Source organism: Eleutherodactylus coqui, chromosome 6, assembly GCF_035609145.1.
Source record: "Eleutherodactylus coqui strain aEleCoq1 chromosome 6, aEleCoq1.hap1, whole genome shotgun sequence".
NCBI lineage: Eukaryota > Metazoa > Chordata > Amphibia > Anura > Eleutherodactylidae > Eleutherodactylus > Eleutherodactylus coqui.
In genome coordinates, this window is record NC_089842.1 from 224901068 (window position 1) to 224973009 (window position 71942).

Below are 71942 nucleotides of genomic sequence, written 5' to 3' on the forward strand. Positions count from 1 at the left end.
CGGGGACATACTCGCTAAGGACAATGCTCGATCGAGCAATTGTCCTTAGCGAGTATGCTCGCTCATCTCTAGTAGTTATCAGACATATTAGGTCAGTTATAACTTACTATATACGGTGAGATGATAGCTTTGGCTACAGGGATCTTCATTCTTAAAAATACTTGCTATGAACGTCCCGCTGTGCTCCATGATTACTTTTGCGATTCCTAATGAACCGTTTTTATCTGTGTAGAGCTTTGATTTGTAATTATGACTTTTAATCTCGATAGTGTTATTCGGTTTAGTAGTTGCAATATGAGCGCCACCTATAACCCAGGAGATTTCGTTAAAGTCTTCCTCATCCACCTGTAGGATCACATTCTCTCCCTCAACAGCAGAAACATTCTTCTCCTTTCCACATGGTGGGTAACAGAAGACACCTGAGAACAGAAACATGGTATAAAATGGGGGTTAGTAGACCTCCCTCAGCTGAAGGTCTGGTTATTCATTCGTGTGGCACACAGTGTAAGCTCTCACCTATGACCTGAAGGTTGCAAGTTCAATCCCTGCATGGTTCAGGTAGCCGGCTCAAGGTTAACTCATCCTTCTGAGGTCAGTAAAATGAGAACCCAGCTTGGTGGGGGGTAATTAATAAATAATAATTACCTGAAAGCGCTGCAGAATAAGTTGGCGCTATACCAAGACTTATTTTATTTTTATATTCATAGTGGGCTTTGAATGAATAGAAGTTATTGATGTGAAAAGGATATACTGTCACTTACTATAACTTACCTTTGGGTCCCTTTTGGTGCCCTCTCTGTGAAACAGATCTGCTAATCAGTAGCTGTGCACAGAACTACTAAAGAAACCACTTCATGTGAATGTATCTACCCCAAACCCGGTACTAAGGGTAAAAATCTAATGTAACGCCTGTGCTTTACTACAGGGGATAAAAATGTCTACCAGGGTCTACGTAGACTTTTTACCTCCCAAGCTCCCTCAAAGATCTATTTTTTTCCAGTTCCTTCAGATGCGACATGCATTTTCTTGATGAGCATACTATTCTGAGTAATCACAGAGAGCATTGTATCAGGCGCAGAAGCTTATTACTGCCTATGGGATGCAACCTGCCCCCACCACCACCACCACCACCACCACAGTAGGAGATTTTGTCTCAAAGATAAGAGAGGTTAAATCCTTGGAAAGGAGGATATATAAAAAAAGAGGCTGTTTGATTTATGCTGCGTTTTACTAGTATTGTTCAGGAAATCAATCATTCAAAAAAGCGAGACTGAATGATAATCGTTCAGTGTAAACGCAACAAACTATGAATAAGAATCATGAGGTTCTCGCTCATCGTTCAGCTTCAGCCGACCTCAAAACCAGCACTTATTGTGCCATTGAAGCACAGATTATTCAATGATTCACATAGGAATGTGAAATACTGAACTAGTGCATGACAATTGTGCAGTCTAAACATGCTACCCGAGCGCGGACAAGCTGGTGACACAAGATTCTTGGCCCATGTAAAAGGGGCATAAATTTGAAAAAATTTTAAGAAGATGGCCTGATACATATAATTTTTTAGGGGAGGAGGAATGTGGAAGATTATGATTTGCAAAAATATAGTTATGATTAATTGTATTGATCGGGTGGGGTAATGATATGTTCCATGTATATTATACTTATGCAGGTATAGAAGTGTAGAAAGTAAAGGGTATTTGTATTCAAAAATATAACTTCAATAAAAATGATCTGATTTAAAAGAAAAAGACAATTTATCCCCTCTGCCAGGCATGGAACACATCACTGCAGGACGGCAGGTCAGTGTCAGTAATCCGGGAAACTTAGAAGCTAGGACTTCCTCAGTCCAGCTGTCCACCACCGTATGATAGTACAGTCCATTCTTTACTAATCTGGTTAATAGCGTTCTGGAGAAACACTTTAAGTATTTGCCCCCCAAAAAAGTATGAAATTACTTACATTTTAGAAGAGTAAGAAGCAGGATCGCAGCACAGCAAGAAAACATCATTTACTTCCGTAGAATATGTGGTTTGAGCTCAAAATAGTCTTTTTTTTCTTATTTCCAGCAGAATAGATGACTGCAGTACTTCCTTATAGTGTCACAAACCTATAGGCACTGCAGAAAATATACTTATGCAGATATAAGAATCTTCTCCCAACTCTTTTCTGGTGAAGGGACATACTGTACATAGAATGGGTCCTTAAAGGGGTTGTCCCGCGGCAGCAAGTGGGTCTATACACTTCTGTATGGCCATAATAATGCACTTTGTAATGTACATTGTGCATTAATTATGAGCATACAGAAGTTATAAAAAGTTTTTCACTTACCTGCTCCGTTGCTGGCGTCCTCGTCTCCATGGTGCCGACTAATTTTCGGCCTCCGATGGCCAAATTAGCCGCGCTTGCGCAGTCCGGGTCTTCTTCTGTCTTCAATGGGGCCGCTCGTGCAGAATGCCGGCTCCGTGTAGCTCCGCCCCGTCACGTGCCGATTCCAGCCAATCAGGAGGCTGGAATCGGCAATGGACCGCACAGAAGAGCTGCGGTCCACGGAGGGAGCAGACCCCGGCGGCCATCTTCAGCAGGTGAGTATGAAGACGCCGGACCGCCGGGATTCAGGTAAGCGCTGTGCGGTTTGTTTTTTTAACCCCTGCATCGGGGTTGTCTCGCGCCGAACGGGGGGGGGGGGGGGGTGGGTTAAAAAAAAAAAAAAACGTTTCGGCGCGGGACAACCCCTTTAATAGAGATGAGCGAGCATACTCGCTAAGGGCAATTGCTTGAGCAAGCATTGCCCTTAGCGAGTACCTGCCCGTTCAAGAGAAAAGGTTCGGGTGTGTAAGGAGAATTTATGTGTTTATCAAAGAGAAGATGATCCCAGATCTCGTGCAGAAGTCTGGGCCCAGGAGAAATACAAATCACACCAGCCTGTGCGGTATCAGATGATTTCTAATTTATTCTAAGGTGTTCGAAGCTCATGTACCATAAATGACATCACAGCAAAAATATATACCTCCAAGATTAATAAGAATACATGATACGCTAAAACAAAAAATGATTAACATAAGTTACACCTCTTAAAGGGGTTGTCCCGAGCCAAAACCGCAAAATTTTAAATCTGCACATTCCCCCAGTCACCCCCCGGCATAAAGCAGCCCTTTAAACCGTTTAAAAACCGCTTCCTACTTACTGTTGAGATGAAATAATAACTTATAAAGTTCAGCAGCTAAGATGGCGCCTGTGTTGTCCCGTCCCACGGTGCATCGCGCTTCCAGGAGGCCTTCATGCGCTCCAGCAGCAGCGGCGTTCTGGCTTCGCCCCCCTGTACGCGTCATCGCGTAGCTCCGCCCCCGTTACATGTGCCGATTCCAGCCAATCAGGAGGCTGGAATCGGCACATGTGACGGGGGCGGAGCTACGCGATGACGCGTGCAAGGGGGCGGAGCCAGAATGCCGGCTCGTGCCGGAGCGAAGAGATGGCAAAAGACCCATCTGCGCAAGCGCGTCTAATCAGGAGATTAGACGCTGAAATTAGACGGCACCATGGAGACGGGGACGCTAGCAACGGAACAGGTAAGTGAATAACTTCTGTATGGCTCATATTTAATGCACGATGTATATTACAAAGTGCATTAATATGGCCATACAGAAGTATATAACCCCACTTGCTTTCACGGGACAACTCCTTTAAGGTGTAACTATAACATACAATAAAACCGTTATGAATTACTGAAAAAGGAATGCAAGGGATATCTAGAAGTCTGTCCTATTTCCTGTCTACCCCATCAGTAAATATGCATACATGGGTGGTCTAGGAGACTGTCTTATCTTGTCTGTCTCATCAAAAAACATGCACTGCTATAGAAGGGTTTCGTTTAACCCCTTCAACACTTTATACTAGTATCATGCTATATATTTCTTTTCTACAATGCAGAATAAGAACAATTAACTGATACATTGATCTACAATTTTCTTAACAGAGTGCCGGCGCGGGGGAGCGGTGAGTAGCGGCAGTCAGCAGGTGGGAGCGGGGGGGAGAGAGGGAGAGTGAGATATCTCCCCTCCATTCCTCCCCGCTCTCCCCGCAGCTCCCTGCCCACCGCCGACAGCCGAACCTTTTCTCTTGAGCCGGCAGGTACTCGCTAAGGGCAATGCTTGCTTGAGCAATTGCCCTTAGCGAGTATGCTCGCTCATCACTAGTCCTTTATTAGAGCCCACGGCCTTCTCACAATTGGTGCTTCCCTGTATATAGATTATCCCCGTGACCCCAAGTTGCAGCAAAGGATCATGCGACAAGTTTTCCATGGATCAGTTTCAGTGTAAATCCTCATTAGATGGGACAATCCAGTTATCTGAGCAACTTCCGATGAGGTCTGGTCATCGGTGCTTGACTACTTCTTCCAGTATATTTTTTACTGTCTCCATGATGGTTCCAAATACCATTTTCAGCCCCAATTAGCGGCCTCATATAATGGTGGATTATAATATGGGAAATGTGAATTGCCACCCACGCAACAAGACTCCTACAGGCTCCATGGCCATTTAAAGTGCCCATATTATAAACCGTCACTTACAGCTAGAGAGGAACACTAGAACGGCGGTACTTATTGTGTTACCCAGAAGTGAGCAAGGAACCAGAATGGCTGGAGGGAACAATAGTGATGAGCATAGGCTATTTTTTTTTATTTTACTGCGTAAGCAGGGGCATGTAGGGTGACTATTTATAAGGAAGGAGCATGTGGGACATTGTTACCAAGGGGGCATTATTTTTGCCTTCCAACCAACAATTTTATTAGATGATGGTAGGTGAACATACATGAAATATATGCTAGTGTACTTTGTACAACAATAGTATCAAAACAATGCAAAATGTCATGCACGGAGATCACAAATGTAGTAGAGATTGTACAATAGGAGTCGGTTACCAGTAAACATGTATGTTGCATCTTAGCAATGCTGGATTGCAGCCGCTGTGTAGTAGCCAAGCCGGTCGCAGGAGAGTAGCCAGAATAGCCGGGAGTCATTATCGGAAAGTCACAATATGCAGTACAAATAGGATGAGACAGAAGCGTATTCAATGAAAGCCAAAAGGTCAGCAGCATGTATCCGTATACAGTACAAATGGGATGAGAGGGAAACGTAATCAATGACAGCCAATGGTCAGCAGCAGTTATCAGTATGCAGTACAAATGGGATGAGAGGGAAACAAAGTCAATGACAGCCAACGGTCAGCAGCAGTTATCAGTATACAGTAGAGAAGCAGGAGGAACAGGAGCTTGATCAAAGTGGTAGAACACAATAACCACGCATTGAGGGAGTGGCAAAGGCAGGCTTTTATAGGAGATACAATCAAGGCAAGAGGTGGGATCGGGAACAGGAGGCAGAGGCTAGATAACTGGGATCAGAGAACAAGGCTGAGATGTATTCAGGGAAAGTGTTCACAAGCTGGATAGCTCAATAAGAAGGGTCAGTGCTTGCAGTACAAGAGGTTCCTGGTTCACATCCTGACAGTAGCCCCCCCCCCCCCCTTTCAGGATGTCCCAGGGGCTGGCTTATGGGGGTACCTCTTGTAGAACTCCCTAGGGAGTCTTGGTGCATACACATTCTGGTCTGGCTCCCATGAATTTTACTGTGAACACAGCCATACCCCTTCCATTGCACCAGGTATTGCAGTCTACCTTTGTACATTCAAGAGTCCAAAATTTTGTCTACTATGTATTCCTCTTCTCTTGTATGTTTAGTGGTGGAGGAGGTGGCTGACTTCTTCCAGCAAATGCGTTCACTTTGAATGGTTTCAGTAGCGACACATGGAAGATGGGGTGAATCTTCAGGCTGCCTAGGAGTTTCAAATGAAATGCCACCTGGCTGATTCTCGCTGAGATTGGAAAGGGGCTAATGAATCTTTGCCCAAGTTTGGGAGAGAGTACGTTGGTCTTCAGATTCTTAGTGGATAACCACACCTTCTCTCCAACCTGAAACATAGGGGCCACTTGGTGATGTCTGTCTGCTGTTTTCTTATAAACATCCTGAACCTCCCATAAGACATCTTTCAACCTCTTCTGAGTTTCTGCTAATTCCATTAGTCTGTGATTGATAGTTGGGACAGGAATCATGATCTAAAGGCCATGAATGAAGACCATTATTGGCATAGAACGGGCTCAGAGCTATTAAACTGTGCTTGCTGTTATTGTAGGTAAACTTCGCCACTGGTAGGTAGTCCACCCAGTTGTCCTGGAGATGAGAAATAAGGCAACAAAGATACTGCTCCAGGGCTTGGTTTGTCCTCTCGGTCTAGCCGTTAGACTGGGGATGAAAGGCTGAAGAAAGATTTATGGTGGTTCCCAGGGCCATGCAGAAGTGTCTCCACAACTTTGAGGTGAACTGGACTCCTCTGTCAGAGACCTCATCATCTGGAATTCTGTGTAATCTGAAAACCTCCTGGATGATCAACTCTGCAGTGTTCTCAGCGGTGGGAATGTTTTCTATGGGGATGAAGTGAGCCATCTTTGGAAGTCAGTCCACGACTACAAGAGCTGTGGTCATCCCTTTTGAGGGGGGCAGATCCGTTATAAAGTCTATGGATATAGATTCCCATGGCCTAGATGGGACTGGAAGGGGCCGTAGAAAACCCACCGGGTGAGCTCGTGGCGTTTCATTCCGAGCACATACCTTGCAAGAGATGACATACTTCTTCACATACCTTCTGTAGTCAGGCCACCAGAAGGAACAAAGAAGAAATTCTGAAGTCTTTGTGACCCCCAGGTGACCGGCCAGCTTGGAATTGTGAACTAATTTAAGGACTTTGAGTCAACCAGCCTCAGGAACATATAGTTTGTGTTCGTGCCTCCAAAGCCCTTCTGTAAAGAAAAGCTTTACATCCTTAGAAGGACAACTCAAGAACAGGTCCTTTTCATATCCTCCCTTTAGCTTTGTTAGGAGGTCTTCAGAGTGTAAAATGCCCCCAAAATTTGGAGGGATAGAATTGTGTCATCTGTATTTGCCTTCTCTTCGGACTCTGCACATATCCTGGACAATGCATCTGCCTTGCCATTTTGGGCACCAGGGTGGTAGGACACCATCTCGCCGATAACCTCTTTTCAGTGCGGAGGACCTCTAAATTTTTATGGCCAATAAGAAGCATCACTGGATGAGGGGCTCCTTCCAAGAGGTGTCTCCACTCGGGGAAAGCCACTTTGATGGCCAAAAGCTCCCTATTCCCAACATTGCATATTTTCTCTGTGGGGGATAATGTGTAGAATAGATATGCGCAAGGGTTTAGTTGCATCTTATCTCCCATTCACTATGACAGAATGGCTCCCACCATGGAGACAGAGGCATCCACTTCCACGACAAAAAGCAACTCTGGGTTTGGGTGGATCAGTATTGGTGCTGAAGTAATAGCTTCTCAAATGTGGTTTGTGCCTCTGGGGACCAGGAAATTGTGTGCACTTTCTTTGTGAGGGAGGTGATGGGAGAGATGACTTTTGAGAAGTCCTTGATAAAGTTTTAGTAGAAATTCGCGAAACCAATCAGTCGCTGTAATTTCTTTAAAGTTTTTGGAATGGGCCAATCTAGGACGGCTTTAATCTTGCTGAGATCTATACCTATGCCCTCTGGGGAGATAATGTATTGCAAGAATTGTATTTGGGTCTGTTCGAACTCACATTTCTCTAACTTGATGTAGAGGTTATTCCTTTGACGTCATTCCAAGACCACGCGAATGTGTCCACGATGTTCCTCCAAATTGTCAGAGAATATGAGGATGTTGTCAAGATATGCCACTACAAATTGATCAATAGGTCTCAGAACACATCATTGATAAAGTGATGAAAGTTAGTGGGAGCATTGCAAAGACCGAACAGCATCACTAGGGATTCAAAGTGTCCATATCTTGTCCTGAAGGTAGTCTTCCACTCGTCTCTGGACCGGATCTGCACCATGTTATATGCTCCTCTGAGGTCCAGTTTTGTAAAGACCTTGGCTGCCTGAAGCCTCTTCAGCAGTTCTGAGATTAAAGGGAAAGGGTAGCGTTTCTTAATGGTGATGTTGTTTAGTTCTCAGTAGTCTATGCACGGCCGAAAAGTCGAATCTTTCTTTTTAACAAAGAAAATGAGTGGTCCTGCCCGAGAGGAAGAAGGCCGGATGAAGCCTTTTTCTAGATTTTCATCCAGATGTTTCCGAAGGGCCCCTAACTCTGGTTCTGCGAGGTTGAAGATACGCCAAAATGGAATAGAGGAACCAGGGAGCAGCTCAACAGGACGTATGGCCGGTGAGGTGGCTGCTGGTCAGCCTTCTTTCTGCTGCAAACATCCTTGAACATCTAGTAGTGAACTAGTAATTTCTCTAAGTCCTGTTACTCATCCTCAAGGTCTGGTACTGGTTTAGGGGTGGATGATGCCATCTGGCAGTTTCCCTTACAGTATCCTGTGGGAAAGGCAATGGTCCTGATTTCCCAGTTGATAGAGGGGTTATAGGCAGAAAATCAGGGGATCCCGGGAATCACTTGAAACTAGGGGGATGAGATGAGCTTGAAGCTGATTGTGTTATGGTGGTCAGGGTTCATGTGGAGCTCCAGTTCAATTGTCTCCTGTGTGACAGGGCCTGAAGAAAAGGGTGACCCATACACAGTTTCCATATCTATAGGTATGGACTTGAGTCTGGTTACAATATCTTTGTTACGAGCAAATGTTAAGTCCATGAAGTTCCCCCCAACTCCCGAGTCTAACATCGTTGAGCACTGTGTCTTCTGATCGCCTGTTACAATCTCAATTGGGAGGACAAAATAATGGAGTGGGGGAAGGGTTTTCACGCCGTCCTGAACTACTGGTACAAAGGTGTTTTGGGTGGCATCCCCTTGTTTCATGGTGGCTGGATTGGCCATTGGCTTGGCGTGGGCCAAGGCCAGGGTACTTTGCAGCTTGCTTGGACAGTTTCGGGCATAAGGTCCCCAGCTCCCACAATAGAGGCACAGATTTTCAGCCTGGCGCCTTTGTTTTTCTGTGATAGAGAGGTCTGCAGATGACATCCACCTGCATGGGTTCGGGGGCAGCTTCAGTCCTTGCTTGGGAACTAAATGTGGGTTGACTGAAAGAGTTCGGTGTGCTGGTGCCTTCACCGCTCAAAAAGTCTCTGGTCAATCCAGATGCAAAACTGGATGAAGTCTTCCAGGTTATCGGGAATCTCCACTCTGGCAAGTTCATCCTTTAACCACTCACATAATCCCCAGTGAAACGGGCTTTGTTGTGCAGCAAGGTTCCACGTGGTATTATTGGCCCAGCGATGAAACACTGCCGTTTATTCTGCAATCGAACATAGCCCCTGTCGTAGGCTATGTAACGTCCCTTCAAACGTGGCACAGCGGTTCAGATCATCAAAGATTTGGCCCATAGCGGCCCTGAAGGAATTGATGCTGTCGAGAGGATTACTGTTGATCTCTACGTATGGCAAGGCCCAGCCAAGCGCCTCATCAGTGAGGAGGTTAATGATAAAGTATACCTTTATCCGGTCACTGGTAAACAAAATTGGCTGCATTTGAAAATAAATTTGGCATTGATTGAGGAAGCCTCTATACTGACGGCGATCCCCGCCAAACTTTGTGGGCAGTGCCATGCGGATATCAGAGTCTGAGTGATGCAAGTTCAAAAGTTGCTTCTGTAAACTGTTGATTTCCTTCTGTTGAGCTAGCACCAGTGTCTGTAATCCAGCAAACCTATTTTGGTAAGAGGCGCAAAATTCCTGAAGCTCTGTAACTTGCTTCCGCAGGGCGTTCACTACGGGCTCCATGTTTGGGCGTGATTATCTTGTACATGGGCAGGAGAAACGGATGTCACCACTTTACACTAAATGGGGTACCACTAGGGAAAAGTGATATGGAAAAAGACCTGGGGGTAATAGTGGATTGTAGATTTAACTGGAGCAACCAATGCCAGTCAGCTGCTGCAAAAGCAAATAAAGTCTTGGGGTGCATTAAAAGAGGTATAGGGGCGAGGGACGAGAACATTATTCTTCCACTATATAAGGCACTATTCAGGCCCCACATGGAATACTGTATACTGTTCTGGACACCGATGCTCAGGAAAGATGTTGCAGTGCTTAAGGGGGTTCAAAAAAGGGCAACTAAATTAATAAATGGAATCAGAGGACTGGAATACCCAGAGAGGCTATCAAAATTAGGATTATTCACCCTGGAAAAAAGATGGTTAAGGGGAGATCAAATAACTATGTATAAATAAATTAGAGGACAATACAAGGATCTCTCCCACGATCTGTTTATACCCAGGACTGCAACGGTAACAAGACGGCATCTGCTACGTCTAGAGGAAAGCAGATTTCATCACCAACACAGAAGGGCGTTCTTTACTGTAAGAGCAGTTAGATTGTGGAACTCTGCCTGAGAACCTGGTGATGGCAAAATCCATTGAGGAGTTTAAGAGGGGACTAGACGGCTTTCTAGAGCACTATGATATTACAGGATATAGACATTAGGTGACCAGCAGGGTTGTTCTTCCGGGTCTTACATTTAAGTAGGAACTATCAAAGGTTGATCCAGGGATTATTCTGACTGCCATTATGGAGTCGGGAAGGAATTTTTCCCCCGAATGGGCTAATTGGCTTCTGCCTTTTGGTTTTTTGCCTTCCTCTGGATCAACAAGGGTGTTAAAACAGGCTGAATTAGATGGACACTATCTTCATTCAGCCGAACCTACTATGTTACTATCTATATATACCTATGTCTTACCGATGCTGGATTGGAGCCGCTGTGTAGTAGCTAAGCCAGGCGCACGAGATAGTCAGAATAGCCAGGAGTCATTAACGGGAAGTCACGGTATGCAGTACAAATGGGATGAGACAGAAGCGTAGTCAATGGAAGCCAACAGTCAGCAGCAGTTATCAGTAGAGAAGCAGGAGAAACAGGCGCTTGATCAAAGTGGTAGAACATAATCACACATTGAGGGAGTGGCAAAGCCAGGCTTTTATAGAAGATACAATCAAGGCAAGAGGAGGGATCAGGAACAGGAGGTAGAGGCTAGATAACTGGGATCAGAAAACAAGGCTGAGATGTATGCAGGGAAAGTGTTCACAAGGTGTATAGCTTAATATGAAGGGTCAGTGCTTGCAGTACAAGAGAGAAGAATCTATAGGGCAAACTAACTATTGCCCAAGAATACAGAAGGGTACCCCCAGCCCTGTTATCCACATCATGGTAAAGATGTAAAGCGAAAAGAGAAAAGCAGCAAAAGCTTCCAGATATACTCTACATTATATCACTAAAAACATGAAAAATGTCACATAAATGTTGAGATTTGGCAGGCTTGATGAGAGCATCCTTAAGTGGGGTTGTCCTAATTAAAGGAAACTCCTGTCACTGGGTCCCCATGGTGTAAAATAACAAATGAGCAGTTACTCACCTCTTAGCATTCGTCTTTCACCGCCGATTCTGGTGTCTGCTGTTTCTATTTACAGACAGGTGGTGACACTCCATAAAGCGTGCTCAGCCATGATCGATGAGTGTTGTCATTGTTTGCTGCAGCTTCTTTGTAGTTGGGCTAAATATGCAGATGATGTCACAGGGTGACCGGAGGACGGGACAGATGAGTAACTGTTCATTTGTTAATTTGTACCATGGAGGACACAGTGAAATGGGTTTCTCTTTATTTGGAAAATCCTTTTAAGGACTAGGAGGCCGTGGTCATACACCATGTGCTGCCAAAAGCCCTTAGTAAGGTCTGATTGAAACCATCTATCCCAGATTTTAAAGAACTTATTTGAACATTTGTTATATTGAGCGAGACTTTTTATGCTGTAGCGTGCTATTGACCAAGAGCACCCATTCAGAAAATGTAAGTGCACAATAAGCTAGCCAATGCCGAATAATAACTTTTTTAGTTGATCGTGGGATGTCACTACCTCAGAGTCTGGAAGAAAGAGGCAACTTTAGGCACATAGAGGAACAGAAGACCACATTTCATCATTCAGAAATTGAAATGATGGCCTCCCCTATACAGTCTTATAAGAAATATGCAGAATTTCTATGCTCCCATTAACTTCAGGTCTTCTCTGAAGCCCTTGCAGTCTCATTGTTGCCCCAATCCATGATGGAAGACACTATTACGGTTCTTCTCAAATCTGAAGCACTGTGAAATGGACACCAAGGGACATTATTAGCAAGTAAGGAACTGTATTACTGTGAGAGGGTACAAAGGACATAGCTTAGCATAAAGGGGCATATCCTAACATTTAAAAAGTACTAACCTTCTTTTTATCATTCAAAACTTGGGAGGTCAGCCATCGGGTATGGAAAGGTTAAAAAGATTACTGCCATATAGTTTTAGCAAAATGTTCTCATTATATTACCCAGCTAGGATCATAGTATTGTATACTAAGTTATCTCAACCAAGGAATTTCAGCTACTGAGGAAGGGCATTGCTCGAAACATGTAACACATAAGCTTTTATCGAAACATGTAACATCTAACCTGTACCCATGCCTAAATTATACTCCGTGGCACATTGCAGAAAGTTAAAAGGATGTTTTACACGATAATTTGAAGTGCTGGAAAACTTTCTGTATCCTAATTTAGCTTTCAAGCTGCTTTACGTTGTATGAATGACTTTAAAGGGGTTGTCCCGCGGCAGCAAGTGGGTCTATACACTTCTGTATGGCCATAATAATGCACTTTGTAATATACATTGTGCATTAATTATGAGCCATACAGAAGTTATAAAAAGTTTTTTACTTACCTGCTCCGTTGCTAGCGTCCTCGTTCCCATGGAGCCGACTAATTTTCGCCCTCCGATGGCCAAATTAGCCGCGCTTGCGCAGTCCGGGTCTTCTGCAGTCTTCTATGGAGCCGCTCGTGCCAGAGAGCGGCTCCGTGTAGCTCCGCCCCGTCACGTGCCGATTCCAGCCAATCAGGAGGCTGGAATCGGCAATGGACCGCACAGAAGAGCTGCGGTCCACGGAGACAGAGGATCCCGGCGGCCATCTTCAGCGGTAAGTATTGAAGTCACCGGAGCGCGGGGATTAAGGTAAGCGCTCCGGTAAGCTTTCTTTACTTCCCTGCATCGGGGTTTAAATGATTAGTTTATAATATGCTGCAATGATGAGCGTTCAACAAGGAAGAAACAGGCTGCGGATATTCTGAATCACGAGACAAAGAAAATCACCAACCAAACAAGTGTTATAGAAATATATTCGCCTTTATTTATCATCATTGGTCAAAGTTTCCTAAACTTCAGGCTCCTAATATAGAGATTCTTTAAATTGACCTTCAACAGCAGTTAAGGTGTCAGCTGGGTCCTTGATTGTCCTTCTTTACAAACCTGAAATGGAAAAGAAAAGTCCAAATGACATTATGAAAAGAATCATCAAAATAACACAACATGCCCTCATATCCGAGCTGCCATAATATCCGTGTTTAGCAGTCTGCATGTGGCTACATGCATTTAAAGGGATTTAGTCACTTCTAGCAATTCATGGCCTATACTTAAGAGTCCTTTTACACAGGCTGATAAATCGTTCAGTCCCTAAATTGTTCAGTCATGCGCTAAACTGAACTTCGAAGTAGAATTCTTTTGCTTCTCTTTCATTGTTCAGTTTCTGCATGCATAAAACTAAATAAAAGATCAGCTCATGTAAACAGGCAGTTATTCACTTCTAAACAACTGCCTGTTTATTGTGAACAGGAGTGAATGGCGAGTATGATCCCTGGCCTGCTCGACATCCATTCCCTGAGCATTGCTTGTTCCTGCATAGAAACAGCATAATTCAACAGTATAGTGTAGAAGCTTTTTGTAACTGTCAGAGAAATAAAGAAATCGCCAATGTCAGCTAAAATTTGAATAATAAGTCACTAGTGACAACACCCATTAACAAAGACTCAGACACAGAGATCTGAATAACAGTCAATGGTGGCAGGTTCTGCTGCCCCACTGCACATTGCTGGGCTTTATTAAGACATAAAAAGGGGTGTTAATTAGAGATGAGCGAACGCGTTCGTCCGAGCTTGATATTCGTGCGAATATTAGGGTGTTCGGGATGTTCGTTATTCGTAACGAACACCATGCGGTGTTCTGGTTACTTTCACTTCCTTCCCTGAGACGTTTGCGCGCTTTTCTGGCCAATTGAAAGACAGGGAAGGCATTACAACTTCCCCCTGTGACGTTCAAGCCCTATACCACCCCCCTGCTGTGAGTGGCTGGGAAGATCAGGTGTCACCGGAACATAAAAGTCGGCCCCTCCCGCGGCTCGCCTCAGATGCCTGGTGAGTTAGATGAGGGACAGTGCTGTTTGTACCGGAGCTGCTGTAGGGAAAGAATTGGTAGTTAGTGTAGGCTTCAAGACCCCCCAAAGGTCCTTATTAGGGCCACTGATAGCTGTGTGTTGGCTGCTGTTAGCAGTGCCATTTTTTTTTTTCTCAAAATCGGCTCTGCAGAGCGTTGCACCTGGCATTAGGGACAGAAGTGCTGCATAGGCAGGGAGAGTGTTAGGAGTGAGTGTAGCCTTCAAGAACCTCAACGGTCCTTTCTAGGGCCATATTTATCCGTGTGCAGTACTGTCCAGGCTGCTGTTAGCTGTGCTGCATTTTTTTTTGGCTTCTCAAAATCGCCTCTGCAGAGCATTCCACCCTCCATTGATACTGCAGGGAAAGAATTGTATAGGCAGGGCCACAACACAGTTATTATTCATTGAATATACGCAGTGCTGCCTTTTGCTTGTAAAACAAGTGAAAATAATTCTATTTGTCCTGCCTCTGTCCGTCCTAACGCCGGTGGACACGTGTCGGCTGCGTCTGCAACCTGTAAAAATCATACGCACCCAGCTACGTTTTACTCCTGGCTTCGCCATTTGCTTTCCTTAATTGGGAAAAAAAATACCTGCTCTGCCACAGTTAATAACTCTGCTACCCTCACGTTCTGTGACACATTAGCAGGAAAACAGCACAGTTATTAAACTTCTCATGTTCATAGAATATACGCAGTGCTGCCTTTTGGTGGAAAAAAACTGAAAACAAATCTATTTGTCCAGCCTCTGTCCGTCCTAAGGGCTGTGGACACGTGTGAGCTGCGTGAACAACATTGCTAAATCAGACGCACCCAGCTACGCTTTACTGCTGGCTTTGCCATTTGCTTTCCTTAATTGGGAAAAAAATACCTGCTCTGCCAGAGTTATAATAACTCTGCTACCCTCACGTTCTGTGACACATAAGCAGGGACACAGCACAGTTATTAAACTTCTCATGTTCATTGAATATACGCAGTGCTGCCTTTTGGTGGAAAAAAACTGAAAACAAATCTATTTGTCCAGCCTCTGTCCGTCCTAAGGGCGGTGGACACGTGTGAGCTGCGTGAACAACATTGCTAAATCAGACGCACCCAGCTACGCTTTACTGCTGGCTTTGCCATTTGCTTTCCTTAATTGGGAAAAAAATACCTGCTCTGCCAGAGTTATAATAACTCTGCTACCCTCACGTTCTGTGACACATAAGCAGGGACACAGCACAGTTATTAAACTTCTCATGTTCATAGAATATACGCAGTGCTGCCTTTTGGTGGAAAAAAACTGAAAACAAATCTATTTGTCCAGCCTCTGTCCGTCCTAAGGGCTGTGGACACGTGTGAGCTGCGTGAACAACATTGCTAAATCAGACGCACCCAGCTACGCTTTACTGCTGGCTTCGCCATTTGCTTTCCTTAATTGGGAAAAAAATACCTGCTCTGCCAGAGTTATAATAACTCTGCTACCCTCACGTTCTGTGACACATTAGCAGGGACACAGCACAGTTATTAAACTTAGATTATTCATTCACTAGAGGCAGTGGGGCCTTTCGTTTCCAAAAAGGGCAAAAATTATATTTGGCCTGCAATCTTGCGCCAATTTATTTCCTGCCTGTGAAATCAAATCACTGGTAATACAGCATGCTGAGGGGTAGGGGTAGGCCTAGAGGACGTGGACGCGGCCGAGGACGCGGAGGGCCAAGTCAGGGTGTGGGCACAGGCCGAGCTCCTGATCCCGGTGTGTCGCAGCCGACTGCTGCGCGATTAGGAGAGAGGCACGTTTCTGGCGTCCCCACATTCATCGCCCAATTAATGGGTCCACGCGGGAGACGGTTATTAGAAAATGAGCAGTGTGAGCAGGTCCTGTCCTGGATGGCAGAAAGTGCTTCGAGCAACCTATCGTCAACACGCAGTTCTGCGCCGTCCACTGCTGCAAATCCGAATCCTCTGTCTGCTGCTCCTCCTTCCTCCCAGCCTCCTCACTCCACTACAATGACACCTGCTCAGGAGCGGGAACACTTCCAGGAACTGTTCTCGGGCCCCTGCTCAGATTGGGCAGCAGCGGTTCCTCTCCCACCAGAGGAGTTTATAGTCACTGATGCCCAACCATTCGAAAGTTCCCGGGGTCCGGGGGATGAGGCTGGGGTCTTCCGCCAACTGTCTCAAGAACTTTCTGTGGGTGAGGAGGACGATGACGATCAGACACAGTTGTCTTGCAGTGAGGTAGTAGTAAGGGCAGTAAGTCCGAGGGAGCAGCGCACAGAGGATTCGGAGGAAGAGCAGCAGGACGATGAGGTGACTGACCCCACCTGGTGTGCAACGCTTACTCAGGAGGACAGGTCTTCAGAGGGGGAGTCAAGGGCATCAGCAGGGCAGGTTGCAAGAGGCAGTGCGGTGGCCAGGGCCAGGGGTAGAGGCAGGGCCAGACCGAATAATCCACCAAGTGTTTCCCAAAGCGCCCCCTCGCGCCATGCCACCCTGCAGAGGCCGAGGTGCTCTAAGGTCTGGCAGTTTTTCACAGAGACGCCTGACGACCGACGAACAGTGGTGTGCAACCTTTGTTGCGCAAAGCTCAGCCGGGGAGCCAACACCAACAGCCTCACCACCACCACCATGCGCAGGCATATGATGGCCAAGCACCCCACAAGGTGGGACGAAGGCCGTTCAGCGCCTCCGGTTTGCACCCCTGCCTCTCCCCCTGTGCCCCAACCTGCCACTGAGATGCAACCCCCCTCTCAGGACACAGGCACTACCGCCTCATGGCCTGCACCCACACCCTCATCTCCGCTGTCCTCGGCCCCATCCAGCAGTGTAGTTCAGCGCACCGTCCAGCCGTCGCTTGCGCAAGTGTTCGAGCGCAAGCGCAAGTACGCCGCCACGCACCCGCACACTCAAACGTTAACCGTCCGCATCGCAAAATTCATCAGCCTTGAGATGCTGCCGTATAGGGTTGTGGAAACGGAGTCCTTCAAAAGTATCATGGAGGCGGCGGCCCCGCGCTACTCAGTTCCCAGTCGCCACTACTTTTCCCGATGTGCCGTCCCAGCCCTGCACGACCACGTCTCCCGCAACATTGTACGCGCCCTCACCAACGCGGTTACTGCCACGGTCCACTTAACTACGGACACGTGGACAAGCACAGGCGGGCAGGGCCACTACATCTCCCTGACGGCACATTGGGTGAATTTAGTGGAGGCTGGGACAGAGTCAGAGCCTGGGACCGCTCACGTCCTACCCACCCCCAGAATTGCGGGCCCCAGCTCGGTGCTGGTATCTGCGGAGGTGTATGCTTCCTCCACTAAAGCACCCTCCTCCTCCTCCTCCTCCTCCTCTGTCTCGCAATCAAGATGTGTTAGCAGCAGCATGTCGCCAGCAGTCGGTGTCGCGCGGTGTGGCAGCACAGCGGTGGGCAAGCGTCAGCAGGCCGTGCTGAAACTACTCAGCTTAGGCGATAAGAGGCACACGGCCCACGAACTGCTGCAGGGTCTGACACAGCAGACCGACCGCTGGCTTGCGCCGCTGAGCCTCCAACCGGGCATGGTCGTGTGTGACAACGGCCGTAACCTGGTGGCGGCTCTGCAGCTCGGCAGCCTCACGCACGTGCCATGCCTGGCCCACGTCTTTAATTTGGTGGTTCAGCGCTTTCTGAAAAGCTACCCACGCTTGTCAGACCTGCTCGTAAAGGCGCGCCGGCTCTGCGCACATTTCCGCAAGTCCCACACGGACGCTGCCACCCTGCGCACCCTGCAACATCACTTTAAGCTGACAGTGCACCGACTGCTGTGCGACGTGCCCACACGGTGGAACTCTACGCTCCACATGTTGGCCAGGCTCTATGAACAACGGAGAGCTATAGTCGAATACCAACTCCAACATGGGCGGCGCAGTGGGAGTCAGCCTCCTCAATTCCTTTCAGAAGAGTGGGCCTGGTTGGCAGACATCTGCCATGTCCTTGGTAATTTTGAGGAGTCTACCCAGGTGGTGAGCGGCGATGCTACAATCATTAGCGTCACCATTCCTCTGCTATGCATCTTGAGAAATTCCCTGCAAACCATAAAGGCAGCTGCTTTGCGCTCGGAAACGGGGGCGGGGGAAGACAGTATGCCGCTGGATAGTCAGGGCACCCTCCTGTCTATTTCTCAGCGCGTACAGGAGGAGGAGGAGGAGCATGAGGAGGATGAGGAGGAGGGGGAAGAGACAGCTTGGGCCGCTGCTGACGGTACACCGGCTGATTGCCTGTCATCCTTTCAGCGTGTATGGCCTGAGGAGGAGGAGGAGGAGGAGGATCCTGAAAGTGATCTTCCTAGTGAGGACAGCCATGTGTTGCGTACTGGTACCCTGGCACACATGGCTGACTTCATGTTAGGATGCCTTTCTCGTGACCCTCGCGTTGCACGCATTCTGGCCACGACGGATTACTGGGTGTACACACTGCTCGATCCACGGTATAAGGAGAACCTGCCCACTCTGATTCCCGAAGAGGAAAGGGGTTCGAGAGTGTTGCTATACCACAGGACCCTTGCGGACAAGCTGATGGTAAAATTCCCAGCCGACAGCGCTAGTGGCAGAAGGCGCAGTACCGAGGGCAAGGTAGCAGGGGATGTGCGTAGATCGAGCAGCATGTACATCCCAGGCAGTGCAACAGTCTTTAAGGGCCTGGCCAGCTTTATGGCTCCCCACCAAGACTGTGTCACCGCTCCCCAGTCACGGCTGAGTCGGCGGGAGCACTGTAAAAGGATGGTGAGGGAGTACGTAGCGGATCGCACGACCATCCTTGGTGACGCCTCTGCCCCCTACAACTACTGGGTGTCGAAGCTGGACACGTGGCCTGAACTCGCGCTGTATGCCCTGGAGGTGCTTGCTTGTCCTGCGGCTAGCGTCTTGTCGGAGAGGGTGTTTAGTGCGGCTGGGGGAATCATCACAGATAAGCGTAGCCGCTTGTCAACCGACAGTGCCGACAGGCTAACACTCATCAAGATGAACAAAGGCTGGATTTCCCCAGACTTCTGTTCTCCACCAGCGGACAGCAGCGATACGTAAGCAATACGTAGGCTGCACCCGCGGATGGAAGCTACGTTCTCTCTCACCATCCAAAACGGGGACATTTCTGCTTCATCAATCTGTGTCTAATATTCCTCCTCCTCCTCCTCCTGCTCCTCCTCCTGAAACCTCACGTAATCACGCTGAACGGGCAATTTTTCTTAGGGCCACAAGGCTCAGTCAAATAATTTTTCTGAACAATTTTTATAAGTTTCAATGCGCTTAAAAGCATTGGAACTTTAACTTGAACCAATTTTTCGTTACACTGGGCTGCCTCCAGGCCTAGTTACCACTTAAGCCACATTAACCAAAGCGATTAATGGGTTTCACCTGCCCTCTTGGCTGGCCATGGCCAATTTTTGGGATGTACATTAGTACTGTTGATACAGCAATTTTTGTGGGCCCTCGCCTACAGTGTAATCAAATTAATTTTTAGCCCACCTGCATTACAGCTGACGTTACCTCAGCTGTGTTGGGCAATGCAATGGGATATTTTTATGTACCGCCGGTGGGTTCCAGGGAGCCACCCATGCTGTAGGTGCACACGGAGTTTTTAATACATCTGTACACTTCTAAAGAACCCCAGTCTGACTGGGGCATGCAGTGTGGGCCGAAGCCCACCTGTATTACGCACGACATTACTACCTCAGCTGTGTTGGGCAATGCAATGGGATATTTCTATGTACCGCCGGTGGCTTCCTGGCACCCACCCAGGCAGTGGGTCCACAGGGAGTTTAACCTACATGTGTCCACTTGTAAAGAACCCCAGTCTGACTGGGGCATGCAGTGTGGGCCGAAGCCCACCTGCATTAAGCACGACATTACTACCTCAGCTGTGTTGGGCAATGCAATGGGATATTTTTATGTACCGCCGGTGGCTTCCTGGCACCCACCCATGCTGTGGGTCCACAGGGAATTATAAATGCATCTGTTTCCACTTATAAAGAGACCCAGTCTGACTGGGGCATGCAGTGTGGGCCGAAACCCACCTGCATTAACCCTTTCCAGTCCACTGTGTGACCTGTGAAGACATTAGGGTTTAAGGCTGTACAGCTCCGTTGTTGGTAGACGTCCGTCGGGGTTCTCTTACTGTATATTGCCAGCCTCTCTGCTGTCGGAGCCTATCCTACGTGTCAGCTCATGCAGTACTGGCTTTAGCCAGCATATAGCGCCGTTGTATAACGGCAGAAAAAGAGTAAGCCCCCTAGGAAAACCATATACAAATTGGATTGGAAAGGGTTAAGCACAACATTACTACCTCAGCTGTGTTGGGCAATGCAATGGGATATTTCTATGTACCGCCGGTGGCTTCCTGGCACCCACCCATGCTGTAGGTGCACACGGAGTTTTTACTACATCTGTACACTTATAAAGAACCCCAGTCAGACTGGGGCATGCAGTGTGGGCCGAAGCCCACCTGCATTAAGCACGACATTACTACCTCAGCTGTGTTGGGCAATGCAATGGGATATTTCTGTGTACCGCCGGTGGGTTCCAGGGAGCCACCCATGCTGTGGGTCGACAGGGACTTCACAATAGGGAGTTGTACCTGCCTGTGTCTATGAATTAAAAAGCCCGGTCTGACTGGGGCATGCAGACACCTTGACAGAATGAATAGTGTGTGGCACATAGGTTCCCCATTGCTATGCCCACGTGTGCAGCTCCTGATGGCGGTGGCACAGGATTCTATTTCTCATTGCTTCTGTACAGCATTGTGGGCTATTGCTCCGCCACTTTTAAAGAGGGTCGCTGCCTAGCCGTGCCAACCTCTGCAGTGTGTGCCTGCGGTCCCTCGTCATGGCAGACGCAATTCTAAATAGACATGAGCGTGGTGTGGCATGAGGGCAGCTGAAGGCTGCCCAGGGACACTTTGGTGTGTGCTGTGGGGGGGAGGGGGGGCGGTTGGGCAGCATGTAACCCAGGAGAAGTGGCAGCGGAGTGTCATGCAGGCAGTGATTGTGCTTTGTTGGAGGTAGTGTGGTGCTTAGCAAAGGTATGCCATGCTAATGTGGGCTTTTCAGAAGTAAAAGTTGTTGGGAGGGGGGGGGCCCACTCTTGCCGGTATTGTGGCTTAATAGTGGGACCTGTGAACTTGAGATGCAGCCCAACATGTAGCCCCTCGCCTGCCCTATCCGTTGCTGTGTCGTTCCCATCACTTTGTTGAATTGCCCAGATTTTCACACATGAAAACCTTAGCGAGCATCGGCGAAATACAAAAATGCTCTGGTCGCCCATTGACTTCAATGGGGTTCGTTGTTCGAAACGAACCCTCGAGCATCGCGGGAAGTTCGTTCCGAATAACGAGCACCCGAACATTTTGGTGTTCGCTCATCTCTAGTGTTAATTAATGCACGCAAGGGGGCTGCTCTGAACATGGTTACATAATTCAAGGTAAGGTCACATGTTTGGCTGTAAACGTAGTTTCTCACAGTAGAACATTATTCTGGCAAATACAAAGTAACATCTGGAGCACATTTTGCAATATTACACAATGTTGCACAATGTTACACAATCAGAGGATAAACTCCCCCATATTGGTCATTCTACAGAGCACCCAATATACTTTCTGAAATAACTTTGGCCTCCATGACTGTTTCCATGATTCTAGGAAAAGTACTTTAACTCAAAATACAGAGAATGTCTAAAAGGCAATAGTTTAACCAGAGGCCATATGAACCAAAATAAACCAAATTTCACTAACATAACGTAACAGGTTCACTTTAAAGGGGTTGAATCATGGAGATAACTTCATCATTATGCCCTATTATGGTGTATGAACAACATATAGGGATATTTTCCACTTGAAGCTCATGAGCAAGAAAGGAGAGCTGTTCTGTAATAGTGCCTCCCAATTTGGCAGACTCCAGTCACACATCTAAATGACATCTATGTAGTCATTCTTTCCCCATGTCTGCCTGGCCTTGGCCCCACTGCCTAAATTAAATATTGAAACCTCTAACCATGACAGGAGAGATTCCTTTACATCAACCTTCTACGTCTGGGAGAAAGAATGTTTCATCCTTGTGATAGATGGGGATTCTTCGCCAAAAGAGCAATAAGAGCATGGAAGTAGCTGCCCCAATCGCTATGATGGTTGATTTGTAGGGATGAGCGAGCATACTCGTCCGAGCTTGATGCTCGTTCGAGTATTAGGGTGTTCGAGATGCTCGTTACTCGAGACGAGCACCACGCGATGTTCGTGTTACTTTCACTTTCATCTCTGAGAAATTTGCGCGCTTTTCTGGCCAATAGAAAGACAGGGAAGGCATTACAACTTCCTCCTGTGACATTCCAGCTCTATCCCACCCCCACTGCAGTGAGTGGCTGGGGAGATCAGATGACACCCGAGTATATAAATCTGCCCCGCCCGCGGCTCACCACAGATGCATGCTGACAGAGATCAGGGAAAGTGCTGCTGATGCTGCTGCTGCTATAGGGAGAGCGTTAGGTGTTATTTTAGTCTTCAAGAACCCCAACGGTCCTTCTTAGGGCCACATCTGACCGTGTGCAGTACTGTTAAGGCTGCTGTGAGCAGTGTTGCACTTTTTTTTTTTTTTTTTGTATATCGGGCGTGCAGACCATAGCGTCCTCAGTCTGCAGTCATTTTACTCAGTATAGGGGCAGTACTGGTGAGGCAGGGACAGTGGTACAGGGAAAGAGATATACTGGCTATATAGGCAGTGGGCTTTTTCCCACAAACTTCCAAAAAATACAATATTAGAGCTGCCTGTCACTGCCTTCAGTTTACTGCGTCTCTGCTGGGGGTAGTAGTAGTTGAATTAATACCCAGCCTTGCGCATAATTGTTGCCTGCCTCTGCAGTGCGTTACGTACGCGAAGTCAGCCTCCAACAGGGCAATCGAAATACAGTGCATATCACAGGCAGTGTGGTTGTTCCCACCAAGTTAAAAAATATACAAGATTTGGCCTGCCTGTCAGTGCCTTCCGTTTACAGCGTCTCTGCTGGGGGTAGTAGTTGTTGAATTAATACCCAGCCTTGCGCATAGTTGTTGCTTGCTCTGCAGTGTGTTACGTACGCGAAGTCAGCCTCCAACAAGGCAATCGAAATACAGTGTTTATCACAGGCAGTGTGGTTGTTCCCAAAAACTTCCAAAAAAATACAATATTAGGCCTGCCTGTCACTGCCTTCAGTTTACTGCGTCTCTGCTGGGGGTAGTAGTTGTTGAATTAATACCCAGCCTTGCGCATAATTGTTGCCTGGCTCTGCAGTGCGTTACTCGGTTTCCAGTCGCCACTACTTTTCCCGATGTGCCGTCATAGCCCTGCATGACCACGTCTCCCGCAACATTGTACGCGCCCTCACCAACGCGGTTACTGCCAAGGTCCACTTAACTACGGACACGTGGACAAGCACAGGCAGGCAGGGCCACTATATCTCCCTGACGGCACATTGGGTGAATTTAGTGGAGGCTGGGACAGAGTCAGAGCCTGGGACCGCTCACGTCCAACCCACCCCCAGAATTGCGGGCCCCAGCTCGGTGCTGGTATCTGCGGCGGTGTATGCTTCCTCCACTAAACCACCCTCCTCCTTCTCCTACGCAACCTCTGTCTCGCAATCAAGATGTGTCAGCAGCACGTCGCCAGCAGTCGGTGTCGCGCTGGGTGGCAGCACAGCGGTGGGCAAGCGCCAGCAGGCCGTGCTGAAACTACTCAGCTTAGGAGAGAAGAGGCACACAGCCCACGAACTGCTGCAGGGTCTGACAGAGCAGACCGACCGCTGGCTTTCGCCGCTGAGCCTCCAACCGGGCATGGTCGTGTGTGACAACGGCCGTAACCTGGTGACGGCTCTGCAGCTCGGCAGCCTCATGCACGTGCCATGCCTGGCCCACGTCTTTAATTTGGTGGTTCAGCGCTTTCTGAAAAGCTACCCACGCTTGTCAGACCTGCTCGGAAAGGTGCGCCGGCTCAGCGCACATTTACGCAAGTCCAACACGGACGCTGCCACCCTGTGGACCCTACAACATCGGTTTAATCTGCCAGTGCACCGACTGCTGTGGAACTCTACGCTCCACATGTTGGCCAGGCTCTATGAGCAGCGTAGAGCTATAGTGGAATACCAACTCCAACATGGGCGGCGTAGTGGGAGTCAGCCTCCTCAATTCTTTACAGAAGAGTGGGCCTGGTTGGCAGACATCTGCCAGGTCCTTGGAAACTTTGAGGAGTCTACCCAGATGGTGAGCGGCGATGCTGCAATCATTAGCGTCACCATTCCTCTGCTATGCCTCTTGAGAAGTTCCCTGCAAAGCATAAAGGCAGACGCTTTGCGCTCGGAAACGGAGGCGGGGGAAGACAGTATGTTGCTGGATAGTCAGAGCACCCTCATGTCTATATCTCAGCGCGTTGAGGAGGAGGAGAAGGAGGGGGAGGAGCATGAGGAGGAGGGGGAAGAGACAGCTTGGCCCACTGCTGAGGGTACCCATGCTGCTCACCTGTCATCCTTTCAGCGTGTATGGCCGGAGGAGGAGGATCCTGAAAGTGATCTTCCTAGTGAGGACAGCCATGTGTTGCGTACAGGTACCCTGGCACACATGGCGGATTTCATGTTAGGATGCCTTTCTCATGACCCTCGCATTACACGCATTCTGGCCACTACGGATTACTGGGTGAACACACTGCTCGACCCACGGTATAAGGAGAACCTTTCCACTCTCATACCCGAAGAGGAAAGGGGTTCAAGAGTGATGCTATACCACAGCACCCTGGCGGACAAACTGATGGTAAAATTCCCATCCGACAGCGCAAGTGGCAGAAGGCGTAGTTCCGAGGGCCAGGTAGCAGGGGAGGCGCGGAGATCAGGCAGCATGTACAGCACAGGCAGGGGAACCCTCTCCAAGGCCTTTGCCAGCTTTATGGCTCCCCAGCAAGACTGTGTCACCGCTCCCCAGTCAAGGCTGAGTCGGCGAAAGCACTGTAAAAGGATGGTGAGGGAGTACGTAGCCGATCGCACGACAGTCCTCCGTGACGCCTCTGCTCCCTACAACTACTGGGTGTCGAAGCTGGACACGTGGCCTGAACTCGCGCTGTATGCCCTGGAGGTGCTTGCTTGTGATGCGGCTAGCGTCTTGTAGAGAGGGTGTTTAGTGCAGCTGGGGGAATCATCACGGATAAGCGTACCCGCCTGTTAACTGACAGTGCCGACAGGCTTACACTCATAAAGATGAACAACGCCTGGATTTCCCCAGACGTCTCTTCTCCACCAGCGGACAGCAGCGGTACCTAAACAATACGTAGGCTGCACCCGCAGATGGAAGCATCGTTCTCTATCACCATAAAAAACGAGGACCTTTTAGCTTCATCAATCTGTGTATTATATTCATCCTCCTCCTCCTGCTCCTCCTGCTGAAACCTCACGTAATCACGCCGAATTGGCAATTTTTCTTAGGCCCACAAGGCTCAGTCATATGACTTTTGTAAACAATGTTTATACGTTTCAATTCTCATTAAAGCATTGAAACTTGCACCTGAACCAATTTTTATTTTAACTGGGCTGCCTCCAGGCCTAGTTACAAATTAAGCCACATTAACCAAAGCGATTAATGGGTTGCACCTGCCCTCTTGGTTGGGCATGGGCAATTTCTCTGAGGTACATTAGTACTGTTGGTACACCAATTTTTTTGGGCCCTCGCCTACAGTGTAATCCTAGTAATTTTTATGGGCTTCGCCTGCACTCATGGTACAGCAAGGTGTGTGGGGTTGGCCCACACTTTTGCTACATAAATGTAACTGGGGCTTTGTCTATACTGCAACTACTGAAATGTGAAAGAGACTGTTATCTCCCTAAACTGCTGCAACGGGAATGTTACTGTGGCCTGTCTTGACTGCTACTACTACTGAAATGGAACTAATACTGTGCTCCCCCTATACTGTTGCTTCGGAATTGTTACTGGGGCCTGTCTGGACTGCTACTACTACTGAAATGGAACTAATACTGTGCTCCCCCTATAATGCTGCTAGTGATATGTTACTGGGGCCTGTCCCTAATGCTACCGCTGAAATGTTACTAATTCTGGGCTCTGCCTATACCGCTGCTAATGCTATGTCACTGGGGTGTGGAAACGGAGGCTTCCCAAAGACATAATGGTGGCCATTTCCCACCAACGCGGTTACTGTTAAGGTGCATATAACCATGGACATGTGGAGAGGACAAGTAGTTCCTCAAAAACATCCCCCTCCTCCTCCAACAATGAAAACATTCTTGCCAAATACCTTTGCATTGGTCCGTCTGGTGGCAGTCCAAGAATTTCACCTTTACCGACACAACAAGAGAGTCCCCCCACCATCCCCCCACCACGGCCCACTTAATCCTGGCCACATTCCGAAAACCAACTAAATAATACCGCGCTACTAGGTCCGCAGTCGCCACCACATTCCCACCAACGCGGTTACTGTTAAGGTACATATTACCACTCTGACTGGGGCATGCACTGTGGGCCGAAGGACACCTGTATTGTATGGGACGTTATCTCTGCTGAGCAGGGCACTGCAATGGGATACATTTATGTACCGCCGATGGGTTCCAGGGAGCCACCCATGCTGTGGGTCCACAGGGACTTCGCATTAGGGATTTGTACCTGCCAGAGTCTATGTATTAAAAACCCCGGTCAGACTGGGGCATGCAGTGTGGGCCAAAGACCACCTGCATTAAACCTGACGTTACCTCAGCTGTGATGGGCAATGCAATGGGATATATTTATGTACTGCCGATGGCTTCCTGGGACCCACCCATGCTGTCGGTCCACACGGAGTTGTAACTCCATGTGTCCACTTCTAAAGAACCCCAGTCTGACTGGGGCATGCAGTGTGGGCCGAAGCCCACCTGCATTAAACCTGACATTACCTCAGCTGTGCTGGGCACTGCAATGGGATTTATATATGTACCGCCGGTGGGTTCCAGGGAGCCACCCATGCTGCATTCCAGGGAGCCACCACATACCTGCCTGTGACTATTTATAAAAAAAACCCGGTCTGACTGGGGCATGCAGTGTGGGGGGAGGCCCACCTGTATTTAATCTAACGTTAGCTCTACTATATGTGGCACTGCATTGGGACAAACTACAGGAGCTATACAGCGCTAATGAGACGTGCACAGCTACGCTAGCATAGGAGTACGCTGTAGGCCCGCGATTGCTGAGGGTTTGTGCAGAGGTCTATGTCCTGGGTGCAGTGAAAGTCCGCTTCCTGCCTAGGATTGCTGAAGCTGGGGGCCGAGGCCTATGTCGTGGCCGCGGTGCAAGTCTGCCATGTTTGGCCGGTCAGATCAATTTTTGGTTCATGTCTTGGGTTTCCTAGGACCCACCTATGCTGTTGGTGCAAACTTAGCTCCTGTCACGGTGTTTGACCTGTCTGGCACAAAGACACTGACTGACTTGGGTAGGGGGCAGAGCGCAGACGGTGTTCCCCTTGCAGTGTGGATTGAGCTATGCGACACCTTGACAGAATGAATAGTGTGTGGCACATGCGCTCCCCATTGCTATGCCCACGTGTGCAGCTCCTGATGGAGGTGGCACAGGATTGGATTTCTCATTGTTTCTGTACAGCATTGTGGGCTATCGCCTCGCCCCTTTTAAAGAGGGTCGCTGCCTGGCCCTGCCAACCCTCTGCAGTGTGTGCCTGCGGGTCCACCTCATGGCAGACGCACTTATAAATAGACATGAGGGTGGTGTGGCTATGTGGCCAGCGTGTGGCATGAGGGCAGCTGAAGGCTGCGCAGGGACACTTTGGTGTGCGCTGTGGACACTGGGTCGTGCGGGAAGGTTGGGCAGCATGTTACCCAGGAGAAGTGGCAGCGGAGTGTCATGCAGGCAGTGATTGTGCTTTGTTGGAGGTAGTGTGGTGCTTAGCTAAGGTATGCCTTGCTAATGAGGGTTTTTCAGAAGTAAAAATTGTTGGGAGGGGGCGGGGGGCACTGTTGCCGCTATTGTGGCTTAATAGTGGGACCTGGGAACTTGAGATGCAGCCCAACATGTAGCCCTCGCCTGCCCTATCCGTTTCTGTGTCGTTCCCATCACTTTCTTGAATTTCCCAGATTTTCACAAATGAAAACCTTAGCGGAGCACCAGTCATATACAAAAATGCACGAGTCGCCCATTGACTTCAATGGGGTTCGTTACTCGAAACGAACCCTCGAGCATCGCGAAAAGTTCGACTCGAATAACGAGCACCCGAGCATTTTGGTGCTCGCTCATCTCTATTGATTTGTTGAAGAGGTCCCTTGATGCCTTTCTCAAAGACATATTTCATTGTTACAATATATGTGTGCTAAAATTATCTGAAGTTGGGTCATTGATTCAGAGATCTATTTTGGTTGCCAGATTGAGAGTAATTTTTTCCCTAATATGACAAAGATCTCACAGAGGTTTTTTGTCTTCTTCTGAATCAATATTCTATTATATTATACTAGATTGAATTTGATGAAACTATATCTTCTTAGCATGAATTTTGTTTGTCACTTAACAGCTCAAGTTTATATGTTACAGAAAACAAAGTACAGGAAGCAAAAGTGATAGTGTTTTTTTTTTCAATCATCAAATCACTAAGTTGTTTCCTGGTACCCAGCATGTAATTTAATTTAGTAGAGTTCGGTTAAACCAGAAACTCGTCAAGTTATAATTTCGGCAAGAAGTACAACTCAAAAGCTGAAAGAAATGCTAGAAATAACCTCTATAATCAAGGAGAATCCCAGATTATGTTTATAGAAAGTCTTGCCGAATGTTTGCTGAAAGTTGGCTGCTGAAAGTTTGTTTTAAAAGTCAAGTTAGGAGAGTCACTAGTTGTTTAAGAGGTTCATGAATGGATTAGGAAAACCTCTCAAAGAGTAACTGCACTTTTGTAAAACTTTTGACATGCTGTAGAGACATATCAAAACTTTTGATCAGTGAGGGTCTGGGTGCTGAGACCCCAAATGATCACTGAAATGAAGGGGCCGTTCAACTGTGTTTGTTACTTTTCAGCTTTTTTCAGCAACTGGAGATGAGTTTCTACAAATCTATAGATGTGCTGAGAGCAGTGAAAGAGTTACAAGCACTTAGCCAGAGACCCCCACAGATCAAAACTTTTGACACATCTCTATAATAAAGGTTTGACAGCAGTGCCAATATTGTGTTTATTAGCTTAATAGAATTCTCTCACTGAAACCTCCTATAGTGTATATTTTTTAAATGTGAGTTTATGACTAGAGATGAGCGAGCACCAAAATGCTCGGGTGCTCGTTACTCGGGACGAAATTATCGCGATGCTCGAGGGTTCGTTTCGAGTAACGAACCCCATTGAAGTCAATGGGCGACCCGAGCATTTTTGTATATCGCCGATGCTCGCTAAGGTTTTCATTTGTGAAAATCTGGGCAATTCAAGAAAGTGATGGGAACGACACAGCAACGGATAGGGCAGGCGAGGGGCTACATGTTGGGCTGCATCTCAAGTTCCCAGGTCCCACTATTAAGCCACAATAGCGGCAAGAGTGCCCCCCCCCCCCTCCCAACAACTTTTACTTCTGAAAAGCCCTCATTAGCAAGGCATACCTTAGCTAAGCACCACACTACCTCCAACAAAGCACAATCACTACCTGCATGACACTCCACTGCCACTTCTCCTGGGTTACATGCTGCCCCCCCCGCACAACGCAGTGTCCACAGCGCACACCAAAGTGTCCCTGCGCAGCCTTCAGCTGCACTCATGCCACACCACCCTCATGTCTATTTATAAGTGCGTCTGCCATGAGGAGGAACCGCAGGCACACACTGCAGAGGGTTGGCACGGCTAGGAAGCGACCCTCTTTAAAAGGGGCGGGGCGATAGCCCACAATGCTGTACAGAGGCAATGAGAAATATAATCCTGTGCCACCGCCATCAGGAGCTGCACACGTGGGCATAGCAATGGGGAACCTATGTGCCACACACTATTCATTCTGTCAAGGTGTCTGCATGCCCCAGTCAGACCGCGGTTTTTTATAAATAGTCACAGGCAGGTACAACTCCGCAATGGGAATTCCGTGTGCACCCACAGCATGGGTGGCTCCCTGGAACCCACCGGCTGTATATAAATGTATCCCATTGCAGTGCCCATCACAGCTGAGGTAACGTCCTATTAAATGCAGGTGGTCTTCGGCCCACACTGCATGCCCCAGTCAGACTGGGGTTCTTTAGAAGTAGACACATGCAGTTACAACTCCCTGTGATCCCACAGCATGGGTGGGTGCCAGGAAGCCACCGGCGGTACATAAATATATCCCATTGCATTGCCCATCACAGCTGATGTAACGTCAGCTTTAATGCAGGTGGGCAAAAAATTAATTGGATTACACTGTAGGCGAGGGCCCCAAAAAATTGGTGTACCAACAGTACTAATGTACCTCAGAAAAATTGCCCATGCCCAACCAAGAGGGCAGGTGAAACCCATTAATCGCTTTGGTTAATGTGGCTTAATTGGTAACTAGGCCTGGAGGCAGCCCAGTTAAAATAAAAATTGGTTCAGGTGAAAGTTTCAACGCTTTAATGAGCATTGAAACGTATAAAAATTGTTTACAAAAATTATATGACTGAGCCTTGTGGGCCTAAGAAAAATTGCCCGTTCGGCGTGATTACGTGAGGTTTCAGGAGGAGGAGCAGGAGGAGGAGGATGAATAGAATACACAGATTGATGAAGCAAAAAGGTCCCCGTTTTTGATGGTGATAGAGAACGATGCTTCCATCCGCGGGTGCAGCCTACGTATTGCTTAGGTATCGCTGCTGTCCGCTGGTGGAGAAGAGAAGTCTGGGGAAATCCAGGCTTTGTTCATCTTGATGAGTGTAAGCCTGTCGGCACTGTCGGTTGACAGGCGGGTACGCTTATCCGTGATGATTCCCCCAGCCGCACTAAACACCCTCTCTGACAAGACGCTAGCCGCAGGACAAGCAAGCACCTCCAGGGCATACAGCGCGAGTTCAGGCCACGTGTCCAGCTTCGACACCCAGTAGTTGTAGGGGGCAGAGGCGTCACCGAGGAAGGTCGTGCGATCGGCTACGTACTCCCTCACCATCCTTTTACAGTGCTCCCGCCAACTCAGCCTTGACTGGGGAGCGGTGACACAATCTTGCTGGGGAGCCATAAAGCTGGCAAAGGCCTTGGAGAATGTTCCCCTGCCTGCGCTGTACATGCTGCCTGATCTCTGCGCCTCCCCTGCTACCTGGCCTCCGGAACTGCACCTTCTGCCACTAGCGCTGTCGGATGGGAATGTTACCATCAGTTTGTCTGCCAGGGTCCTGTGGTATAGCATCACTCTCGAACCCCTTTCCTCTTCGGGTATGAGAGTGGAAAGGTTCTCCTTATACCGTGGGTCGAGCAGTGTGTACACCCAGTAATCCGTAGTGGCCAGAATGCGTGTAACGCGAGGGTCTCGAGAAAGGCATCCTAACATGAAGTCAGCCATGTGTGCCAGGGTACCTGTACGCAACACATGGCTGTCCTCACTAGGAAGATCACTTTCAGGATCCTCCTCCTCCTCCTCCGGCCATACATGCTGAAAGGATGACAGGCAAGCAGCATGGGTACCGTCAGCAGTGGGCCAAGCTGTCTCTTCCCCCTCCTCCTCATGCTCCTCCCCCTCCTCCTCAACGCGCTGAGATATAGACATGAGGGTGCTCTGACTATCCAGCGACATACTGTCTTCCCGCACCTCCGTTTCCAAGCGCAAAGCATCTGCCTTTATGCTTTGCAGGGAACTTCTCAAGAGGCATAGCAGAGGAATGGTGACGCTAATGATTGCAGCATCCCCGCTCACCATCTGGGTAGACTTCTCAAAGTTTCCAAGGACCTGGCAGATGGCTGTCAACCAGGCCCACTCTTCTGTAAAGAATTGAGGAGGCTGACTCTTACTACGCCGCCCATGTTGGAGTTGGTATTCCACTATAGCTCTACGCTGCTCATAGAGTCTGGCCAACATGTGGAGCATAGAGTTCCACCGTGTGGGCACGTCGCACAGCAGTCGGTGCACTGGCAGATTAAACCGATGTTGTAGGGTCCGCAGGGTGGCAGCGTCCGTCTTGGAGTTGCGGAAATGTGCGCTGACCCGGCGCACCTTTCCGAGCAGGTATGACAAGTGTGGGTAGCTTTTCAGAAAGCGCTGAACCACCAAATTAAAGACATGGGCCAGGCATGGCACGTGCGTGAGGCTGCCGAGCTGCAGAGCCGCCACCAGGTTACGGCCGTTGTCACACACGACCATGCCCGGTTGGAGGCTCAGTGGCGAAAGCCAGCGGTCGGTCTGCTCTGTGAGACCCTGCAGCAGTTCGTGGGCCGTGTGCCTCTTCTCTCCTAAGCTGAGTAGTTTCAGCACGGCCTGCTGACGCTTGCCCACCGCTGTGCTGCCACGCCGCGCGACACCGACTGCTGGCGACGTGCTGCTGCTGCTGACACATCTTGATTGCGAGACAGAGGTTGCGTTGGACGAGGAGGAGGAGGGTGGTTTAGTGGAGGAAGCATACACCACCGCAGATACCAGCACCGAGCTGGGGCCTGCAATTCTGGGGGTGGGTAGGACGTGAGCGGTCCCAGGCTCTGACTCTGTCCCAGCCTCCACTAAATTCATCCAATGTGCCGTCAGGGAGATATAGTGGCCCTGCCCGCCTGTGCTTGTCCACGTGTCCGTTGTTAAGTGGACCTTGGCAGTAACCGCGTTGGTGAGGGCGCGTACAATGTTGCGGGAGACGTGGTCGTGCAGGGCTGGGACGGCACATCGGGAAAAGTAGTGGCGACTGGGAACCGAGTAGCGCGGGGCTGCCGCCGCCATCATGCTTTTGAAAGCCTCCGTTTCGACAAGCCTATACGGCAGCATCTCCAGGCTGATCAATTTGGCTATGTGCACGTTTAACGCTTGAGCGTGTGGGTGCGTGGCGGCGTACTTGCGCTTGCGCTCAAACAGTAGCGCTAGCGACGTCTGGACGCTGCGCTGAGAGACATTGCTGGATGGGGCCGAGGACAGCGGAGGTGAGGGTGTGGGTGCAGGCCGGAAGGCACTCGTGCCTGTGTCCTCAGAGGGGGGTTGGATCTCAGTGGCAGGTTGGGGCACAGGGGGAGAGGCAGTGGTGCAAACCGGAGGCGGTGAACGGCCTTCGTCCCACCTTGTGGGGTGCTTGGCCATCATATGCCTGCGCATGCTGGTGGTGGTGGCTCCCCAGCTGATCTTGGCGCGACAAAGGTTGCACACCACTGTTCGGCGGTCGTCAGGCGTCTCTGTGAAAAACTGCCACACCGTAGAGCACCTTGACCTCTGCAGGGTGACATGGCGCGAGGGGGCGCTTTGGGAAACAGTTGGTGGATTATTCGGTCTGGCCCTGCCTCTACCCCTGGCGACCGCACTGGCTCGGCCTGTGCCCACACCCTGACTTGGGCCTCCGCGTCCTCGCCCGCGTCCACGTCCTCTAGGCCTACCCCTACCCCTCAGCATGCTGTCTTACCAGTAGTGCAGAAACAGAACGCTGTAATTAAATGTGCCGCTTATTGGCCTGTGGTTGGAGGCTGACTTCGCTTACGGAACGCACAGCAGAGGCAGGAAAGCCTGCTGTAACACTTAGCTGACTGCGTATGAATTAGGACAACTACCCCCAGCAGAGACCCAGTACACTTGTGGACAGGAATACAGCGGTGATGTAAGAGGCAACACAGAGGCAGGAAAGAATTTTCCGCAAGCCTGCTGTAACACTTAGCTGGCTGCGTATGAATTAGGACAACTACCCCCAGCAGAGACCCAGTACACTTGTGGACAGGAATACAGCGGTGATGTAAGAGGCAACACAGAGGCAGGAAAGAATTTTGCGCAAGCCTGCTTTAACACTTAGCTGGCTGCGTATGAATTAGGACAACTACCCCCAGCAGAGACCCAGTACACTGAGGACGGTCACAGGCAGCCCAAATAGATTTTTTTTCCCAAATGTTTTTGGAAAGGCCCACTGCCCATATACACTAAATATGTCTTCTGTCCCTGCCTCACCACTACTGGCCCTGGACAATGTAAAATTACTGCAGGGCGCAATGCTCTGCACGGCCGATATACAAAAAAAAAAAAAGTGCAACACTGTAAAAAGCAGCCTCCACACTACTGCACACGGTTAGATGTGGCCCTAAGAAGGACCATTGGGGTTCTTGAAGCCTAAAATAACTCCTAACGCTCTCCCTATAGCAGCTCCGGCACCAGCAGCACTGTCCCTGATCTCTGTCAGAATGCATCTGTGGCGAGCCGCGGGAGGGGCCGATTTATATACTCGGGTGACACCTGATCTCGCCAGCCACTCACTGCAGGGGGGGTGGTATAGGGCTTGAACGTCGCAGGGGGAAGTTGTAATGCCTTCCCTGTCTTTCTATTGGCCAGAAAAGCGCGCTAACGTCTCAGAGATGAAAGTGGAAGTAACTCGAACATCGCGTGGTACTCGTCTCGAGTAACGAGCATCTTGAACACGCTAATACTCGAACGATTATCAAGCTCGGACGAGTACGTTCGCTCATCTCTATTTATGACTTAAATAGATTTACATTTGACTTGCGTTTCAGTTCGTGTTTTGCAAACCAATAACTCTGTATTCTATTGGCTGTTAATTCCAGTGTTCTCAGTGGTCCATCAATCACCCAGACACAGCCCAAGTATTGGCTAGCCAGTTAGTAAGCTGTTAGCAGACCATTTATTGGCAGAACAGTCCTCCGCACAGGTTGGCTGGGAATATCTGGTATAAACAGTGGGGTGAGAGGGTGTGGCAAGAGAATGGAGCAGAAAAGAGAAGAGAGAAGAAGCAAGTTCAGGAGAGAGTGTGGTGAGCAGGAGAAAGTGTGAGTATAAAAAGAGCATTGTATATAAGAAAGAAGGGAGAGAAGAATCAGTGCATTTAAATGATAGAAGGAGAAAGGAAGAGTTTGAGTAACAGTAACTAAAAGAAGAAGATTTGAAATTTAAGTAATAGAACATAGAAACATAGTATGTTAGGCTGAATGAAGACAATGCCCATCTAGTTCAGCCTGTTTCAACCTCTTTGTTGATCCAGAGGAAGGCAAGAACCCCAAGAGGCAGAAGCCCATTAGCCCTTTCGGATGAAAAAATCCTTCCCAACACCATAATGGCAGTCAGAATAATCCCTGAATCAACCTCTGATAGTTCCTACCTGTCTGTAAGACCAGGATCAACAATCTGCTGGTCACCTAATGTTTATATCCTGTAATATGTTACCACTCTAGAAAGACATCTAGTCCCCTCTTAAATTCCTCTATCGATTTTGCCATCACCACATCCTCAGGCAAAGAGTTCCACAGTCTCACTGCTCTTACAGTAAAGAACCCTTTTCTGTGTTGGTGATGAAACCTGCTTTCTTCTAGACATAGTGGATGCCCTCTTGTTACCAATGCAGTCCTGGGTATAAGCAGATCATAATTATAAACAACTGTATCACTTGATTAACTCTGTACTGTTATTTTTGAGGATGTTGTCCAAATTAATGTTACCGATAGTAGTTCTGAGCTGATCAAATTTTGCTTTACTAAAGTTTAGTTTATTTGTTGCTCCCTAATGAGGTTTCTTATTGAATGACAGACGGAAATTAATTATATTGTGGTCACTGTTTCCCAAGTATCCTTCAACCTGCACCCCCGTTATTCAGTCTGGTTTGTTAGTTAATACTAAGTCCAGAGTGGTCCTCCCTCTAGTTGGCTCCTTCACAAGTTGGGTAAGGTATCTTTAATGGTTCTCAAGAACTTATAACTCCTGTCAGATTTGCAGGTCTTGTTATCCCATATTATATCTGGATAATTAAAGTCCCCCATAATAATTACTTCATTGCGGTTTGACACCTCTTCTATCTGCCTTAATAGTAAGGTTTCAGTTTCTTCTGTTGCTTTTGGTGGCCTATAGAAAATCCCTATCACTATTTTGTTATTTTTTTCTTCCTGTATTTCTACCCACAGAGATTCGACATGTGCATCTCCTGCACCTATATCCTACCGTAGCCTTGGCATTAAGTACGATTTAACATACAGACATACCCCTCCACTTTTCTGTTTACCATGCTTTCTTCTGAAGAGATTGTAACCTTGTAAATTCACCGCCCAATCGCACCTATAATCAAGCCATGTTTCCGTTATTCCAACTATATCATAGTTTTCATCGGTCCTTCTCACTTCAAGCTCACCCACTTTGCTGATCAGACTTCTTGCATTCGAAGCCATACAATTTATATGGTTGTTTTTGTTCTTTAAATTGGTTTTGCTACTAATGGTACTATTGGTTGTTCTGTCAGTTCTAACTGTACTAACCCTACCGCCTGCTCCATTCCAATTACTTGGCCCCAGGTCGCTAACTACACTGACTACCCCCTTGTTTCTCTTTTTGCCCTCTGCCCAGTCCCTAGTTTAAACACTCTTCCAGCCTTCTAACCATCTTCTCCCCCAACACAGCTGCACCCTCCCTATTAAGATGCAGCCCTTCCCTACGGTAGAGCCTGTAGCCAACAGCAAAGTCAGCCCAGTTCTCCAGTAACACAGAGAGAGAAGCAGGAGGGAAAAGCATAGCGTTTAGAATGAATTTCTGTGCTTTCAACCGATATAGAGCCATAGTGTACAGATGTGGTTCCTGTAATGCCTACATGTAAATAGGTGTGTATGTCTACCTCAAACTACGAAGCATTGCAAACTGTATGAAGTTTATTAAAGATCTTTCTCCACCGGATAAATTGTTCCACTGATTCAAAGTTTAAAACCTTCCTCCTGGAGTCCCTTCTCACCACCATAACAATACTTTCCTCCAGGACGAGGAACAAATTCCCAACTTATTTTATTTTTCCTTTTTTTTATTATCTTTATTATAGGTCTTGGCCTGTATATGGACTGAAGTAACGAAATTGCCAAAATGTACCACCATACCCTGTCCAACTTTACGGGTAGCCAAAAAGTGCCAAATTAGATTTTACAATTCTGACAGTTGCTGCTTGTCTGTGCGTGATAATAACGGAGCCACCGCCGCCATTGCTGTGATTTCCACATTCCTGCGCACCACACTCCCATGGCTGCTTGTTTCCTCTGCAGCAACCAGAAATGTGCTACTACATACCAGCCACTGAAATGAATGAATATCCACTCACTGGAGTGGACTTGTGGCTCATTGTCCTGGCACATAGAAGGCGTTCCCAGTTGAGGAATCTGCTTCTATAAAGTCTATGTGCCCTAAGAGAGCAAACAAACAGATTGACTCTATGGAACCTTGTTAAACAATTGATATATTGACTTCTTACCTGATTATGGATTTATTCTTCTTATGAATAGAGCACAGGCCCCACTATGAACATCATGATGACAAGTACTGGAGTCCAGATTGGATGTGATCCCGCCAGATTAAATGAATATGTGGCCGTATCTACAGTAAAAGATGAAGAGTTTTTGTAAAAAAAAACATTATTATTTTGACATTAAATATCAAGACACCCATACTGGCTGGGAGGGGTTCCCACAAATGGATTACATGTGCTCAGAAGCTGCACCCATGCCATCTTGGGAGCCAGCTATAACTGGGAGGCCTGCTGTTAACCCCTTAGTGACGGAGCTTTTTTGCTTTTTTCAATTTTTGTTTGTTCCTACTCTCTTTTAAAAAATCGTAGCTCCTTTATTTATCCATCGACGTCGCTGTATAAGGGCTTGTTTTTTGTGGGATGAGTTGTATTTTTCAATGGCAGTATTCATTGTACCATGTAATTTACTGAAAAACTTTAAAAAAATTCTAAGCGGAGAGAAATGGAAAAAAAACGACATTCCACCATCTTTCGTTGCGTCCTGTTTCTACGGCGCACAAACTGCAACAAAAACGAACTGATATTTTAATTCTATGGGTCAGTATGATTACTACGATACCAAACTTATATAGTATTGTTTTTGCTGTAGTACTTGTATTTTTTTTAAGTTATTTAATTTTTTTCAATTATTTTCTGCGGTCATTTTTTGCACGGGATAACTTTTGTATTTTTCCGTCGACGTAGTTGAGCAAGGTCTCATTTTTTGCGGGATGTCCTGTAGTTTCCGATAGTATCAATATGAAATACATACGACTTTTTGATCACTTTTTATTGCGTTTTTTCTGGGAGACAGGGTAACTAAAAAAGTGTATTTCTGGCGTTCTTTATTTTTTTTTTTCAGATGACGTTCACAGTGCAGAAAAAATAATGCATTACTTTGATAGATTGGACTTTAACGGACGCGGCGATATCAAATACATATTTTTATTTTATTATTTAGATTTTTTAATAATAGATATGGCAAAAGGGGGGTGATTTAAACTTTTATAATTTTTATTTTTTTTTAACAATTAAAAAAACTTTATTGATTTTTTTTTTTTACTTTACTTTGAAGTCCTCCTGGGGGACTTTAACATGCGATGCTTTGATCGCTCCTGCAGTATGACGTAATGCTATAGCATTACGTCATACTGCTTTTTGACAGGCAGTCTATCAAGCCACCCTGTGTGGATAGCTTGATAGGCAGTCTGTTAAGGCAGCCCTGGGGCCATTCATTAGGCCCCCGGCTGCCATGACACCTGCACGGCTCCCCCGATCTCACCGCGGGGGGGGGGCGTTCGGGGGACTTAAATGCAGCTGCCAGAATTGACAGCGGCATTTAAAGGGTTAATAGCCGCGAACGGTCAAATGGCCGAGTGCGGCTATTGCCCGCGGGTGTCAGCTGTAATAAACAGCTGACGCCCGTGCTGTATGGAGGGAGATAGCGCCGCTACCTCCCTCCATACACGTCCTGCAACAGCAGGACGTAGTTTTACGATAGCGCCGTCACTAAGGGGTTAACCGCTAACATGCAACGATCAATGTTGATTGCGGCATGTAAACGGTTTACAGAGAGGGGGCGCTCTGTCTGTTATGTAATAGCAGAGGGGCGAGGGTTTGCCATGGCCTGTGATTGCTATGATTAGCGATAATGCATTGTAGTACAGAAGTACATAGTATAGTTGGTGAAAATTCCTTACAGGGACACTAAAAAATGTACATGAAAATAAATAGTAAAAAAATACATGTAAAAAATAGAAGGAAAAAAAAACCTTCTTTGCATACTTTTCCCTCTTTTAAAAATTTTAAAAACCCAGGTTTGGCATCGTTATATCCTTAACAACCTGTACAAAAATTGAAAACACTTTTTATCCCGCATGGAAAACGTTATTTATTACAAAGGGAAAAAAAACTGTAAAGAGTAGATGAAAATCCCCCCCCCCCCCGCCCCCCCAAATCATCACATACTTAGGTCCAAAATAGGCCACATCACTAAGGGGTTAAATGGTACCTATAGTCTTAAAAACTACAGTCTCTTCTTAGACAGCTGTTAGATGGAAAAGAAAATGTCCAGTGGTCTCAGTTCCTTGGCTTTATTTGACATCGACACAGATAGGACAGAGGAGTAATACAGGCACACTTCAGATGTCTTGCATCATGTATGTTTTTCTGTTAGAGTGTAATTAATATTGTTTTGTTCTCCATATTGATACATCTGTACATGTGCTAACAGTCCAAACAAGGAAGGACATAGAATTACCTTCCAGGCAGAAAATCCATGGTTTGATGGATCTGGACGTCTTGATGGCAGGGTTCTCGGCGGTACAGCTGTAGGTGTTATTTGGATGAACATTGTACAATGTAAGCGTGTGATCTCTGATAACTGTGTTACTCTCGCTCTGGCTGCTCCAGAAGATGGTCACGTCTGATCTGTTCACTGCACAGGTTAGAGTCACATTGCAGGGCTCTTTTCCACTCACAGTACTCTTAATTTCTATGTCCTCGTTCAATAATTTTGCTGTAAAAGAAAAAAAATACACATAACTAGAAGTTCTAACTTACTTCCTTTTGTTTTATTTCACTTTTCCTTTCTCCTTTCCGTCCTTCCTCTCTCTGCTCTCTTGCCTTCCCTCCGTTTTTATCTTCTTTCTTTCCTTCCATTTCTTTCTTCCTCATTCGCTCTTTCTTCCTCACTTCCTGTCTCTGGTCCCCTCTTTCCATTCCTTTCTTTTCTTCCATTTTACCTACTACTCATTCCATCCCTCCTTCTTCTGTTTCACCCTTCCTTCCAACCTCATGCCTTTCCTTTGTTTCTCATTTATCCATCTATCTATCTATCTATCTATCTATCTATCTATCTATCTATCTATCTATCTATCTATCTATCTATCTATCTATCTATCTATCTATCTATCTATCTATCTATCTATCTATCTTTGTTTCCCCTCCTTCCTTCCCTGGTTCCTTCCTTTCATTGTTTCCAACTCTTCTTCCTACCTCCCAACCCTCCCTTTGTTTCACATTTATCACAGTTTCCATCTCCCTACCTTCGTTCCTCCCTTTCCTGTGTTCCTTCCCTTACTCTCTCTTCTTTTTTTCTTCTTTCTTCTACTTCTTTGTACAGCCACCTCCTCTTCCTTTCCTCCCCCTTTTCATCTTTTTCCTCCTCTTTTCTCCTTTCTTTCTATCCCCCATCTCTTTCTTTCTCCTGTTTTTTTAACTTACGGTAAACGTTGACTCTAAAATGCTGGACACAATCGTTATTGTTCTCCTTGAACACAGTTGCAGAATATTCCCCTTGGTCCTCCAAATAAACATCGATGATCTCCAAAGATCCTTGGTCAGTCCCCTGTAACCGCTGTTTTAATTTACGATCCTTAATAATGACTGGTTTTCCTGGCTTGGTTGTGACTATATGATGTCCGCCCAACAGCCAGGAGATTTCCTTCACCTCAGTCTCGTTTATTTGTAGAGTTACATTTTCTCCTTCGGCAGCATGAACAGGAACTTCTGGAGAGCAGGTGTCACTGCACAATACTGAAAACAAAAAATAGCTGAGGAAACCATAAGCATATACATGCAATATAATACTGACATATGTGGCAAGCAACTCCAAACCCAGTCAAGGATATAGACAATACCAAGGCAGACCTGGTGGCTGCTGTGGCCCATTTTGGGAGAACCTTGTGTATGAGGTAGGCAGAACCTAGTCTCAGGAAGAACTGCAGTGTAAGAAGCAAGGCTATAGCCCAAGGAGCATGGGGAAGGAAGAAACATCAGGCCCTTCTGTCCTAGGTGACAAAATCCAACACCATAATACCAATTTCCATCTTTACTGTAGGGCGCCATCTCTTCTATTTGCACCACAGAGTCAATAGTTCAAAGCACACATCTGTACAGCATGCAAGGAAAGTACTTACTAGGTTGAATATATAGAATAATGATGATGGCCGAGCAGAGAACTCCCAGTTCTCTCATGTTCTCAGAAGGTGATGGGTAATAGAAACCAACGAAAAGGTGTTAATCATATTGCAGCTCAATATGTTTAGCATGTGTCGGCTAAGGTGCAATACTCTTTCCTACTCCCCCCATTTCCTCTACACACCTGATTGGAGGCTTTGTTTCCATTGCGCGTTGAGGTTATCTTTGAGATAAAAATGTAGCAGACCATAAATTGTAATTTCTACTATAGTAAAAAAGAGAATAAAGGACAAAGTGCAGTAGGCATATTTAGCACTGCGGAGATCTACTGCTGCACAGCAACATTCTTCAAAACTGAAGATGAATTTTTAGTACATTTTGTGCCAATCATCTAATGACAAAGCTTAGGCAAGAGTGAAAAGATAGTAGATGTTATTAAAAAAGGGGACGTATTTCCCAGTGCAGGAAAAAACAGCACATTAACCCTTTTCTGTGGGTCAGTACATTTAGGGCGAGACCAAATTTAGGCTGACCTGCCCATCCTGCCCGCCTGCTGTCCCCATATGTTTAGCCTAGCATACGTTTCTGAGCGTTTTTTTGTGAGATTGAAAAATATAGGCTACGATGTTTCTCTGTTCCGCAAAAAAATGTATGAAAACATACTATTTTTTTAACATTGCAATTAATGAAAAATGTGTGGAAACATTTGGCTGTATGCTACTGTTATGGCGGTTCTGGCATCTATTTCTTTCTAGTAATCTGGTTCAGGTCTTGTACTTGGTTCTCTTCATCTTCTGACTTTAGTAGGAGTGGTTTTAGATGAGACTTGCTTGGTCGCATCTGTGGGTAATTTAGAAGGACTATTTAATCTGGCCTTGCACTTAGCTCATTGCTGTTTAAAGGGGTTGTCTCGCGGCAGCAAGTGGGGTTATACACTTCTGTATGGCCATATTAATGCACTTTGTAATATACATCGTGCATTAAATATGAGCCATACAGAAGTTATTCACTTACATGCTCCGTTGCTGGCGTCCCCGTCTCCATGGATCCGTCTAATTTCGCTGTCTTCTTGCTTTTTTAGACGCACTTGCACAGAAGGGTCTTCTTCCCTTCTGCTCGGTCCAGGCACGAGCGGCGTTCTGGCTTTGCCCCCTTCTACGCGTCATCGTGTAGCTCTGCCCCATCACGTGTGCCGATTCCAGCCAATCAGGAGGCTGGAATCGGCAATGGACTGCACAGAGCCCACGGTGCACCATGGGAGAAGACCCGCGGAGCATCGTGGGTGAAGATCCCGGCGGCCATCTTGGAGAAGGAAGAAGTAGGAAGAAGAAAGAAGTCGCAGAGCGGGGATTCGGGTAAGTAATATATATATATATTTTTTTTTAACACATCCCTTGGGTTTGTCCTGCGCCGAACGGGGGGCCTATGCAAAAAAAAAAAAAAAACACTTTTCGGCGCGAGACAACCCCTTTAATTTAGTCTCCGTCTGACTGTTGTGGAAGTTAGAGGTTGGTGCTGGATCTCCAGTTTTCCTGATTCTTCCTTAATCTTAGTACTGATGTTACTATCATTTCTATCTTGTTTGTGGTGGTTCTCTTCTATCCCACATAGGATCTGCTAGTGGCCAAGGTACATGGTTAGATTCTCCCTTGTTAGGGCAGGTTAACTGCGTATAGGCAGGCTTCTTACCTGGGTTATAGGGACTGTATTTCCTTGGTATCAGTTTTCTTTATTGTTTACCACTGTTTTGTGTGTACTTGTGGTCTGTTTGTTCATAGCCCATGAGTATTTCAGGGTTACGGATCCATTGCATCAGTTGGGATGTGACAGTTACTATATGCTTAATGTATGCGTTTTTTGTGATCAGTATGGAAAAAAGTGTTGAACTACAAAATGTTATTTGAAAAAAAAAAGTGTTTGCAGTGAAAAATGTATGCGTTTTGTTGTAGAAAAAAATGGATCAAAACTTATACCACGCATACGATTTTAATTTCCCCCTTTTGTGATACATTTACATTAGTGTAGGGACTCACAAAACGCGAGGAGCCTTGACGATTGGCTTGTGAGCTCAAGTATTTTGGCCAAAATCCAACTAATACCTCAAATTTATTATGTATTATTCACATGCAGTGTGGCGTTTAAATGCAGGGGGAGCCCATGGTGACAATACCAATGTGGTTCACTTTGAAGTGCAGCATAGCCCGCCGAACTATCATAGCATCATTAATAGGTTGCTAGTCTGCATTGTGCACTACATATACCAGAATGGTCTGACAATTTGTATCGACACTGTGCAGGAGTATACACCAAGCAGCCAACCCCTCTATATTAAGAGGCTGTGTGAGTCTGTCTCATTGGTGTCGTCCACATGTGTAAGTTGGCTCCCTCATTTAGCAGTTTTGGCTGCCTGCATGTTGAGGTTGGTGCACATGTTTGCCCTTATGTGTTAGTAAGTATATGGCTGTTTAAAAACATAAATGTATACTTAAGATGCATGCATTTTACATGTTTTTATATGTACATTTCTGAAATCCAGGAAATGTACATGAAAGTGCCGGTATGCATGGCCCTTAGTTATATGGTAATAACCAGGTGTCATCACATCCTCCTAGTAAACTTTATCATCCTCAGAATAGGTCATCAATAGTTGATTGGCAGAGGCTTGCTACTCAAGATCCCAGCCAATCAGAGATCAAGCACTCTCTGACAGCATTGGTATACACTGGCACCTGAGTGGATGCTACTGCTCCTGTCAGTTTACACTTTGTCAGTGGCAGCTACTCTGACAGACATGGTGACTCACACAGCAGGCGGTTGGTAAGAGTCCCTGCGTAGTTTAGTTTAATTACTGCTGATATCTGTATGTGACTAGTGATGAGCGAGCATACTCACTAAGGGCAATTGCTCAATCGAGCATTGCACTTAGCGAGTACCTGCCCGCTCGGGACTGCACCCAATCCCTTGAGGCTAGTGTCCATGTAAAGATTAAAAGACTGAGTATAGTCGGAATATGCTAAAATTGAGGGTGTAATTAGTTTTTTCCTTGAGAACTTGAAAAATGTGTTCTTGTTTTTCACCCAGGTTGATGGGAATAGGTTTAAGATGGGGTTCCTTAGAATGTCCTCTCAATACCTTCTCCAGTGGTGCAGCTGTGCAAGCAAAATTTTGGTATAAAGTGCCTGTAGTAGCCTCCTAACCCTAGGAAACTGCAAACATCTATCAAAGTCTTTGGGGTAGGCCAGTGTTTGACAGCTTCTGTTTTTTTGGGAGCTGGACATACTCCATCGGTGCTGACAATGTGGCCCAGGTACTTGATTTGCTTTTGCAGCAGATGGCATTTGGATGGTTTCACCTAGAGTCCATGAGTAATAAGGACCTGAAATACTTCTCTTATGTGCTGCAAATGATCCTTGTAGGTTTTGGAATATATAGTGACATCATCTAGGTGCCGGAAAATAGTTTCAAAGTTCTTATGACCCAGACAACACTCCATAAGTCTTTGAAAGGTGCCTGGGGTGTTGCACAATTCGAAAGTGGCACAGTTGAACTTGATCTGACCCATAGGAGTAGTGAAGGCGGTTTTCTCACAATTGAGCTCATACATGCGGACCTGCCAATAACCACTGGTGAGATCTAATGTGGAGAAATAGGCGGCAGAGCCTAAAGTGGTCAAGGACTCTTCAATTCTTGGCAGCGGATACGTATCTTTGTGAGTGATATTATTCAATTTGTGGTAGTCAACACAGAACTGAATACTACCATCTGTTACGTGTGCTGCTGGGATCTGTTGTACTATGTACTCCTAGCAGCACAGCTATAGGTGGTTAAGGGTTAATTGAGCTGGCTGGGTGTGGTACTTCCTGCTAGCCAATCTCCTGGATCTGTGCTCACATATAAACCCAGCTCCTGGTCAGTCTGGCTGGGCCCTCAGGGTGAGCAGTCATGTTACTTCTGTAACTTGTTATCAGTCATGTTCAGCTTGTTCCCACTCTAATCTGTGTTTGCAAGTAAGTCTGTGTCTCTCTGCTTCCCCAAAGACTGTTTGGACACCTGTAGTCCTAGTCTGCTGTACATGCAGCCCCCTTTTCCTTCCCCCTTTACAGGTGCAGCCTCCAAAGGTCTTATGTCTTACTCTGTGTGTCAGTTGGTGTAACTTGACACGGTTCCCTATGTCACCTTGTGTAGCTGACTGTTCTGTGTGTTAGTTGGTGTAACTTGACATGGTTTCCTTATGTCAGCTTGTGTAGCTGACTGCCTGCTCTATGTGTCAGTTGGTGTAACTTGATACGGTTCCTTATGTCAGCTTGTGTAGCTGACTGTCTATTCCCCCTGGTATGAGGATACATAGACTTGCTTGTGAGTTACATCTGTGTGCATGTGAGCTCTGGGTGGTGTGTCTGGGTTTTTATTATATGTTGCAGTTGGCTGTGTGCCCAGTGCTCTGTTATGTCCTTTACAAGCTTGCTGTGTGATGTGTCTTGCTGGTTCATGTCCGTTTGTTCGCTTATATTCTGTCAGTTTTGTGTTAGTTTGCTACGTGACCTGCTATTTGGGTCCTGTCCTGTTGCAGCATTCTGTGTGAACTCTGTCCGGTTCTGCTGGACTCCTGGTTAGTGTAGGAACTGGTAGTATAACCAGGAGCCGGGAAGTGGCCTGCTAGCTTCCATGTTTTGTAAAAAATGTCAACAAATACCTGGTATTTATATTCAGCATATCATCTGTTACAAGTGTTTGCAATTTTTCTGCTGTTTGCTGTGTTTTCTGGCTTTGTGTATCCTGTGGTTCAGTCCCTGTCATGTGGTATATGAATGCATCCTGTTCTGTTGCGTGGCTCCTAGGATCAGCTAGGGCCCAGATCCAAAGACCGCTGGGCCGCCCTTTATTGGGGCGAATCCCCCGCATAGGTAGGGCCATGCCATCCTCCTGTGTAGCACAGGGTCAGTTGCCTGAAACCCATGTGAAAACTGTGTGACTACCTGTGTGCGTCCATCCCATCTCCAATCCCTTTTTGGGTCACGATCGTGTGGGCCCAGGTGCTTAGTTTGCCCACACAATCGTAACACCATCTTTCTTTTTAACCAGTACTATAGGTGCAGCCCAGGGACTAACTTTCTAGAATTATATTGTTATCTTTCATTTCTCAAATCAGAGACTTAACTTGCTGGTATGAAGAGGGCGGTATTGGGTAATATTGTTCCTTCATGGGTGAGTGACCATCCATGGGGATAGTGTGGGAAACACCTTTGACGCAAAAATTCATAGCATATTTGCTAAAGGCAGCTTGCTTTTCTCTGGCCATGTCCCATACTCCTTGTGTGATCCTTAGTGGTCTCCAATATGTAAATCAGCTATCCAGGACTTTGGCCTTTGAGGGTATAGATGTTTCTGCTGGGTACAGTGCTGTACTTCCATCTAATTGGAGTCAAGAACGTCTTCATGTGATAGCAGAGAGATACTGTGGCATTTTTTTTAGTTGGACGGAGGTATTCCCTAGGTTGATGAGGTGAACTGGAACTCTCTCATCATTTACATCAAGAAGGCTTTCGGCAGCCATTAAGAACAGATGTTCATCGATGGGAATAGGCTCAACCAGTGCCTCATAGACTTTTTCTTGAAATATTAGCGTACTATTTAGCGATGAGACCTCTGCCTAATGCACTGCCCCCATAGAACGGTATAGCTGCAATGCTCTGCAGTGTCCCAGGAAATATTAGCGTATTATTTAGCGATGAGACCTCTGCCTAATGCACTGCACACATAGAACGGTATAGCTGAAATGCTCTGCAGGGGCCCAGGAAATATTAGCGTACTGTTTAACGATGAGAAATATGCCCAATGCACTGCCCACAGAGAATAGTATAGCTGAAATGCTCTGCAGGGGCCTAGATGCTTTTTAAAAAAATGGTGCACTACTGCTCCCAGCCAGCCACAACAGTAATGCAGGACTTTCCCTATATCAGCAGCAGCACTTTCCCTAACCTCAGCCAACTAGAATCTGAGGCGAGCCGCGGGCGAACCCAGTTTAATTACTCGGCGATTGTCTGATCCCTCTAGCCACTCACTGCTGTAGACGTGAAGAGGGCTGCCTTGTCACAGCAGTAAGTGATAATCCCTTCCCTGCATGTTTATTGGCTAGAAAATGGTGCTAAACATGCGGGGAAGGGAAATGAAATTGACTCAAGTACCACATGGTGTTCATCTCGAGTAACGAGCATCTCAAGTACCCTAATACTCGAAAGAGTATCAAGCTCGAACGAGTGTGCTCGCTCATCTCTAGTAACAATCTAACGTATCCCCTATGCTTTACTACAGGGGGTAAGAATATCTACCAGGGTCTATGTAGACTTTTCACCTCCTATCTCCCAACTTTTGGAGATGCCAAGAAGTAAAGCAGAGATTCTGGTTACTGTAAGCAACAGGGCAATTTGTTTAGGTATCACAAAGTTCCATTAAACATCTATCTATTTTTTCCAGTTCCTTCAGTTATGACAATTGTTTGCTGCTCAGGCCAGTCAGAATCTATGCTGACGATCCAATATTCTTTGGTTAACTTTCTTGGGTGTTATGGAGCTATGATGGGTGTAATGTTATTTCTGTAGACAGATGCTTTCTTACTATTTACAGGAATTCCCAATAAAGGTAAAAGAAAAATGGGAAAAAGATTTTGGCCATATTAGTGATCATAAAATTTAGTGTTGTGTATAACCCAAATGATATCTCTATATCTGAAAGTCAACAAGTATCGCAATTGTACTTAGTGCAGAGAGTAAAGGCCCATTTACACCAGCCGATGATCACTAAAAAAAAAATCGCAAATCAGTGATCGTTTAAGCGATAATCGGTGCATCTAAATGTGCTCCCATCATGCGCTTTTCGGGCACCGCTAGCTGATTGTTAAATTCAGTCCAACCTAAAAACCGTCCTTCACTCTTATCAGCAGTTCTCCACGGGGTGGGGGAGGGGGGTTGCTGATAGCATTGTCTCCCCATGGAGAACAAAGGATCTGAGTGAAGATAATAGCCCTCAGTCTATTAACTGCATTGAGTGAAGGCTTCATATGCACACTTAATTGGTACTTAAGTAGCTGAGTAGCTACTTAATAGTTTATGCAAAATGATCGCTCAAAGCTGTCACTCAAACTGTCGATTGATAAACGCAGATAAACGCTCAAAGATGGCTCAAACGACAGTTTGAGCGACAGCTTTGAGCGATTATTTTGCATAAAAAATAATTGGTATTTAAGTAGCTACTCATAGAATTGCATACAATTATGTATGCAAATGAAGCTTTCACTGAACACAGCTAATAGCCAGAGGCTATTATCTGCGCTCAGATCCTTTGTCCTCTACGGGGAAACAATGGTATCAGCACTCCTCCCCCCCCCCCCCCACACCCCCATGGAGTACTAATGATAAAAGTGAGTAATGATTTTTAGGTGAGCTTGATTTTATTGATCACCTAAAAGTGCCCGAAATGCGTGTGCCCCGCGCCCGTTTACACGCACCGATTATCGCTAAAACAATCGCCGATTAGCGAATTTTTAGCGATAATCATCCAGTCTATATGAGCCTTTAATCATACTCTATTAAGTTGTTTAACTTGGGTATTAAATTAAATTCAGACTATCCGAGGTGTTATATGGATGATGCAGATGTAATTTAGTCTGTGATTGTGTAAAATAGTGTGAATATTGGGATGGGGTGCTAGAGACAACTAAAGAATCTATCTTGTCCATATCGGTGTTAGTCTCAGAACTTGTATATTCGGTATTGTTGATGGGTGAACTCTTCTGGGAATTCAGAGAGCATTGCATTAGGAGCGGAAGCTGATTACTGCCCGTTGGATGCAGCCTGCCCCCCAAAAATTAGAGAGGTTATATCCTTGGAAAGGGGGAGATATCAAAAAAGAGGCTATTTGACTAGAGCCCAATTTACACTGATAGATGATCGCTCAAAAGTCGCTCAAACGATAGTTTGAGTGACAGTATTGAGCGATCATCTTTGCATACTTTATAGTAGCTAATTAGCTACTATAGAATATGCAAGCGGAGCGGGACACTACCGCAACCGCTTAAGGCTGTAGCGTTCCCTGCCGCGACCGCTCTGACTGCCAGTGTCCCCGCTGTGAATTCACAGCAGGACACAAGCAAAGAGCATCTTATCAGTGCAGCAGGCTGATAACAGCCTGCTCCGCTGATACCAGCTGATCGCTCAGTTCTGGCAAGCTAGAATTTAGCAATCAGCGACTCATGCACGAAAACTGCACAATGTCCCTGTATTTAGACAGAACGAGAGTCGCTCAAAAGACTGCTTTGAGCAATTTTTGAGTGATACTCGTTGTGTCTAAAGGGGCCTTAAGTATATAGAAATTTGAGTAAGATGATTTTTGTATTACTCAGTAATCCGGAACATGTTGAGCTCCCCAGTCCAGCTGTCCATCATAGTCCGTTCTTAACTAATCTGGTTAATAGCGTTCTCTGGAAGCAATCTAAGAATTTGACCCCCAAAAAAGTATAAAATTACTTACATTTTTGAAGAATAAGAAGCAGGATCACAGCACAGTAAGAAGACATCATTTACTTCCGTAGAATATGTGGTTTGTGGTGTTCTGTCTTATTGTTTCGGCAAAACACATGACTGCAATACTTCCTTATAATTGTAAAAACCTACAGGCCCTGCAGAAAATACAGTTACGCAGTTATAACAGTCTTCTCCAAACTCTTTTATGGTGAAGTGACACTGTACACAGAGTGGGTCCTTAATTAGAGCCCCGGACTTTATTAGACCTCTTGGCCTTCTCATGATTGGCGCTTCCCTGTATGTAGATTAACCAAGTTAGCCCTAGAAACGTGTAACAAAAGAGCTTTGCTTGAAACATGTAACATCCATGCTGTACCTATGTCAACATTATACTCCATGGCACATTGAAGAAATATGAAATCTGTTTTACACTATAACCTGAAGTGCTGGAAAACATTCTGTACACTAATTATTCTGCCAAGCTGCTTCACATCGCTGAATGAATGCCTTCAAATGATTAGTTCATAATATGCTGCAATGATAAGCACTAGAGATGAGCGAACGTACTCGTCCGAGCTTGATATTCGTGCGAATATTAGGGTGTTCGGGATGCTCGTTACTCGTAACGAGTACCACGCGGTGTTCTGGTTACTTTCAGTTTCATCTCTGAGACGTTAGCGCGCTTTTCTGGCCAATTGAAAGACAGGGAAGGCATTACAACTTCCCCCTGTGACGTTCAAGCCCTATACCACCCCCCTGCTGTGAGTGGCTGGGGCGATCAGATGTCACCCGAGTATAAAAGTCGGCCCCTCCCGCGGCTCGGCTCAGATGCCCTGTGAGTTAGTGAGGGAAAGTGCTGGTCTATTGGAGTTGCTGTAGGGAGAGTGTTTGTAGTGAGTGTAGGCTTCAAGAACCCCAACGGTCCTTCTTAGGGCCACATCTACGTGTGCAGGCTGCTGTTAGCAGTGGAAATTTTTTTTTTTTTTTTCTCAAAATCGGCAGTGCAGAGCATTGCACCCGGCATTAGGGACAGACGTGGTGCTTAGGCAGGGAGAGTGTTAGGAGTGAGTGTAGCCTTCAAGAACCTCAACGGTCCTTTCTAGGGCCAAATTTAACCGTGTGCAGTACTGTGCTGGCTGCTGTTAGCAGTGTTGCATATTTTTTTTTTTTCAAAAAATCGTCTGTGCAGAGCATTGCACCCTCCATTGATACTACAGGGACAGAATTGTGTAGGCAGGGCCACAACACAGTTATTGTTCATTGAATATGCGCAGTGGGGCCCTCCCTTTGCAAATTTGCGAAAAAATTATATTTGGCCTGCCTGTGTCAGTCCTAAGGTCTCCGTGTACGTGTGTGCTGCGTGGAGAACGTACAAAAATCAGAAGCAACCAGCTACGGTTTACTGCAGGCTTGCGCCATTATCTTTCCTGACTGGCAAATACCTGCTCTGCCAGAGTTAATAACTCTGCTACACTAAAGTTGTGTGACACTTTTTCAGGGCCACACCACAGTTATTAATTAAACGTATTGTTCATTGAATATCCGCAGTGGGGCCCTCCCTTTGCAAAAAAGCAGGGAAAAAATTATATTTGGCCTGCAGGCTTGCGCCAATTTATTTCCTGCCTGGGAAATCAAATCACTGGTAATACAGCATGCTGAGGGGTAGGGGTAGGCCTAGAGGACGTGGACGCGGCCGAGGACGCGGAGGGCCAAGTGAGGGTGTGGGCACAGGCCGAGCTCCTGATCCAGGTGTGTCGCAGCCGACTGCTGCGCGATTAGGAGAGAGGCACGTTTCTGGCGTCCCCACATTCATCGCCCAATTAATGGGTCCACGCGGGAGACCTTTATTAGAAAATGAGCAGTGTGAGCAGGTCCTGTCCTGGATGGCAGAAAGTGCTTCGAGCAAGCTATCATCCACCCAGAGTTCTGCGCCGTCCAGTGCTGCAAATCCGAATCCTCTGTCTGCTGCTCCTCCTTCCTCCCAGCCTCCATTGGAAAGTTCCCGGGGTCCGGGGGATGAGGCTGGGGACTTCCGGAAACTGTCTCAAGACCTTTCAGTGGGTGAGGAGGACGATGACGATGAGACACAGTTGTCTTGCAGTGAGGTAGTAGTAAGGGCAGTAAGTCCGAGGGAGCAGCGCACAGAGGATTCGGAGGAAGAGCAGCAGGACGATGAGGTGACTGACCCCACCTGGTTTGCAACGCCTACACAGGACAGGTCTTCAGAGGGGGAGGCACGGGCAGCAGCAGGGCAGGTTGCAAGAGGCAGTGCGGTGGCCAGGGCCAGGGGTAGAGGCAGGGCCAGACCGAATAATCCACCAACTGTTTCCCAAAGCGCCCCCTCGCGCCATGCCACCCTGCAGAGGCCGAGGTGCTCTAAGGTCTGGCAGTTTTTCACCGAGACGCCTGACGACCGACGAACAGTGGTGTGCAACCTTTGGCGCGCCAAGATCAGCCGGAGAGCCACCACCAACAGCCTCACCACCACCAGCATGCGCAGACATATGATGGCCAAGCACCCCACAAGGTGGGACGAAGGCCGTTCACCGCCTCCGGTTTGCACCGCTGCCTCTCCCCCTGTGCCCCAACCTGCCACTGAGATACAACCCCCCTCTCAGGACACAGGCATGACCGTCTTATGGCCTGCACCCACACCCTCACCTCCGCTGTCCTCGGCCCAATCCAGCAATGTCTCGCACCGCACCGTCCAGCCGTCGCTAGCGCAAGTCTTTGAGCGGAAGCGCAAGTACACCGCCATGCACCCGCACGCTCAATCGTTAACCGTCCACATAGCCAAATTTATCAGCCTTGAGATGCTGCCGTATAGGGTTGTGGAAACGGAGTCCTTCAAAGCTATGATGGAGGCGGCGGCCCCGCGCTACTCAGTTCCCAGTCGCCACTACTTTTCCCGATGTGCCGTCCCAGCCCTGCACGACCACGTCTCCCGCAACATTGTACGCGCCCTCACCAATGCGGTTAGTGGCAAGGTCCACTTAACTACGGACACGTGGACAAGCACAGGCGGGCAGGGCCACTACATCTCCCTGACGGCACATTGGGTGAATTTAGTGGAGGCTGGGACAGAGTCAGAGCCTGGGACCGCTCACGTCCTACCCACCCCCAGAATTGCGGGCCCCAGCTCGGTGGTGGTATGTTCGGCGGTGTATGCTTCTTCCACTAAAGCATCCTCCTCCTCCTCCTCCTCCTCAACCTCTGTCTCGCAATCTAGATGTGTCAGCAGCAGCAGGACGTCGCCAGCAGTCGGTGTCGCGCGGCGTGGCAGCACAGCGGTGGGCAAGCGTCAGCAGGCCGTGCTGAAACTACTCAGCTTAGGAGATAGGAGGAACACAGCCCACGAACTGCTGCAGGGTCTGACAGAGCAGACCGACCGTTGGCTTGCGCCGCTGAGCCTCCAACCGGGCATGGTCGTGTGTGACAACGGCCGTAACCTGGTGGCGGCTCTGCAGCTCGGCAGCCTCACGCACGTGCCATGCCTGGCCCACGTCTTTAATTTGGTGGTTCAGCGCTTTCTGAAAAGCTACCCACGCTTGTCAGACCTGCTTGTAAAGGTGCGCCGGCTCTGCGCACATTTCCGCAAGTCCCACACGGACGCTGCCACCCTGCAACATCGCTTTAATCTGCCAGTGCACCGACTGCTGTGCGACGTGCCCACACGGTGGAACTCAACGCTCCACATGTTGGCTAGGCTCTATGAGCAGTGTAGAGCTATAGTGGTATACCAACTCCAACATGGGCGGCGCAGTGGGAGTCAGCCTCCTCAATTCTTTTCAGAAGAGTGGGCCTGGTTGGCAGACATCTGCCAGGTCCTTCGAAACTTTGAGCAGTCTACCCAGGTGGTGAGCGGCGATGCTGCAATCATTAGCGTCACCATTCCTCTGCTATGCATCTTGAGAACTTCCCTGCAAACCATAAAGGCAGCCGCTTTGCGCTCGGAAACAGAGCCGGGGGAAGACAGTATGTCGCTGGATAGTCAGAGCACCCTCCTGTCTATATCTCAGCGCGTTCAGGAGGAGGAGGAGGAGCATGAGGAGGATGAGGAGGAGGGGGAAGAGACAGCTTGGCCCACTGCTGACCGTACCCATGCTGCTTGCCTGTCATCATTTCAGCATGTATGGCCTGAGGAGGAGGAGGAGGAGGAGGATCCTGAAAGTGATCTTCCTAGTGCGGACAGCCATGTGTTGTGTACAGGTACCCTGGCACACATGGCTGACTTCATGTTAGGATGCCTTTCTCGTGACCCTCGCATTCAACGCATTCTGGCCACTACGGATTACTGGGTGTACACACTGCTCGACCCACGCTATAAGGAGAACCTTCCCAGTCTCATTCCCGAAGAGGAAAGGGGTTCGAGAGTGTTGCTATACCACAGGACCCTGGCGGACAAGCTGATGGTAAAATTCCCATCCGACAGCGCTAGTGGCAGAAGGCGCAGTTCCGAGGGCCAGGTAGCAGGGGAGGTGCGTAGATCGAGCAGCATGTACAGCCCAGGCAGTGCAACAGTCTTTAAGGGCCTGGCCAGCTTTATGGCTCCCCAGCAAGACTGTGTCACCGCTCCCCAGTCAAGGCTGAGTCGGCGGGAGCACTGTAAAAGGATGGTGAGGGAGTACGTAGCGGATCGCACGACCATCCTCGGTGACGCCTCTGCCCCCTACAACTACTGGGTGTCGAAGCTGGACACGTGGCCTGAACTAGCGCTGTATGCCCTGGAGGTGCTTGCTTGTCCTGCGGCTAGCGTCTTGTCAGAGAGGGTGTTTAGTGCGGCTGGGGGAATCATCACAGATAAGCGTACCCGCCTGTCAACCGACAGTGCCGACAGGCTAACACTCATCAAGATGAACAAAGCCTGGATTTCCCCAGACTTCTCTTCTCCACCAGCGGACAGCAGCGATACGTAAGCAATACGTAGGCTGCACCCGCGGATGGAAGCTACGTTCTCTCTCACCATCCAAAACGGGGACATTTCTGCTTCATCAATCTGTGTCTAATATTCCTCCTCCTGCTCCTCCTCCTGAAACCTCACGTAATCACGCTGAACGGGCAATTTTTCTTAGGGCCACAAGGCTCACTCATCTAATTTTTCTAAACAATTTTTATATGTTTCAATGCTCTTAAAAGCGTTGAAACTTTAACTTGAACCAATTTTTCGTTAAACTGCGCTGCCTCCAGGCCTAGTTACCACTTAAGCCACATTAACCAAAGCGATTAATGGGTTTCACCTGCCATCTTGGTTGGGCATGGCCAATTTTTACTGAGGTACATTAGTACTGTTGGTACACCAATTTTTTGGGGCCCTCACCTACAGTGTAATCATAGCAATTTCTATGTTCTTCGCCTGCACTCATGGTACAGAAGTGTGTGTGGGGTTGGCCTACACTTTAGCAACATAAATGTAACTTGGGTCTTGGCTATACTGCAGCTACTGAAATGGAACTAAGACTGCGCTCCCGCTATACTGCTGCTTCGGAATTGTTACTGGGGCCTGTCTTGAGTGCTACTATTGCTGACATGGAACGAAGACTGCGCTCCCGCTATACTGCTGCTTCGGAATTGTTACTGGGGCCTGTCTTGAGTGCTACTATTGCTGACATGGAACGAAGACTGCGCTCCCGCTATACTGCTGCTTCAGAATTGTTACTGGGGCTTGTCTTGAGTGCTACTATTGCTGACATGGAACGAAGACTGCGCTCCCGCTATACTGCTGCTTCGGAATTGTTACTGGGGCCTGTCTTGAGTGCTACTATTGCTGACATGGAACGAAGACTGCGCTCCCGCTATAATGCTGCTAGTGATATGTTAGTGGGGCCTGTCCTAATGCTACGGCTGAAATGTTACGAATTATGGGCTCTGCCTATACCGCTGCTAATGGTATGTCTCTGGGGTGTGGAAACAGAGGCTTCCCAAAGACATGATGGCGGCGAGGCCATTTCCCACCAACGCGGTTACTGTTAAGGTGCATATAACCACGGACACGTGGAGAGGACACGTAGTGCCTCAAAAACATCCCCCTCCTCCTCCAACAGGGAAAACATTCTTGGCAAATGCCTTTGCATTGGTTCGTCTGGTGGCAGTCCAAGAATTTCACCTTTACCGACACTACAAGAGAGCCCCCCCCACCATCCCCCCGCCACGGCCCACTTAATCCTGGCCACATTCCGAAAACCAACAAAATAAAACCGCGCTACTAGGTCTGCAGTCACCACCACATTACCACCAACGCGGTTACTGTTAAGGTGCATATAACCACGGACACGTGGAGAGGACATGTAGTGCCTCAAAAACATCCCCCTCCTCCTCCAACAGGGAAAACATTCTTGGCAAATGCCTTTGCATTGGTTCGTCTGGTGGCAGTCCAAGAATTTCACCTTTACCGAGACTACAAGAGAGCCCCCCCACCATCCCTCCGCCACGGCCCACTTAATCCTGGCCACATTCCGAAAACCAACAAAATAAAACCGCGCTACTAGGTCTGCAGTCACCACCACATTACCACCAATGCGGTTACTGTTAAGGTACATATTACCAGTCTGACTGGGGCATGCAGACACCTTGACAGAATGAATAGTGTGTGGCACATAGGTTCCCCATTGCTATGCCCACGTGTGCAGCTCCTGATGGCGGTGGCACAGGATTGGATTTCTCATTGCTTCTGTACAGCATTGTGGGCTATCGCCCCGCCCCTTTTAAAGAGGGTCGCTGCCTAGCCGTGCCAACCCCTCTGCAGTGTGTGCCTGCGGTTCCTCCTCATGGCAGACGCACTTCTAAATAGACATGAGGGTGGTGTGGCATGAGGGCAGCTGAAGGCTGCGCAGGGACACTTTGGTGTGCGCTGTGGGGGGGAGGGGGGTCGGTTGGTCAGCATGTAAGCCAGGAGAAGTGGCAGTGGAGTGTCATGCAGGCAGTGATTGTGCTTTGTTGTAGCTAGTGTGGTGCTTAGCAAAGGTATGCCATGCTAATGAGGGCTTTTCAGAAGTAAAAGTTTTTGGGAGGGGGGGGGGGGCCCACTCTTGCCGCTATTGTGGCTTAATAGTGGGACCTGTGAACTTGAGATGCAGCCCAACACGTAGCCCCTCGCCTGCCCTATCCGTTGCTGTGTCGTTCCCATCACTTTCTTGAATTGCCCAGATTTTCACACATGAAAACCTTAGCGAGCATCGGCGAAATACAAAAATGCTCGGGTCGCCCATTGACTTCAATGGGGTTCGTTATTCGAAACGAACCCTCGAGCATCGCGAAAAGTTCGTTCCGAGTAACGAGCACCCGAGCATTTTGGTGCTCGCTCATCTCTAATAAGCACTCAACGGGGAAGAAACAGGCTGTGGATATTCTGAATCACAAGACAAATAAAATCACTGACCCAGTAAATGTTATAAAAATATATTTGCCTTTATTTTAGACTCCTAACATGGAGGTTCTTCATGTTGATATACAGCACTAAAGGTAACAGCCAGGTCCTTGATTGTCCTTTACAAACCTGAAGTGGGGGGGGGGGGGGGGGGAGTCCAAATGACATAATATAATAGGAACCAGCAAAATAATACTAATCTTTATTTGTATAGTGCCAAGATATTCCTGTTGCGTCCTCAGGACGTGCAACCTCAATAAACACAAACAAAAGGCACAACTGTGCAAAGGAAACATAAAACTAGGGGGAATTCTCTCCCTGTAGTCCCCTAACCCGGGAGGGGGCCCTGCCTGCTCGGCGGACCGATCGCTCTGACAAGTGCGAGCCCGCACGCGTGCCTAGGCCACTGACTAGTCCCTATATGGGAGCCCTAGCACAAAAGAAAGGCGAAACAGAAAACCCAAAACAGAAAAGCACTTAGCTAGTATGGAAAGCTTCAGCCAAGCTGTGTTGCTCTGTCGCTGTCCAAAGGCAACTGAAGAAATTGACCAGCACAGGAGATAATGCTGGCACTGTTTAAGTAGGAGCTAGGCTACTCATCACCAGGTGCTGACTGACATTACTCCTGCAGCTACTACACCCCTCAGCTCCCGGAGAAGCAAGAGCACACCCAAAACCTGGTCTGGCCTGCAAGCCAGGTGCAGGCCTCAGAAAGGCTGCAACAGTACCTCCCCTTCTAGAAGGGGCCCCAGGAACCTTGGGACCAGGATGACCAGGGTTTGATTTGTGAAAATTTTTCACCAGACGATCAGCATGAACATCCGCTGCAGGAACCCATGACCTCTCTTCTGGGCCATAACCGCGCCAGTGCACCAGGTACTGCAAGGAATTCCTGACTCGACGGGAGTCCAGAATGCGACTTATTACAAACTGCTCCTCCCCATCCACTAGCACAGGAGCCGGAGGTAGTGAGTCATTCCCCGAATCGATGAATCTTTTGAGCAAAGATTTATGGAACACATTGTTAATCTTCATCGTGCTGGGAATTTAATTTCTAACCGGAAGGCCACCGCGTTAATCTTCTCAATTATTTTAAACAGACCGATAAGTCGCGGGCCCAGTTTAGCGGATGGTTGTTTGAGTTTTATATTTCTGGTAGACAACCACACCAAGTCTCCAACACAGAATCCTGCCCCCCTCAGAGCGGTGACTGTCTGCAACTCGCTTGCTGCGCCGAACGGATCGCTGTAAATTTTTCTGGACCTCCGCCCACCCGGCCTTAATATCAGAACAAAACTCAGCAAAAATATTCGGTTGCCAGCAGCAACCACACTTTCATGCAGCTTAAAAAAAGCTTACTTGTGCACACCTTAAAGCAGGGGACTGGATCCAAGATGTCCCATATCAACCTAAGCATATGTAGTGAAAGGCAGCACTCCTTACAGCGATAGAATAGAAAAAGATACAAACTTTATTCAATCCATGGTCTAAAAAGAGCCTCAGCAACGTTTCAACCCGAACGTGGGTCTTTCTCAAGCTGACTGCTCACAAACAAGACACATCAATAAAAGCACATAAACACACCCCCAACACCAAAGATAACCAATAGAACAAAAATAATTATTACCGGTGGGTATGCGGAAGTCCAGTTGGCATACTTCTAATCATGGTCTCCATGTTTAAAACATTAGATTAGATTACGTACGTAAAATTTGGACGCTAATCCTTTTGCACATAGAATTGAATAATCGAGTTGGGACCCATTAGCTTTTCCTATTTATGACATATTCAATGCTCTTGCCAAATTTCGAGTTTCTATGACACCGGGAAGTGAGAGAATTAGATTCCGTACGTAAAATTTGGACGCTAATTCTTTTGCGCATAGAATTGAATAATCAAGTTGGGACCCATTTACTTTTCCTATTTTGGAAAATCTATGCTTGTGCCAAAATTCATGTTTCTACGACATCGGGAAGTTGGAGAACTTTTGGCCAGTCAGTGAGTGAGTCAGTGAGTGAATCAGTGAGGACTTTCGTCTTTTTATATATATAGATTACATTAATGGGGAAAGGGCAAACCGTTCGTTCAAACCATTTGGGCTTTTGCTATGGAGTCTAAAAATCCATTTAGCTTCTTTTAGAAGCAACATGTCCAAATTCCCTCAGCTGGATCTGACAAAGGCCATAAAATTTTAGGAAGTCAGTTTTGCCACCATGCATTTAATTGATGTTCTTATTAAACTTCTATGCTTTGAAATGCACCTACAAATATACATATATTTTAGGGCAGGGGCACATTGCCACATATATAATCCCCTTACTTTAGCGTTACCATCCCCATGGTGATAGGAACGCTCCACCCTACAAGATGCTCTTTTTGATGGGACTCTGCCCCCACGCGTCATCGCATCATGACGCGGTGACGGATGTGTCACCAGCGTAACCATCCCTATGGTGACAGGACACTCTACCTGACTAGACGCTCCACTCAACGGAACTCCGCCCTCACGCGTCATCACGTCATGACGCAGTCAGGCACAAACAGGATGACGCAACCTACTTGCTGTCATCTCTATTGCCGTTCTCCTAGCGCTTAGGATCGGACCCTCTGGCACATAGCGGTGCTAATCGGCTATCTAGGTTGTCTCCTACTACACGGCCCCGGCCCGGATCAAGGTCGGTGCCACATTTTTCAAGTGGATTGCCATATACTTTTGGGTCACTCAATCCGTCCCACCCATTGAGGGGACGGACTCCATGGTCAGAATCTGTTGATTGGTGAATAGAGACACACCCCCTAGGGGCGGTAGCCAGGTTGCCTTATTTAAGAGACACATTCACACATGGACCACATTACTCTCCAGTCTACCATCCAGACTGGAGATGCTGTCTCGTCTCCTCTCTCCCAACAAGCTAGAATGAGTTAGGGTCGAACAGGGGCTCATCCCCATTAGTTAGCCTAGCATTAACTATTGGCTTTATCTGGGTATTGCCTCAGTGTACTTTGGGATCCTTCCAGATCTGATACTCTTTCTATAGCCAGCAAGTTTGTATCTTGAGGCTAGAATAGCACCTTGGAGGTCATATATGAGGGCTCTTAGTTAAAGGCGACCAATTCAAAACATTGGTTATTTGGGGCGCCTTTATACCGTTACTAAAGGGCACCTTTAAGTTACTTATGAGGGCTCTCAGTTATAGGCGACCAATTCATAAATATTTGTTGTTTGGGACGCATCTATATCGATACTGAAGGGCACTAGAGATGAGCGAACATGCTCGGCCACGCCCCTTTTATGCCCGAATACCGCGATTTCCGAGTACTTCCGTACTCGGGCGAAAAAATTCGGGGGGCGCCGTGGCGGCACAGGGGGTAGCAGTGGGGAGTGGGGGGGAGAGGAAGAGAGAGAGGGCTCCCCCCTGTTCCCCGCTGCTACCCCCCGCACCGCCACGCCTCTCCCCGCCCCCCGGCGCCCCCCGAATCTTTTCACCCGAGTACTGAAGTACTCGAAAATGGCGGTACTCGGGTGCGTAAGTACTCGAAACGAGTACGTTCGCTCATCTCTAAAGGGCACCATTAAATTGACGTGTAACAGCCACATGCCTATCTACGGTGATTCTATCGAATTTATTAGATGACAGTCACTTTGTATCTGGGTTCCTGATGAGTCAATATTTGACAGAAACGCGTTGAACCAACTAAACCCACTTTTATTGAACAGTCAGTTTGTTGATCAGTTCTTACTGATCAACAGCATACTAGTCAACGAACCATTCATATTTTTACGGTCTGGGTACTAACCGTAATTAAACTTAACACTAAAGCCTTAACCGACTAACCACAAGTCAGTCATCTGTTGTGAATTAGCCCCTTTAGGTGACCATTATTGGGTCACGAACCCCTAACTGCATAATTAAGGGTATATATTGCAATTTCTCCCCGCAATCGGTCTCTGAACGTGTAACATTACATGCGTTACAGTGGCATTAAAGATTCTGGTGGTCAGGAGAATTTTGTAACTCAATACCCCTTTTTCGCTCACCCAGACGGGTCAAGGGCTGCCACTTAGTGGGCTTTAGTTTTTGTCTTCATTTAATCTTGTCCTCTTTTTTTGTCCTTTTGTTCCTTGTTGTGTCTGTGAGGCATACATTTTTAAGACATTATTTAATAAAAGTTATATTTTAAGGGATCCACACAGTGAATAAATATATAACCGCCTTACTTCAAAAATTGAGATTTTGCACTCAGGCCCCTGAGCCTTTAGGTACACCCCTGATTCCAATACACCTAATCTGTGTATCCCTAGCAGGAGCACGTCCATCATTTGTTAGGTATGCTTCGCGATTTTCAGATTTTTCTTTCTTATGGGCCTTTTTTTTAAATCTTTTTTGTATATCGGCATTTCCTGAAGCAAGAGAAATAGAGATGAGCGAGCACCAAAATGCTCGGGTGCTCGTTACTCGGGACGAACTTTTCGCGATGCTCGAGGGTTCGTTTCGAGTAACGAACCCCATTGAAGTCAATGGGCGACCCGAGCATTTTTGTATTTCGCCGATGCTCGCTAAGGTTTTCATGTGTGAAAATCTGGGCAATTCAAGAAAGTGATGGGAACGACACAGCAACGGATAGGGCAGGCGAGGGGCTACATGTTGGGCTGCATCTCAAGTTCACAGGTCCCACTATTAAGCCACAATAGCGGCAAGAGTGCCCCCCCCCCTCCCAAAAACTTTTACTTCTGAAAAGCCCTCATTAGCAATGGATACCTTAGCTAAGCACCACACTACCTCCAACAAAGCACAATCACTGCCTGCATGACACTCCGCTGCCACTTCTCCTGGATTACATGCTGCCCAACCGCCCCCCCCTCCCCCCCACAGCGCACACCAAAGTGTCCCTGCGCAGCCTTCAGCTGCCCTCATGCCACACCACCCTCATGTCTATTTAGAAGTGCGTCTGCCATGACGAGGAACCGCAGGCACACACTGCAGAGGGTTGGCACGGCTAGGCAGCGACCCTCTTTAAAAGGGGCGGGGCGATAGCCCACAATGCTGTACAGAAGCAATGAGAAATAGAATCCTGTGCCACCGCCATCAGGGCTGCAAATGTGGGCATAGCAATGGGGTACCTATGTGCCACACACTATTCATTCTGTCAAGGTGTCCCTGCATGCCCCAGTCAGACCGGGCTTTTTAATTCATAGACACAGGCAGGTACAACTCCCTATTGTGAAGTCCCTGTCGACCGACAGCATGGGTGGCTCCCTGGAACCCACCGGCGATACACAAAAATATCCCATTGCATTGCCCAACACAGCTGAGGTAGTAATGTCGTGCTTAATGCAGGTGGGCTTCGGCCCACACTGCATGCCCCAGTCAGACTGGGGTTCTTTACAAGTGGACACATGTAGGTTAAACTCCGTGTGCACCTACAGCATGGGTGGCTCCCTGGAACCCACCGGCGGTACACAAAAATATCCCATTGCATTGCCCAACACAGCTGAGGTAGTAATGTTGTGCTTAATGCAGGTGGGCTTCGGCCCACACTGCATGCCCCAGTCAGACTGGGGTTCTTTACAAGTGGAAACAGATGCATTTATAATTCCCTGTGGACCCACAGCATGGGTGGGTGCCAGGAAGCCACCGGCGGTACATAGAAATATCCCATTGCATTGCCCAACACAGCTGAGGTAGTAATGTCGTGCTTAATGCAGGTGGGCTTCGGCTCACACTGCATGCCCCAGTCAGACTGGGGTTCTTTACAAGTGGAAACAGATGCATTTATAATTCCCTGTGGACCCACAGCATGGGTGGGTGCCAGGAAGCCACCGGCGGTACACAGAAATATCACATTGCATTGCCCAACACAGCGGATGTAACGTCAGCTGTAATGCAGGTGGGCTAAAAATTCATTTGATTACACTGTAGGCGAGGGCCCACAAAAATTGCTGTATCAACAGTACTAATGTACATCAAAAAAATTGGCCATGGCCAACCAAGAGGGCAGGTGAAACCCATTAATCGCTTTGGTTAATGTGGCTTAAGTGGTAACTAGGCCTGGAGGCAGCCCAGTGTAACGAAAAATTGGTTCAAGTTAAAGTTTCAACGCTTTTAAGAGCATTGAAACATATAAAAATTGTTTAGAAAAATTATGAGTGAGCCTTGTGGCCCTAAGAAAAATTGCCCGTTTGGCGTGATTACGTGAGGTTTCAGGAGGAGGAGCAGGAGGAGGAGGAGGAATATTAGACACAGATTGATGAAGCAGAAATGTCCCCGTTTTGGATGGTGAGAGAGAACGTAGCTTCCATCCGCGGGTGCAGCCTACTTATTGCTTACGTATCGCTGCTGTCCGCTGGTGGAGAAGAGAAGTCTGGGGAAATCCAGGCTTTGTTCATCTTGATGAGTGTTAGCCTGTCGGCACTGTCGGTTGACAGGCGGGTACGCTTATCTGTGATGATTCCCCCAGCCGCACTAAACACCCTTTCCGACAAGACGCTAGCCGCAGGACAAGCAAGCACCTCCAGGGCATACAGCGCTAGTTCAGGCCACGTGTCCAGCTTCGACACCCAGTAGTTGTAGGGGGCAGAGGCGTCACCGAGGACGGTCGTGCGATCGGCTACGTACTCCCTCACCATCCTTTTACAGTGCTCCCGCCGACTCAGCCTTGACTGGGGAGCGGTGACACAGTCTTGCTGGGGAGCCATAAAGCTGGCCAGGCCCTTAAAGACTGTTGCACTGCCTGGGCTGTACATGCTGCTCGATCTATGCACCTCCCCTGCTACCTGGCCCTCGGAACTGCGCCTTCTGCCACTACCGCTGTCGAATGGGAATTTTACCATCAGCTTGTCCGCCAGGGTCCTGTGGTATAGCAACACTCTCGAACCCCTTTCCTCTTCGGGAATGAGACTGGGAAGGTTCTCCTTATAGCGTGGGTCGAGCAGTGTGTACACCCAGTAATCTGTAGTGGCCAGAATGCGTTGAATGCGAGGGTCACGAGAAAGGCATCCTAACATGAAGTCAGCCATGTGTGCCAGGGTACCTGTACGCAACACATGGCTGTCCGCACTAGGAAGATCACTTTCAGGATCCTCCTCCTCCTCCTCCTCAGGCCATACACGCTGAAATGATGACAGGCAAGCAGCATGGGTACCTTCAGCAGTGGGCCAAGCTGTCTCTTCCCCCTCCTCCTCATCCTCCTCATGCTCCTCCTCCTCCTGAACGCGCTGAGATATAGACAGGAGGGTGCTCTGACTATCCAGCGACATACTGTCTTCCCCCGGCTCTGTTTCCGAGCGCAAAGCGGCTGCCTTTATGGTTTGCAGGGAACTTCTCAAGATGCATAGCAGAGGAATGGTGACGCTAATGATTGCAGCATCGCCGCTCACCACCTGGGTAGACTGCTCAAAGTTTCGAAGGACCTGGCAGATGTCTGCCAACCAGGCCCACTCTTCTGAAAAGAATTGAGGAGGCTGACTCCCACTGCGCCGCCCATGTTGGAGTTGGTATTCCACTATAGCTCTACGCTGCTCATAGAGCCTAGCCAACATATGGAGCGTAGAGTTCCACCGTGTGGGCACGTCGCACAGCAGTCGGTGCACTGGCAGATTAAAGCGATGTTGCAGGGTGCGCAGGGTGGCAGCGTCCGTGTGGGACTTGCGGAAATGTGCGCAGAGCCGGCGCACCTTTACGAGCAGGTCTGACAAGCGTGGGTAGCTTTTCAGAAAGCGCTGAACCAGCAAATTAAAGACGTGGGCCAGGCATGGCACGTGCGTGAGGCTGCCGAGCTGCAGAGCCGCCACCAGGTTACGGCCGTTGTCACACACGACCATGCCCGGTTGGAGGCTCAGCGGCGCAAGCCAACGGTCGGTCTGCTCTGTCAGACCCTGCAGCAGTTCGTGGGCTGTTTGCCTCCTATCTCCTAAGCTGAGTAGTTTCAGCACGGCCTGCTGACGCTTGCCCACCGCTGTGCTGCCACGCCGCGCGACACCGACTGCTGGCGACGTCCTGCTGCTGCTGACACATCTAGATTGCGAGACAGAGGTTGAGGAGGAGGAGGAGGAGGAGGAGGGTGCTTTAGTGGAAGAAGCATACACCGCCGAACATACCACCACCGAGCTGGGGCCCGCAATTCTGGGGGTGGGTAGGATGTGAGCGGTCCCAGGCTCTGACTCTGTCCCAGCCTCCACTAAATTCACCCAATGTGCCGTCAGGGAGATGTAGTGGCCCTGCCCGCCTGTGCTTGTCCACGTGTCCGTAGTTAAGTGGACCTTGCCACTAACCGCATTGGTGAGGGCACGTACAATGTTGCGGGAGACGTGGTCGTGCAGGGCTGGGACGGCACATCGGGAAAAGTAGTGGCGACTGGGAACTGAGTAGCGCGGGGCCGCCGCCATCATAGCTTTGAAGGACTCCGTTTCCACAACCCTATACGGCAGCATCTCAAGGCTGATAAATTTGGCTATGTGGACGGTTAACGATTGAGCGTGCGTGTGCGTGGCGGCGTACTTGCGCTTGCGCTCCAACACTTGCGCTAGCGACGGCTGGACTGTGCGGTGCGAGACATTGGTGGATGGGGCCGAGGACAGCGGAGGTGAGGGTGTGGGTGCAGGCCATGAGACGGTAGTGCCTGTGTCCTGAGAGGGGGGTTGGATCTCAGTGGCAGGTTGGGGCACAGGGGGAGAGGCAGCGGTGCAAACCGGAGGCGGTGAACGGGCTTCGTCCCACCTTGCGGGGTGCTTGGCCATCATATGTCTGCGCATGCTGGTGGTGGTGAGGCTGTTGGTGGTGGCTCCCCGGCTGATCTTGGCGCGACAAAGGTTGCACACCACTGTTCGTCGGTCGTCAGGCGTCTCGGTGAAAAACTGCCAGACCTTAGAGCACCTCGGCCTCTGCAGGGTGGCATGGCGCGAGGGGGCGCTTTGGGAAACAGTTGGTGGATTATTCGGTCTGGCCCTGCCTCTACCCCTGGCCACCGCACTGCCTCTTGCAACCTGCCCTGCTGCTGCCCGTGCCTCCCCCTCTGAAGACCCGTCCTGTGTAGGCGTTGCACACCAGGTGGGGTCAGTCACCTCATCGTCCTGCTGCTCTTCCTCCGAATCCTCTGTGCGCTGCTCCCTCGGACTTACTGCCCTTACTACAACCTCACTGCAACACAACTGTGTCTCATCGTCATCGTCCTCCTCACCCACTGAAAGGTCTTGAGACAGTTGCCGGAAGTCCCCAGCCTCATCCCCCGGACCCCGGGAACTTTCCAATGGTTGGGCATCAGTGACGATAAACTCCTCTGGTGGTAGAGGAACCACTGCTGCCCAATCTGAGCAGGGGCCCGAGAAAAGTTCCTGGGAGTGTTCCCGCTCCTGAGCATGTGTCATTGTAGTGGAGTGAGGAGGCTGGGAGGAAGGAGGAGCAGCAGACAGAGGATTCGGATTAGCAGCAGTGGACGGCGCAGAACTGTGGCTGGACGATAGGTTGCTCGAAGCACTTTCTGCCATCCAGGACAGGACCTGCTCACACTGCTCATTTTCTAATAAAGGTCTCCCGCGTGGACCCATTAATTGGGCGATGAATGTGGGGACGCCAGAAACGTGCCTCTCTCCTAATCGCGCAGCAGTCGGCTGCGACACACCTGGATCAGGAGCTCGGCCTGTGCCCACACCCTCACTTGGCCCTCCGCGTCCTCGGCCGCGTCCACGTCCTCTAGGCCTACCCCTACCTCTCAGCATGCTGTATTACCAGTGATTTGATTTCCCAGGCAGGAAAGAAATTGGCGCAAGGCTGCACTCAACCGTAGCTGGTTGCGTCTGATTTTTTTACGTTCTCCACGCAGCACACACGTACCCAGAGCCCTTAGGACTGACACAGGCAGGCCAAATAGAATTTTTTCCCTGCTTTTTACAAGGAACACCCACACTGCGTGTATTCAATGAATAATGTATGTCTTCTGGCCCTGCCTACACAATTCTATCCCTGTAGTATTAATGCCGGGTGCAATGCTCTGCACAGCCGGTTTTGAGAAAAAAAAAAATGCAACACTGCTAACAGCAGCCTGGACAGTACTGCACACGGATAGAAGTGGCCCTAGAAAGGACCGTTGGGGTTCTTGAAGCCTACACTAACTCCTAACACTCTCCCTGCCTAACCCCCACTTATGTCCCTATTGCAGGGCGCAATGCTCTGCAGATCCAATTTTGGAAAAAAAATAAAAAAAATACTGTGCTAACACAGTACTGCACACTAGTAGATGTGGCCCTAAGAAGGGCCGTTGGGGTTCTTGAAGCCTACACTAACTCCTAACGCTCTCCCTACAGCAGCTCCAGCACGATTATACTTTCCCTCAGCTAAGTCACAAGGCATGTGTGGCGAGCCGCGGGAGGGGCCGATTTTTATACTCGGGTGACATCAGATCTCCCCAGCCACTCACAGCAGGGGAGTGGTATAGGGCTTGAACGTCACAGGGGGAAGTTGTAATGCCTTCCCTGTCTTTCAATTGGCCAGAAAAGCGCGCTAACGTCTCAGAGAGGAAACTGAAAGTAAACCGGAACACCGCGTGGTACTCGTTACGAGTAACGAGCATCCCGAACACCCTAATATTCGCACGAATATCAAGTTTGGACGAGTACGTTCGCTCATCTCTAAAGAGAAACATTCCTTCTGGAACTCGTTTCTCTTAGCTCTTACATATTGCCCAATAGGGATGCCTCTGTTTAATTGCCAATGGATGGTAACTGTTCCAATTCAGGAGATTATTAGTGGCAGCGCTCTTACGAAAGACCTTAATCTCCATTCTCCCATCTTCATCAATAATCAAGGTAAGGTCCAAAACATTTGCAATTGATTGATGGAATTTGTTTGTAAATCACATGCCAACATCGTTCAAATGTGCCATAAGAAATGTAAAATTTGCATTAACCCTTTCCAATCCACTGTCTGACGTCTAAAGACATTATGATTTAAGGCTATACAGCTCTGATGTTGGAAGACATCCGTCAGGGTTCTCTTACTATATATTGCCAGCCTCTTTGCTGTCAGTGCCTATCCAACGTGTCACCTCATGCAATACTGGCTTTAGCCAGCAGATAGCGCCATTGTATAACAGCAGAAAAAGAGTAAGTCCCCTAGGAAAACCAGATAACAAATTGGATTGGAAAGGGTTAAATAACAAGAATATCATCTATGTTACGTTACCAAAAGAGAATTCAGCTGTTATAGTGGTCTAGTTTTTCCATAAATTCATGTGTCGCCTCCCACCAACCGAGAAATAGATTTGTATACGTCGGCGTGCAGACAGTACCCATAAAATAAGACATCCTGCGAGAGAAAAATTGTCCATTCAATAGAGCCATTGCAAACAATGGGGTCTTTTTCCGTGCGGGATTTGTGTGTCTCACAATAAACCAAACTCGTGTAAGAATAACAGCCATATAAATGTGCTCGGCACGCCGGCTGTGTGCCGCTCACATGCGCCAGGCACATCCGCCGGGCCGAAGAAGGAAGATCCGGCCGCGAAGAAGGGAAGAACCGCACCGTCCGGAGCAGGTGAGTTTATTTCAGGCGCGGGTCTCCCGTGGATCCGAATGGCTTCCATAGGCTTCAATAGGAGCCTGCGGGAGCTGTCCCCGCGGGAGACCCGCACGAAAATGGAGCATGCCCATTTTCTTTCATGCTTCAGAAATTTTTTAATTCACTTTTATTGACCATCCGCGGGTATTTATCTACCCGCGGGTGGTCAATGCATTCCTATGAGGCGCGGATCCGCGTGCGGGTGATCCGCTGCGGATTTTAATTCTTCTTTTCCCCGTGGACATGAGGCCTTAGTCTAAGTCACTACACATTGATTTGCTTGGCAAGTGAGCATGTAGTGTCTTAGACGGTCAATTCATACTAATGAAGAGTGCGAATCAGGTAGTCAGAGAAGTGGCTGGGCCATTTTGGTTTGTCCAGAACGGAAGAGTCGCTATAAAGGCAACCTGTCACCCCATCTCACTCCTAACATTGATTCCATTGGCTGAAATGAGAGTAAAAAAAAATCAATCACTCTTAATGCCTTTTGTTCTCCTAATGAGTCCTTGTACATCTGCATCTATGTGACAAAATTATCCTACACGGTATGCAAATGAGGAAAGAAGAGTCTAAACTCTGCGTCATGAGTTTTTCTGTTATTCCTCCTGGAAACATATAAATTGACAAATTGATGTTTCCCCTTCACTTTCCTACGTGCGGGTGAGAAACGGTATAGTAACAGGAAAGCGTGGCGCGGGGAGACATCAGAGCGCAGGAAGCTGTGAGTGTGGTGCTATTTCCTGCTACAGCCGATGGTTTACCTACTGCACACATTACTTGATCCTATACCGACAAGTGGGAAAGCTGAGTGATAACCAATATGATCACCAGATCCTATGGGGATGTTTACCCAGCATTCCCAGACTACTGAATGGTATGCATTCATAATGTAATGATATGCCATTCAGAAGCCTTGGAAAGCTGAGTGACCACCCCTATGAGATCTGATGGTCATACTGGTTATCACACAGCTTTCCTGCAATCCTGAATCTACCGAGAGCAAGAGCATAACTCTATGATATCCGGATGACTCCATTCCAGACTCTCAGAAAGCTGTGTGACAACACCTATGGGATTTGATAATGATGCTGGGAATCTACCAGGAATAAAAGCACTATTTGATGATCAGATTATGTTCTCCCTCTTGGTATATTTAGGATTGTGGGAAAGCTGGGTGATAACCAAACTCATCATCAAATCTCATAGGTGTTGTCACCCAACTTTCTGAGAGTCCTGAATGACATGCTGTCTAGTTATGCTCTCCCTTTTGCGATGCTAAATATATTTTTTCCAAAGAAAACACATTTTACTAACACATATTCTGTGAAATAAAGTCTGATAACAGCTGGAGCACAAGGGGCTTCTAATTCTTGCTATGGGGCTCCATGAGTTCTATGTGCACCCCTGGACAGGTGGTAATAAGGCTGCCAATACACCTGCTGATTTACCCCTTTGTCCTTTGATTCATCAATATTAACAAAAACAAAATCGAACAATGTTGGGCTCGGAGTGATGGGTAACGCCCAGTAGCTCAGTGAATAGCTGGAATTAGAGATGAGCGAGAGTACTCGGCCCCGCCCCTTTTTCACCCAAGCGCCGCGATTTTCGAGTACTTCCGTACTCGGGCGAAAAGATTCGGGGGGCGCCGTGGGTGAGTGGGGGGTTGCAGCGGGGAGTGGGGGGGAGAGGGAGAGAGAGGGCTCCCCCCTGTTCCCTGCTGCTATCCCCCGCTCCGCCACGCCTCCCCCCGCCCCCCCGAATCTTTTCACCCGAGTACAGAAGTACTCGAAAATCGCGGTGCTCGATCGAGTAATTACTCGAAACGAGTAGGTTCGCTCATCTCTAGTTGGAATATATTTTTGCACCAGGACCTCTAGACCCGCAATGTGCGCTGTTTCTGGCTAGCAAAGGATCCTAGGGATGGTTCTTATCAGTATAACAACCAAATACGCCTTTAACCCCTGTAGGGCATGGCCCTTTTTTCAGTTTCTTCTCCCTACTTTCAAAAAGGCGTAACTCCTATTCAGAAATCGGCGTAGCTGTCTGTCAATGGTACTATGTAATGCACCATATAATGTACTGAAGCACATTTTTAACATTTCTAAGTGGAGTGAAATGAAAAAAAATTGCATTTCCGCTATTTTTGGGGGGGGGGGGGGGTCTTGTTTTTATGGCATACACATTGAGGCAAAAATGACATGATAGCTTTATTCCCTGGGTCAATACGATCACGAATATATCAAATTCCTAGAGTTTCTTTTGTTGCACCATTTAAAAAAAATATATATACATCTTTTGAAAAAAAATTTGATTATATTCCGCCGCCATCTTCTCACCTCCATGTCTTTTTTTCATTTTTCTATCAACAAACCTGTGTGAGGGCTCAAATTCTGTAAGACATCCTGTAGTTTCTATTGGTTCCATTTTGGAGTTTATGCAATTTTTTTTTTTTATAGCAATTTTTATGAACTTTTTTTCTTGGAGACGGAAGTGACCAAAAATGTACAATTCTGACATTGTGTATTTTTTTTCTGATTACGTTTACCAAAGCGGGCTAAATAATGCATTACTTTAATAGATAGGACTTATATGGATGCAGCGACACCAAATATTCTTTTTATTAATATTAATATGGAAATGTTTTTTTTAAAACATTTACTTTCTTTATGTTTTCCAATTAATAACGTTTAACTTAACTATTATTATCTTTCCTTTTTTTTCTAATAATCAATAAGACGTTTTATTTACTTATTTTTTTAGTCTCCATTCATACGGTATAATGTAATACCACAGTATTACATTATACCACATTTTAACACGCAGACTTCAAAGGTATGTCGCAGGCATGCCTTAATAGGCGTCTATGCATGGCAGTGCTGGGGCCTTCAGAAGCTGATATGGCAACTAAACAGCCCTCAATCACATTGTGGGATGTTTCAGGACCCCCAGACAATAATTGGGACACATAAATGTGGATTTGAGA

General features: G+C 47.7%; 2 protein-coding genes across 4 annotated transcripts in view; both read right to left on the bottom strand.

Annotated features, from left to right (window-relative positions):
- LOC136633334 (SLAM family member 5-like) overlaps positions 1-2053 on the bottom strand; it is a 23325-nt gene extending 21272 nt beyond the window's left edge. For both annotated transcript variants that reach the window (XM_066608993.1, XM_066608994.1), the window contains exons 1-2: positions 1963-2053; positions 108-419 (exon numbers count right to left, since the gene is read on the bottom strand). In XM_066608993.1, the coding sequence (XP_066465090.1) occupies positions 108-419; positions 1963-2011 (361 nt within the window). In that variant the 5' untranslated portion in view covers positions 2012-2053. The remainder of the gene's footprint in view (positions 1-107; positions 420-1962) is intronic.
- An 11121-nt stretch (positions 2054-13174) lies between these two features.
- On the bottom strand, positions 13175-50146 carry LOC136633336 (SLAM family member 9-like). 2 transcript variants are annotated; one of them, XM_066608998.1, is made up of 5 exons: positions 50052-50146; positions 40830-41141; positions 39865-40122; positions 37572-37693; positions 13175-13318 (listed from the first exon to the last, which is right to left on the bottom strand). In XM_066608998.1, the coding sequence occupies exons 1-4, from the start codon at positions 50098-50100 to the stop codon at positions 37593-37595; spliced, it is 720 nt and encodes a 239-aa protein (XP_066465095.1). In that variant the 5' UTR covers positions 50101-50146; the 3' UTR covers positions 13175-13318; positions 37572-37592. The 2 variants fall into 2 exon arrangements, with proteins under 2 accessions (XP_066465095.1, XP_066465094.1); XM_066608997.1 differs by lacking the exon at positions 50052-50146 and adding an exon at positions 41525-41650.
- Positions 50147-71942: the final 21796 nt, after the last annotated feature.

What these genes read in the sequence shown, in the direction of transcription:
- LOC136633336 (XM_066608997.1), bottom strand. Translation starts at nt 41,582, where the DNA reads ATGAGAGAACTGGGAGTTCTCTGCTCGGCCATCATCATTATTCTATAT. An exon ending in TTTTAGAGTCAACGTTTACC is followed by an intron (nt 40,123 to 40,829) that starts GTAAGTTAAAAA and finishes TTTCTTTTACAG; the next exon opens with CAAAATTATTGAACGAGGAC. An exon ending in ATGGATTTTCTGCCTGGAAG is followed by an intron (nt 37,694 to 39,864) that starts GTAATTCTATGT and finishes CTTTTACTGTAG; the next exon opens with ATACGGCCACATATTCATTT.